We start from the raw sequence: 72,089 nt of genomic DNA, 5'->3' as shown, positions 1-72,089 counted from the left end.
TTTTGTGGTTTTTGAAATTATTAATTTATTACATGTACAAAAGTAATATTAGAATTGTTGTAGACACTGCTTTCATGATCATGTCCTTTCAACACAAGGGTGAACCAGATTAATATTCATGCCCTTTTTTAGTGGAATATGTATTTATTTTACATTATTGGAATATCAATTTTAGATACTGCTGAATAAAGTCTACCAACCTTGTAATCTATTTTGTTAAGTTTGTTAGCAAAATGAATAGAGAGTGAAATCATTTGGAGCTTCCAATTCATGACAAAAAAACACATAAATAATTATGCTGAGATTAAAGGATTTGATATCATGGCTATGTTTTTTAGAGGAAATCTTAGGTTTGAGTTCAGTGGTGAGTTTTTTTGTTGTTTATTTTATGGGTTTGTTTGTTTGTTTTTCCTTCCACCATAAATAAACTGGTTAGATCTCTCAGAGAGATATGACAGCTCCTAATTTTAGTACATACAACTGCAAGTTAGCACTAGCTGAGTATGTAATCCAAATGTCTATCAATATTCATATTTTTGGTCTTGAAAAGCAGCTACAAAGTATCCCTTTTTCCCCCTTCCCCAGTACGGCACAGAGAGTTGACTTCGTCTAATTGAAAGTGTAACCTTTATTACAGAACTGTGGTTGAAAGACCAAAAAGTACTGAACAGGTAATTATATAGTTGTATGCAGAATGGATGGCACAAGGAGCTGGGGGAAGATAATTTATCAGGAAACTATGGAGGGATGCATCTAATGCAACAAGCAATATGCTAGATAGAGGTTTGTGCCAAGTACACATGAATCAAAGAGCTGCCCCAGAATCTTACACTGCCCATATATTTCTTTCAGCATCTGCTGCAGTCAGGCTTGAGGAACCAAAGACTTTCAGCACACGGGTAGATGCTGTTAGTAAATAACAACCACATATCACGAAACAGATATTTTTTTCATATTACACATTTTTCTTGTTTGTATTTCTTAAATAATGTTGCCATATTTTCAATAAGCTGTGGAAACAGATATTTAGGATTATTGAACATGCAAACAGAATAGGTTCTGGGCATGTTTTTCACAATGCAAGAAACAGTTCAATTTTACAAGTCAAGTGAGCTTGAGCAGTACAATATTAGTCTTCCTGTACTACCTTTCCCTGGAGATAAATCCACTTAGAAGCAATCCACAGAGAATGCAAAAGATACATCTGCAGTGGGGTCCTTGTAGAGAGGAGAAAACAGAGCTGTATTTCTTTCGTTTATCTGTGACGTATCTGATTATGGCAATAGTTTTGTCTGAGCACTTGCATAAGCTGAATTAAGACCTGTTTCATGAAAGTATAGATAATGGCTTCTGAAACAAAACTCATCTTCTACCTGAGCACTGCTCCTCACCAGAACGTCTCTCATTCAAATGGTAAAACTGAAGTATATCTAAAATGGGGATAAAATCTATGACCTGTTTTCCAAGACAGAAAATAAAATAATTTTAAAAATAAATGTAAAATCACAGAACATCAAAAGTGTACAGAAATCAGAGCATAGCAGCACAGTCCATGTGTATCAACAAAGTTATCTGATTCAAGCCATCTAAGAGTCATTGTAGATAATTTAATTTTGAAAGATTTCTTCAAAAAGTCATTTAACTGTCAATGGAAACTGACTTGGAAACCTTTCACTTCTAAATGTCTCCATCCATTGTTGTCTAGTTAGACTTTGTATTTTAGCATGTTTATGTAGTAATAGATTCAGAATCTACCCTCATACTGTGCCACATGGCCTGATGATTAGGTCACACTAAAGATATGGGCACAATTCTCTTAGGAGCACCATCATGTGTTTTACATTTTTCATAAACTGGTGTAAAACAAATGCTTGCCATGAAGGTGGTGCTGTCTTCCTCCGTAACACTACACCTCTGCAATCCCATGGCATAGATACAAATAAGTATGCCTAGTAATGATTAGCTCAAGATAATAATGAAATTGTATCCTTATACCCACCAGTAAGCATTGAGCTCATTCTACTTTATGTATTACCTGTAGCACAAAGCATCTTTATTAGACTGAGCCCAACATGCAAGAGAGATGAGTAAGCATCCAATTTGTGGATCACAATGGAGTCTGAAAGTTAAGCTGTTTAGTATTATACAGATATTTCAGGTATGCCCTGATGTAATTCACTGCAAATATTTCATAACTGGGCGACAAGATCGTGGAGGTTTTTTTAGGATTTCAGTGTGGGATTTCTCTGCCTGTATTTAGTATAGAAGACTGAACATCAGCTAAATCCCTTCTGTTATCCTGACTTCTGAAACTTACTGAGAAAGAAATAAAGATTGTCATTTTTTGAAAGTTGCAAATTAAGAAGGACAGAGGCTAGTTTTGGCAGACATAAATCATAAATGCATGTCAACTGTTACTCAAGCTAATTATAAAATAGCCTCTCAAGATGACACTGTCTCAATCTTTACAACTAGTGTATTTGAATGTTTATAGTCCTTTTGTGCAGCACCAGGACACTGACCTATTTGTTCGTTTAGTCAGTTTTAGAAGCAACTGATGAGACGTCAGTCTTTGTCAACATAGAAATAAGTTGGTTCTTGACACTGAGGTTTCTCACTGATTAAGTTGTCATAGTGTATTCACAGCCTAAGTGCTGCTTTCTGGTCACTGTCCTCGTCTTGTGTGGAAAACAACCTTTGTGAATAATTACATGCCCCAGATGTGTCAAAATTAGAAGCAGCAATCCAAATAACTGCAGGAACTATTTGTCTCTTGATTATATTGTAAACTTTATGGGAAAAAAATAAATAGGAAAATAAAGTACTTGATGCATCTTTTTACCAATGTATATTAAAAGGTAATTTAAAGTGCTTTTACAAAATTATATTTCTACTTTGTGTTCTGCTTTTGCATATTTTAATTATTGCCCTGTATTACTTTTAAGTACATGCTGATGTCTGGGAACTTTTTTGATCCCCTGATCCTGTCACTGCAACAGTATGTTTTTTAATTACCTTTATTCTCCTATTTGTGGGGCTATCAAAGAGTTATAGGTCATTTATGATTTTTTTACTACTATATTTTATACCAATATGGAAACATCCCTAAGAGTCATTATGCTGGGAGAGAATTTCTGGAGTGTAGTGCTTTCTGGCTGCACTCCAGCATGCTCAAATTTATCATCTGTGCTGTAAGACTTAAATGAGATGCCACTGAAATGATACAAAAGTTCATCCTCTACCTTGCTGAAATGTAAAAATTCAGAACTAAGCAAAACTTTTGAATTAATAAATTGACCTGAAAATTGTTAATCTAATGAAATCAAATGCTTTCCTTGCAGCTTTGTTGACTTTACAGAAACTTATCAAAAACAAAGCAGATGGGTAGGTTGGAAGGCTTACATGGATGCCTGTTTTTCTGTCAGATCACATACCAGTCAAATGACTGACACGTGGTTCCCTGGCTCTGTGAAATCCCACCTGTTTGGGTGTGGGCTGCCCAAGTGCCTGTGAGCTCTTGCAAACTTATAGTACAATTGGTAGAATACAGGGATGCTGCAGCTCCATGAGTAACCTGGGCTGCATGGTTGTCTGGTCAGACCATTTGTTGGCTGACTATCTGGTTTTCTGGATCTCTTCCCAGAAAGCAGGCATCGTCCCAGTTCCCGAAGCTAGTTGGACAGATCTAGGTTACTGGCCTACAGATGATACAGAATATACACCCTGTCTTCTCTGAAACAAGTTTTTCTCAAAACTTAAAAATAAGTATAAATTTGCCTTTTGTGTTCTTCTTTGTGATTCATAATGAGAAAATGCCCCAAATTCTAAAATTTCTAAAGGATGAAAGCTTAAATTCAGGATTCAAATGACTTCTCAAAGAAAAAATAATTTGATTGCAAGAAGTGTAATCTAGAATCAAACAAGAGATCCAGTTAAATTAAAAGTATTTTTTCTTAGGAATGGAAATCACAAATATTCCTGTATATGTGGAGGAAAAAGTCAGAGTTGCAACCTGTCTGTAACTGCAGAGTCCCATGTTAACCATGTACTGACAGTTCACAGGGCTTACATGTTATGGCTATACCAGAAGATTGTATGACTATTCCTCAGAATCGCAGAATCATAGAATCATAGGATGGTTTGGGTTGGAAAGGACCTTAAAGATCATCCAGTTCCAACTGCCCTGCTATAGACAGGGACACCTCCCACTAGACTAGGTTGCTCAAAGCCCCACCCCATCTGCCCTTGAACACTTCCAGGGAGGATCTTCCCTGGGCAACCTGTGCCAGTGTCTCACCACCTCTACAGTAAGGAATTTCTTCCTAATGTCTAAGCTAAATCTAGCCAATTTCATCTTAAAACTGTTACCCTTCTTCCTATTACTACATGGCCTTGTAAAAAGTACCTCCCCAGCTTTCTTGTACATTACATGCTAGAACAGAGTTTTGCATGCAGCTGTGAAGCAGAAGTACATTAACTAGATATGAGCTCCATTTCCTGTAGTCTCTTTATGTCTCTTCTTGTCTCATACGTCTCTTCTGATCTCATAACCAAACAATATGAGATCCAATTACCTCAGCCTAATGTTGCATGGCTGAATTGGGGGTTCTGAATTGTTTTGTGCATTCCCGTAGTTTTACTGTCCCTATAATTCAATGGATAGCAAATTCTTACAGATAAATAATGCTAAGATCTTGTTGAAAGAATATTGTTCTCAACAGTTCAAATAGAATTTTAAACTCTCATCTGAGTATGCATTCAAAAAGATATATATTTTCATGTCTTAGATGTTTAAAGCATCCCACTTAGTTCCCGGATGTGTATGACTTTATATTTATTGAGATATGGATATTGGTTTGCATATGTAAACATATAGCTACATAAAGTATGTATTATGTTAGCAGAAGCAGACTGAAAAACTTTAAAAAAAAACAAACAACACAACAAAAAACCAACAAACCCTAAGAGAAATTTCTTATATGCATATGATACCTCTACTTGCACATACCAGAGATATACATGAACATAGACACAATTGTCCTTTCCATAATTCTTTTATCTTCTGTCATAAATCTTAGGCCAGGCTCAATATTTACTTCTCAGAGAGCTGTATATGTCACAGAACATTCTTAAGAATTTGCCTATTTCAAAGTCCAAGACAGAAAACTATTCTCCAGCTTATTTTGGAGTATCATCTGCTTGGAAGATAAAGGGAAAAACTAACAACAATATGCAGAGCATGTCCTTAAACCTTATTACTTATTTGTATAATTAAAATAAATATATAATGAATATGTAATAAACCAACTGAGTGACAAAGGCTATTACAGTATATTTTTATTTTGCTGATCTTCTGCTTGCTGTTTAAACTTGTAAATAGGTACGTTTCTGGTAAATAAAAGTTAAGGGGATAACAAACCAAGACAATTAAAGTTTTGATGTTGTCTCATTGACCTTTTAGTCCATGGTCTACTGAGTGAGAAAAAGTATTCAGTTTATCAGGCATAAATGGCAAGGACGTATATATGCCACAGAAGAAGTCAGGAGAGATGAAGACTTTACCTTGATTGAAGAAGACTGGATTAAATCAGTTAAGAAAAGTGGACATCTACAAACCCATGGGCCCCAATAGGATGAACCCATATGTGCTGAGGGAGCTGGCAGAAGTCATTGCTAGACCACTCTCATCATCTTTGACAAGTCCTGGAAAATGGCAGAGGTGCTTGAGGACTGGAGGAAAGCTAGTGTCACTTCAGCCTTCAAGAAGGGCAAGAAGCAGGACCCAGGTAATTACAGACTGGTCAGCCTCGCCTCCATCCCTGGAAAGATGATGAAGCAGCTTATTCTAGAGGTCACCTCTAAACACATGGAAGAAAGGTTATCAGGAGTAGCCAGCATGGATTCACCAACAGGAATTAATGTCTGACTAATCTGATAGCCTTTTGTGATGATGTGACAGAATGGATAGATGCAGGGAGAGCAGTGGATGTTGTCTTCCTTTACTTTAGCACTTTCTCTCATAACATCCTTGTGGAGAAGTTCAGGAAGTGTGAGTTAGAACAGCAGATGGTGAGATGGATCAAGAACTGGCTACACAATAGAGCCCAGAGGGTTGTGATCAATGGTGCAGAGTCCCTTTAGAGACCTGTGACTAGTGGTGTTCCCCAGGGGTCAGTACTGGGCCCAGTCTAGTTCAAAATCTACATCAGTGACCTGGATAAGGGGATAGCATGTATCCTTGGCAAGTTTGCTGATGATACAAAACTGGGAGGATTGTCTGATACACCTGAGGGCTGTGCAGCCATTCAGCAAGATCTAGACAGACTGGAGAGCTGGGCAAAGATGAACTTAATGAGGTTCAACAAGAATTAAGTGTAGAGTCCTGCACCTGGGGAGAAAAAAAACATGCATCAACATACTTTAGGGGTTGACCTGCTAGGAAGCAGCCCCATGGAGAAGGACCTTGGGGTCCTGGTGAATAGGGATATGCTGTAAAGAATTCAATGGAGGGCTACAAGGATGATTAAGGGGCTGGAACATCTGTCATACAAGGAAAGGCTAAGAGACCTGGGACTGTTTAGTCTTGAGAAGACTGAGAGGGAACCTTATAAATGTCTATAAATACCTGAAGGATGGATGTCAAGAATGGGCCAGTCTCCCGTGACAGGACAAGGGGAAACAGCACCAAGCTACAACACAGGAAGTTCCACCTCAACATGAGGAAAATCTGATGAAGGATGAAGGAGCACTGGAACAGGCTGCCCAGAGAGGTTGTGGAGTCTTTCTCTGGAGACTTTCAAGATCCAAGACCCAGGCACATTCCTGTGTGGCCTGCCCTGCTTTGGCAGGGGGATTGGACTTGATGATCTTCGAATGTTTCTTCCAACCCTTATGATTCTATGATTCAATTCTATGCTGTTATATTAACAGGATCCCAAGTTTCCTATTTTGTCTCTGTGGCATATAAATTAATTGATGTGGTTTCCATCTCTGTGAAATTAAGGAGTTATACTGATGATGAAAATTTGATATAGACTGGTCGTTAGTTCTGCTTGGAGCTCTTCACCTGCTCACAGTTTTCTGATTCAGACCTGACTCCCAGGGACAACAATGTAATGTGTACTGTTTCTGGACTTGAGCTAACCTTAACAAATATATTGGGAGCGGTGGGACTCAGCACCATCTGTTCCAAGGATCCCATCAACTTAAGTCTTTACACTGCTGGATTTTTAAGACTGGTAAAAAGTTCGTCTTGACTTGCTTGTACCAAGGTCTGAAGTGTAGAGATAATTTGGCCTTGAGGACAGGACAAGGAAACACTAGTTTTGAAAGCAGATACATCTGGATTATGGAAAAAGAAGCAGTTGGGTCTGTGAGCTATTAGGTGAAATTACTATCTGGATCCTTATATACCTGAAGACTTTGTGTTGCCTGCCTCCACAGTACTCCGAAGGACAAGCAGGACGTGGCTGTGTACCCCCACACAGGTTACCAAAAGCTAGTAAGTATTAGGAATTTATCTATAACTTAGATGCAGTTCCAGGAGGTTTTGGTTGAGTTAAAAAAAAAAAAATATATATTTTTTAGTGAAAGTGATATACTATTTCCTGCCTTTCTGAATATCACTGCTGTAGCACTTACTTTTTCTGTATGGAGAACAGCTATTTGTGAAGTCAGGTAGAGCCTTGCAGAAGTAGAATATTAGATGTATTATTCCTATAATAATTGAAAGATAGATCTAAATGAACAATGTGTAAGTGAAATAAATAGACTTGGAGCAACAATTTTAGAATGTCTATAACTGTGGAATGGTACCAGAAGCGAGCAGGTAACCTTCATGAAAAGAAATGACTGCTTCTGTCAGTTATGTCCAAGCCCACAACATGAAAAAACACATTCTCTGACAGCTACTATCCTGTGATGGGCAGGAAGGAAGGGATACTGCATTTGTAATGACAGGGAGAAATTAATCATTTTGTTACACACAGATCTAGATGTTTTAATTCTACATATGTGGTACTGTAAGAGAGAAGTCTATAATTTCAAGTCAAACTATTTTGGATTACCTGACCCCATTCCATAAACGGGCTATACTGTATTCCTCTCTAGTCCAAACCTGTAGAAAAAACAGCCATCTCCGTGTAATGATTGCAACATGAATGCTGAATGGATCTACTGGGTAAATCTTTCAGGAAGCAAACGGGAAGCAGACAAATCGAAGATAGGTTTGTGTTGTTGAAATGCCTCAAGACTCTGGAGTATTGTTTGTACATCTGCTTTATTGAAGTGAGTGCAGGAAACTACAATGTGTTTGGCACAACTAACTGAGGTAGTAAAGATGTAGTCTAAGTTATCTAGCAAAAAAGCCAAAATAAGGGCTTCCTGGGGTGCATAAGGAAGAGTGTGGCTAGTAAGTCAAGAGAGGTCATTCTCACCCTCTTACAAACCTTATGATTCTATGAATCACTTAGAAAACATCTGTAAATATTATTTTATATGAGATGTACAAAATATGGATATAACACATGCTAGTATTATTTATAAATTTAACATATAAATGCTAAAGTCAGCTAACATTTTCTTAATATGATGTCAAATGGCTCCAATTCTGCCTTTAGCTCTATGTTTATAACTTACCTACGCCCAAGAAATGTAAAGTTCTTAGAATCTGTAGACCAGCCCTCAGAAAATTAAATAAAACTTTCAAACCAGTAATTTGTTGCTAGAAGAAATTTATGGGACTCTTAAAAGACTTTATTATGTCCTACTGATTATATGCATACGCTGCATAGAGACTTTAGACATGAAACACTGCTTCAACTACATTTTATGATCGTCTTTCAGAAAAATATGTGTATTGGAGTTCTGTGACTGAGAAAGACTTAAAAATACTTGTGCTCTCATTTGCAGTGCTGCAATTTGGCAGCTGATCTAGCAGTAATGCTTCAAAAATTCTATGTGTGTAATTCAATGCTTCTTCTTCCTGGATTTTTAATGCATTCCAAAGGTTCTAATTAATCTTCATGCCTATGAAAAAATATTTCACTAAATGTAAGGTTCCATTAGTAACAATCTGCTTTTACTACATCTATACTTCAAACAGAAGAACTGAACTTTCTGGGTGACATCCAGGTACAATGTTCTACAAATTCAGTAGGTTATTGTACTTCATAGACACTAAGAATAATACTTTTTGTTTTCAAATGAGACTATTTTTCAGACTTCCATTAGTATCCTAACCGGTATTTATTTTGTCATTACATCATCCCCTAAATACTACTATTTTCTTCTTCTCATATCTCATATATTTGAGGGTAGGAAGGCTCTACAGTGGGACCTGAACAGGCCAATCAGTGGGCTGAGGCCAATTGTAGGAGGCTGAACATGGCCAAGTCCTGCTCTTCCGTCACAACAACAAGTGTGGCCAGCAGGGCTAGTGAAGTGACTGTCCTCCCTGTACTCAGCACTGGTTGAGGCTGCACCCTGAATCCAGTGTTCAGTTTTGGGCCCCTCATTACAAGAGAGACATGAGGTGCTGGAGCAAGTCCATAGAAGAGCAACAAAACTGGTGAAGCATCTGGAGAATATGCCTCATGAGGAATGTCTGAGGGAATGAATTGTTTAGCCTGGTGAAAAGGAGGCTGAGGGGAGACCTTGTTGCTCTCTACAACTACCTGAAAGGAGGTTGTAGTGACTTGGATGTTGGACTCTTCTCCCTAGTAGCAAGGAACAGGATAAGAGGAAATGGTCCCAAGTTGTGCCAGGGGAGGTTTAGATTAGATATTAGAAAAAATTTCTTCACTGCAAGAGTAATTAAACACTGGCACAGATTGCCCAGGAAGGTGGTTGAATCACCAACCGTGGAGGTGTTTAAAAGACATGTAGATGCGATGCTTAGGAAAACGGTTCAAGCACTGGACTTGGTAGAATTAACTTCATGGTTGGACCTGATGACCTTAAAGGTCTTTTCTAACCAGAATTATTCTGTTATTTTGTGATCCTTAAGTTTTATAATAAATGAAACAAGATGCACTCCTCAGAAATTACTTTTGTAGGACTAAACTGTGGTCCTGATATATTTGAGAGCATTGTTTCTTCTCCGATTTTTGTTTGTATTGATTAAAATCTCATCTTTTTATTCCTATTTTATTCCTATTGTTCCTGGAGGAAGTCAAGCATCATGAGTCATGTTGGTTTTTTTCCTTCCTCTACAGAGTACACTTCCCTCTGAGCAACAAAAAGCTTTCAAATCACCCTCATAATGGGAAAACTTTGAGAGTTGGAAGGATTGTGATTCGATGGTATGGTAAACTTAAGATGACAAGTTTAGTCACAACAAATGGCAGAAGTCCCTTCCTTGCATTACCTTTGAGTTTTCTTGCTCATGGGGCTATGCTGTATGTCTACTCCCACTATACCTCTACAGTGTGTGTTCCCTACCTTTATCACCATGCTGACAGTTATCACTGCTGAAAGCTATGTAGGGCAGTCACTGTCTGTGTATAAGAAAGCAGCAGATAATATGATAACCAAAGAAAAGAAAGTGTTCTCTCACTGCACAGGAAAAACAGAAGCATTTTGCTGTCCTGAGAGCTACAGTTTGCATCCAACTTTTACTACTTCAAGGGACGCAATGCAGTGCTAAAATGTTGTAAAGTGTAATTTTGTATATCCATTAAAAGTGTCTCTTCTTTTTCAATCATTTAGTATTTTTAATAAAGTATGTTAATAAATACAGACAAATATTTAAAAGACATATGGTAAAGAAAGTAAATGTTCACAAATGAGCAGAATGAAAGCTTTACAAAGAAAAAAAAAAAGAAAAAAAAAGAAAAAATAGTACTGTCTAAGATTTAAAATGGGAATGTGATGCTATATTAACAATTTCAAAGACAGAGAGGAAATCTGTAGTTGTTTAACAGTGAGCCCTCTGGCTTCTAACAGTGCCTGTTAAAACAGGAGAGGCAAACGCCCTTTAATCGCTAGTAGGCATTGGCATAAAAAATAAAAAGTGCTGGTATAAGGCTCTGCTGGATATTCCACAATGCATATAGTGACTGTAAGTACATATAAAGTCCTTGAGGCAAGATCTTCTGAACAACTTAGTGCAACTCATAAAACAGGAGTGCATGGCATATCTGGAAAGCATGCTACTGTAAACTGCCATGCAGAGGGATATTTATTGATCCTTAATTTGTTTTAGTCACCATAATTACTTTAGTGTTGTGTTACCTTGCTTAATCTTTGAATAATGTGCCATAGTCTGAGTTTTACCTTTACTAAGGTCCCTGTACTATACTATGTCCACAAAAATGGACCTTCAGGTGTGTGGGGATGTAATTCACTGTAGGAGATTGTTAGAACCTCAAATTTAGAAACACAAAGCAGTAGTGATATTTTTATATTATTTTTTTTTTGTCTAGAAGGACAAACACACAGATATAAGGGAACAGTGTGAATTTGTCTGCTTCTTAACAGGGAAGAGAAACTATACTGCAATGGACTATTTTAGTTCACAGCTGACAAAATATTTGGAGTTGCAGTATCTGAATTGTAACTGACCTTACTCTATATGCTGTTTCTCATCATTTATAATTTGATTAATTCATGGCCATCACATACTGTGTAGTTTCTGAACTAAAAAGATTGATTTTCAGGATATCTGCTGTAACTTGGTAAAATATCAATAAAGATAAATAGACCTTTTCTATCATGACATGTATGACAACATTGTCATACAATACTTAATAAAACCACTGTGTTTAAAGAATAATTCATGACAACAGAAGACATACTAATTTTTCATTCTGACTCATCAAGGATGAAAGTTAATGTCTATTTTTATAGCACAAGTTTATTAAAAATCCAACAATTTAGAGTAAGGCTCTTTTAATAAAAGTTTTAACTAACAAATGCATTAGATTGAACAATGAGAGAATAACTTGGAAGCATAAAATAAAAGCAGTCAGTAAAACACATTTTCCCTTTTAATTTTAATTCAGTGAAAACCTTCCATTTATGAAAACTTTGTCTTTTGAATGTAAGATGAAAATGCACTACTATAAAATGTTGATAGCATAGTATAATAAAATGTTTTTCGATACTTCTCTACCTTTCTTTTTCTTTTTCTTTATTTTTCTCATAAATACCTGACATTTTAGAAGTTATAATCTGAAAGCTTTGAACACTGCAGTTCAACATTGCACTTGAGTATAATTTCAGAAAATGTCGTAAGTTGTGTATTCAAAAGTGCATAATTTCAAAGATGATTTGAGATTTACTATTTATACTTTCACAGGTTGATTTGTACAAGATACATTAAATAACTATTCACAGAATCACTGAATCACCAAGGCTGGAAAAGACCTTTAAGATCAAGTCCAGCCTATGACCAACACCACCACATCAGCTAGACTATGGCACTAAGTGCCACATTCAGCCTCTCCTTGAACACATCCAGGGATGGTGCCACCACCACTTTCCTGGGAAGTCCATTACCAATGTCTAATCATGCTCTCCATGAGGAAGTGCTTCCTAATATCCAACCTAAATCTCCCTTGGGGCAGCTTCAGGCTGTGCCCTCTTGTCTTGTCGTTAGCTGCCTGGGAGAAGGGCCCAGCCTCCACCTGACTGCAACCGCCCTTCAAGTAGTTGAAGAGAGTATTCCTTGGTTATGTCAAATTGTGCTAATATTCTAAATACTTTTCAGCACTTAGAGGGCCTGTGGGTATCTAAAACTAAAGCAGAACCTCTAAATAATTGATAAAACATCAAAATGCTAAAAATGCTTTGCTCTAGCCTAGTGGTAGATAGTGGATGGAAAGGTCACTGAATTGAAGATAAGACAGAATGAAATTAATATAAATTAACTTTATGATGCTGAAAAGCAGCTTGATTACTAAGATCGTGAGACACAGTTCTGTCCAGAAGCTATGTAACGAAGATTAATGAAAGTGGCAGGTTTGAGTCCTGCTTTTTGAAGTTTGAAACACAAGGTGACTGTTGAAAGAAGAAAAGCATTTAAATCTTCTGTTTCTGCTCAAGACTTCAAGATGTAATTTGAAAAAAGTCTATCATTAAATAATTGGTTTATGTCTTTCTATTTTTACACTGACAGACATTTTTGTGAGGCTTGCAGGTTACTGCTGTGTACAGTGACTAGAGCTCTTTTTATTTCTGTTGCCTTTGTGTTTTATATGAAATGATCGAGTACCTGTTCTACTTGGATTATGCAAGAAATAGCATTGAAGAAATCTTGGGCAGATCAAATAATCCATGGCCATAAAGCCAAAAGCCTTTAATGATACCTTTTATAGAAACTCAGGAGAATGAATTAGTGCAATTTATGCACTCATTTACATCAACATAAATTTGGAGTGAGTCCACTGACTCAAATAGATAGCTGAACATACTAAACATAATTTCTTCCTTTTATTGTTACCCTTAGAAAATAAATAATAATAATTGTTGTAAGTTATAATTTTGTGGCCTAATGAATTTTACTCAAGGCTTCCCCTTGGAGTAGAATTTATTGATAATCTGCATCTGGCTGTTAAATAGATGATGTGCCCTTTTAAACTTCTTTTTTCATCTAGCCACTTTAACACTACAGCTAATTCTTCTGTGATATCAGGTAGGGTTTCTTTGTTATAGGGCACCACTGAGGAACCAGCTGACACATCCCTTTCTCTCAAACTGGGCTACAAGGCAATCTCTGTACATAAGTCTGTCTGTGCATATGACTTAAGGGTATGACCCAGCCCTGCGTTGTTGTTCAGATAATACAATGTTCACTACGCAGTTTGCACAATGCATAAAAGACAAGACACCTGCTGCAAGCAGTTTGCAATCTAAAATTAGATACGCTATAGTAGTAAAAAATAATGATTTGTATTGCAGTATAAGAGCTGGTGGGCTTGTAAAAGAAAAGTAAAATAAAAAACCCCACAAAAATAAACAAAAGAAGTTTTAGAATAAGTTTGTATGAATTTTCAACTTCCGTATCGACTGTACTTATCATCATCATATTAGCTAGTCAAAGGACTTCCAATAGCTAAAATAGTATATCCAGACTAGAGATTGTGGATGAAAATTAGAGAGCACAAGAGGATGCTAGAGCAAGATACCAGTGAGAAATGGAACTTAGCACCACCATGATATTGTTTCAATTACTGTAGAGGACAAGATATAGTTTTAACTGTCTTAGCTGTGTAGCATTAAGATGATGGCTAATTTAGGAAGGACAGTAAAATATCTGGAAGGACTCTCCAAAGCATACATTGCAATCGATAGGATGCAATTAAAGCTGGAGTCAGTGGGATATTTTATTTGATGCTTCATAAAAAAATACTCTGGCACATTTGGAACTTTGGTTTTGGGATGTTAAGTGGCTTGCTAGAGACAGAGTATCAAAGAAATATGAACAGAAGACCTATATTTTTAGTGTTCACTTTGAAAACGAATAATTGCATTTATGTCAGTAGTAAAATGTGCCTGGTATTTAACAATACTTTGGAAATGTAAAGCAGGGGGGTGTTTATGCACAAGGCACTTTTATTATTATGTGCTCCCTTCAGAAAGGATTCACTTGGTTCTTTAGTTAAGAGAAATCTAAAATAAAGTTGGGAACAATAGCTTTAAGTGACCCACATGGTACATTCATCTTAGTTCTGGTTGGCTCCTGTGTCAAATTTTGCGTATTGAGCTAGCATGAAGACTGTTTACATTATGTACCAACAATTTCTGAATATGTGAAAGGACTTAGGATCAGCAGATCCCATGGGATAAACTGGCAGTGTGCTTTTTAGTGCAGTTCAGATTCTCCAACAGTCTATTATATCTGTTATGATTAATCTTTACTATGGGGAGTTATCTCTGTCCTGTGGCAAAACTGAAAATGCCTAGTTCAAGTAAATTTGAGGCTATTTTGGAGCAGTAGGAAGCAATACATTGTTCTGCTAACCAGGACTGGTACAGTTTTACTCAGTTTATCAAAAGTAGTGCTATGTCTGGATAGATCAAATAGAAAGTGGGTGGTTTTATAAGCCTTATTTCTATTTTTTATTAATTAATTTATTGAATTTTCAGGAACTCTTATTTTTATGTGGAGCTTAAAGTCTGAATGGTAGTAAAAGGACTTCTAGAACTTTTTTTATTTGGTGGGTTTGTTTGTTTGTTTGTTTTATTTTGTGGTTTGTTTGGTTTTTTGTTTGTTTGTTGTGGGTTTTGTTTGTTTGGTTGTTTTTTTTGTGGTTTTTTTTTGTTTCCCCAGAAGAAACAGATATCATTATGAAAAGGCAATAATCTGTGTCTCTCTAGCCAATGGGAACACTGTAGGAATTCATAGCGCAATGGAGTTAGTGAATGAAGAAGTTGTTGGTGAAGAAGGTGTTGCTGAAAAAGGACTGAATTACTTTGAGGCATGAGGAGATATGTTTTGATCTTCTAAAGAATTTCTAGGTTTTCCTTTTGAGATGCACAGAATTCTCTCTGCTTCCTTGCCATTGCTTCTCCAATTAGAGACTGCATGTGAGTAACTTGGAGATAAGTCTAATTTAAACTCATAAAAACTTCATCTTCTAAATTCTCTGATTTCATTTCAGTTTTAGGTAGTACATAAATAGCCCTAACCAGTCTCTCTTCAGCTGTACAGCTACTTACTTATTTATTACTCTTTCATTTCTGTTGCACTGCTTTTTGTAAGATGTGTTTTTAAACTCCTGTCTACTTAGAACAAACAATTATGCAAATGAAAAATTAGATCCTTCTACACTTCCGAGAACTGCTACACACTTAATTGCTACAAGAAGCCAGAAAGAATCCGTTAATTCCAGAATAACTCAGCATCTGCTAACAAAATTAAAGAAGATACTGAATTTATTGTAGATCTGTATATACTCTGTAACTTGGCAGGTGGTATTTTTACGGAGCAGAGAACAAAACAGGAAAAAAAAAATTAAAATTAAAAAAAAATACCCTAATTTTCCTCGGTAAGGGACATTGCTGCAGTATATATGGAATATATTATAACCTTTTATGATTGGGAAGGCTTTGTTGTTTCTGTTCATACTTTTTTTTGAAGATTTTATAACAATTCTCGAGCTCATTTCCTTTGGTGGTACATATGGAATAGTCTGTCCTAAATTTGCTGTCTCAGTGATTCAAATCTCACATTTCTGACATACTGCAGAAAACATCAGGCAGCTTGTTTCCATGGGACATTTTAAAGAGTGTTACACTCACAACAGAGCCTGAGGAAAGATCAAGAGATCTCATGGAAGGCTGCTGATCTCTATAAAGTTCAGTTTATGCTGCAAAGAATGACACAGGAAACATTTGCTTGGAAGTGTCATCTTAGCTGGCACAATTGTCAGATGACAGGCAGCTGCATATTGTGTACAAATAGCTGAAAGACATAACTGCAAAGCAAGATCACTTGGGATCGCAGATGGTAATTCCTGAACCATGTCACTTAGAAGGATGTGCTTTTAACTTTAGATTCCCAGTTTGCTTTTCGTCTTGAGTCTGTAAAGGTTGTGACAAATAGTCTTTGAAGTCTGAAATAAAAATTAAAAGGTAAAGGGTGACCACGATTGTGTTGTTCACTTGCCTTTTTCTGAATTTGTTGATGCAGAAAGGGAAGGAGGACAGAGATGCAGTGTCTGAGAATAGTTGTTGGCAGCATGCAGCCCTTTACTAACCTCAAGAGACTTTAGTGAAGCTCCACCAGGGAACCGGAAGGATCAGTGTGGTGAAAAGAAAAATGACAACTTCAGTTTATGAATGGTTGAGGAATTTTGATCTACTCAACATTCCCTTTCTACTCTTGGTGTCATCTACAGAAAAGTAATTTAAAGACAAATCTCTGTGTTAATCTCCTGGAATCAAACTGACCATTAAAAAGGAAAGTGTTTTAAATGAAAAGCTATTACCAAAAAAACCCCAAACAACAACAAGGAGAGTTTTAGCTGGAAGCCAGTTATTGTTCATGTTTCACAATGATCAGGACTTTTTAACATACTTTTTTATGATCAGGAAGATAGGTAAAATGTCAATGTAATCATGCATCACAATTAAGAAGTTGTTATTATTATAATATTATTATTAGCCAGCTATCTAAGTAAATATTAGCCAGCTCTTTAGCTATACATGTTAGAAGACAATATTAATTAATTTATATACAGTAGGGCTTTTATAAGATCTTGTTTTCTAACTATTGATTTTGTTCATTCTCCTTCCATTTTCTGACTATTCACATAAGAGCATTTTTCCATGGCACTCTGAAGAATCCAAAAAAATTTTGAACAAAAGCACTGTCATTTCAACACAAGACAGTAATTCCCAACTGATACTCCTTTATTTCTTCTGAAGTGATTTCTCTTTATGAGAAAAAAAATAAATTAAAAAAATTTGGATTTTTTTAAAAGTATTTTGGATCTATCTAGAAAATAACTCTGCTTAGTCCTGCTTCATAAAATGTGAGAGGTTAAGATAATTTTCAACTTATATATAAAAAACGCACTGACAAAAACAAGGACTAGAGTGTGCAAATGCAGTTTGTCTTTCGAGTTAGGCTCTGAGCTGAAAAGAAATTCCATTTAAGATAGCAGAAATCTATCTTGAGGAAAATATGAACTTCATCCATTTGCAACTAGAATTGCAATTCAGAGAAACCAATGTCCCACTAGGAATTGAAGAGAAGTTCCACATTTTTTGTTGCTAAATAATTAATTTTTAATGTTATAATAAAAAGACTTCTGGTTAAACAAAACAAGCCCCCAAATTAAAGACCTTTCAAGCCAGGGAATGGTATTTGGAACTGAAATATTATGGAAAAAAGGTACCGCTAATGATCTACTGTGGGTGAAAAAGTATGAGAGGTGGTTTTTTTTGTACTGACTGTCTATCATACTATGACAATGAGGAGTTAACTGAGTGGGCACAGTTCTAATAGCAAAACTTGACTGTGGACTTGCATTACTATATGAATAAGCATGTGTGCAAATTCATATTGCATTATGAGTTCAAATAAGTAAGGCAAGCAACATCAATACAGTTGTTAAACCTTTTTTTTAGTATGAGCTGCTCTCACTGCATACTTCTGATGTAAACAACAATGCTGGCAGAAGACTGACATGTAGGTCTATGTAGGTCTACTCTTCTCCAGTGTATCTATCCAACTTGCAAATTTTTTCACAAACAATTTAAACTAATGCTGATGGTTTTAATTTTTACACAAGTTTGATGATATATTACGATATTGCAAGATTTTGAAACTGATCTCACTTGTAATACTAGTTGACATTCCTCACCACTACAGAATCTGGAGTTTCTTTGTTACAGGGGAAAATGATTGGCCACATTTAACCTTAGTGCTAACCTGTGCAATCACATTGAATGTGCTGAAGAAAAACATAATGCCTTTCACTGACAAACATTTGTTATATATAATCTTTTATGCATATGCATTCCAGACTAATAAGACAGAAAACACCTATACAACATATATTCTCAGGAAAAAAACCCCAACAGATTAATAGCTATAGACTATAGCTATTAATAGCTGTAGAGGTAAATGTATTTCTAGAGAAGCTAGTTTTTGCAAGGAGAGAGTATCTAATATGAAAAAAAAAATTGTTGAGAGCCGAAGAACAGTACAGAATTGTCAAATTATATCAGTGTAAATAGTCTTCAGAAATTAGGTTTTTTTCTATGTTCAAACAAAATTTCAGTGCATAGTCTTTGTACAAGTTATGAAGCACAGCTTTAAACTGCATAATGAAACTTGAGTATGCAAAATTGTTTTGTATTTCTTCAAATGCTATTCTCAGAGAACACTCAGATTCGCAGATTACAACATGTAAGCCTAAGCTTGTGAATATGTGTAGTCGATATGGTACATTATTATTATTATTATTATTATTATTATTATTATTATTATTATTATTATTATTATTATTATTGTCACTAAATAATAAAAGACAAAACGGATTCCTTTTAATCATTATAGTACTATTTTCAAGTTGTGTTGCTTTACCATTTGAAAAGAAGTCCCAACTTTTTTCATTATTTAGCTTTATTTAGCTAAGTAGACAACAATGAAATTTTTTAAATCTTGACATGTAGGCAGCTTTGATGTATCAGGTTTGTATTTGGAAAACTTTATTTTGTGAAAAAATAACAATAAAGATTTTATGCATTGAACAAATAATGGTTTTACCACGAAAAACTTAAATTGAATTCTACTCAGGATCACCAAACTTTTAAAAAATATATTTATTGTTTTTTCTACGCATTTCCCCAATATTTCTTGCCACAAAAGGTGGCTAAACATTCATCTTACAGCCTGGCTAGGAATAACTTCCTTAAACTCAAGGAGTCTACTTTCATATTTAAACTATGTATTGTACAGAATAATAGAGAAAAATCATAGAATGATTTTTAGCTCCTTGTAGTGTAAAGCTTTCATAAATATGTATGGAGCAAACTACCTGACTTTTAAAAAGATACTTAAAACATTTTTGAAAATTACTTTCTATAAAATCTTCTATTATGTGTAGTCTTGAAACCTGTAAAAACTTAAAGATAATATATTGGAGACTATAGTCTGATAAAAAGATAGGATTTGTCTCTTATCATAGTTTTAACTGAATACTGAACTAGGATAAAACCACAAATAACCTCTGGCAATATGAACTGCCACTGCAGATTCCCATTGTATCACAAAGACGGGGGTTATGTTTTGCATAAGAATTACTTGAGGCCTTTTTCTCATCTGGAAATCAGAAACCCAATATGTCAGTATTGTGGTTGCTCATATGCATATTTCAGATCTTGTGTATTTACTGATAATGATGCAGATACTTCTTGCACTCAAACTTAGCAAACTGGGCACACTTCAATAAGACCCTGAACAAAAAAGAAAATATCAGCTGTGTCTTGGAAGACTGTCAGTTGCAAGCACTTGAGGCCCAGTTCCAAATGTTCTTTCCTCCTCCTATTCTCTTTTCTTAGCTTACCAGCTCTCATAGGCTTCATGTGCTTGACTGGAGCCAAGGGACCAGGACTCCTGTCACATTAGGGAAGAGAGAAAAGTGTCCCTGTGGCTGTCTAGAGACCGCGAAGGGAAGTTGCTGCCATTCTGTGTTCTCGTTTTACTGCTTCCAACTCTCCAAGCACTTTGCTAGATCTCCTGCAGTGAGAAGGCCAAGGCCGACTTCCAGTTTCAGGTAAGGAAAATATTTTTTTCAAATGCAACATTGCTATATATATATATGTAGTCTTTTTAGGCCTTTTAGATGGGGCTATTACATTGCTATGTACTCAACCATGAAGGACATTGGGGTGCTGGAGCATGTCCAGAGGAGAGCTACGCAGCTGGTGAAGGGTCTAGAGAGCAACTAATATGAGGAACGGCTGAGGGAACTGGGGATGTTTAGTTTGGAGGAGACTGAGGGGAGACCTCATTGACCTCTACAACTACCTGAAAGGAGGTTGTAGGAAGGTAGGTGTTGGCCTCTTCACCCAAGTAAATAGTGACGGGACTAGAGGAAATGGCCTGAAGTTGCGGCAGAGGAGGTCCAGATTGGATATTAGGAAGAATTTCTCTACTGAAAGAGTGATCAGGCACTGGGACAGCCTGCCCAGGGAGGTGGATGAGTCACCATTCTTGGAGTTATTCAAGAAACATGTAGATGTGGCACTCCAGGGCATACTTTAGTGGCTGAGGTTGTAGAGGTTTTTTATGGGTGTTTTTTGGTGGCATGTGTCTGGCTGTTGTTGTGTTTGGGTTTTTTTTGTTGATAGTTGGACTTTATGATCTCAGAGGTCCTTTTTCAATCTTGATGATTCTGTGACTTATAATTGCTGTGCCTGTGATTTTGGAAAATGGTGGACTTGAAGCCTCCATGAACCACTGCATTGGGTGGATTTGGATCCCACATACTGCATTATACTGTGGCTACAGTATATTATGGGAGCACTTGCCTCTATCAGGATGCTTTAAATAGTCCTCTCGTATGACTTTCTTACAGCATATAGGAAAGAGGCTGTAGACACAACAGCAGAAATACAATTTTATCAGAGAGCCTGAAGATACAAGTGAAGAGCATCTTCCGGCTTAGACTCAAACCAAGTAGCGCTATGCCATTTGTACACATATATAAGATGACACAATAAGAGATTGTGGGTGATTGTTTCAGCTGGTTAATATTTTTAAGGAATTCAAATAGGTCCTGATAACTTCTCTAACATTGATGGAACTTAAAATACTCTTGAATGCTCTATTGAATGAGAGTTGTCAAAAGTACACAGCTAGGAACAGTTTAAATGTCTAAACAAAACACCTACCAACCACAATGTTCAACAAACTTTTGCTAACTATGATCAATAGTCGCTAAGGTAATGTAAAAAGTAAAAATTGCAATATCCATAAAAATAACACTGGAAATACCCATTAAAACAAATTTATGCAATAAAAAATAATGGTAGCATATAAAGCACTACCAAATAATCTACATATAAGAATTTAGCACAACATTCTCCAATATACTGAACTTAATGTCAGAAGCCAATATTGATTTTTATAAACAAATACATGATACAAAATGCTGAGTATTTCTAAAATTATTTCAAAGAATAAAAATATTCTTATTATTTAGAGAAAAATAAGTTGTATTTTTACTTTTTCATTTAAAAGAAAAAATAAAAATAAGATTGAAGAGAAAAAACCCAACACCTGTTTTGGTTTAGACTCATTAAATAGAAATAAGAAAAGAAAAATCTGATCATTTTGAAACACATTAGAAGTGTGGAATTCTGAGACTGTAAAATAAATCCTAGTTGTCTTAAGGCAACAAAAATACAAGTGATAAAGTTAATGGCTGTCAGGTATGCTAAAATAAAGTAAAATGAAGTGATATATTCCCCCTCCGAACATAGAGAAGTGCATTCAAATACCATTTTAGATTCTATGGTATCGTACTCATTTTGTTATTACATGATCCAGGTTCTTCTGCAAGGATATTAGCTACTTTCTTAGGCATTTTTGCACAATTTCACTTCCTCAAACCCATTCTCATTCCATATTTATACCTCATGCCACAGCTCCCCATCTGAAAGTCATCTGTTTCCCAACCTCCTTCACTGCATTCCCTTATCTGAAGGAGCAGATCCTACCATAGCCTTACCTGTTGCCATCAGAGTAGCAGAAAAGATGCAGAGCACAGCAGCAAGTGGCAGCTTCCTATCGGTCCAAAGTGGTGCCTACACAAGTTATAAAGTCATTTCTGAAGGAGAGGGAGCAGTGGAGTTCGTTGGAACAGAAAAAATTTGTAAGACTTCACTATATTAATCTAGCTGGAAATTATTTAAAATAAATAAATAAACACATGCCACATCTGGGACATTTCAAATTGGGCTGTACACCTGCAAATTGCACAGATGAACTCTCTTCATACTCCAAAGATCATATTTAATTCAGTATACTTGGTGTAGACTTGATACAATGTCAAGACATATTTCACTTTTGTATTCAAACTGGATTTCAAAACAGAACATGTAAAAGAATATATTTCTGGTAAATCCTGTTCAAAATCCAGATTTTAAGTCATCGAAGCAGAAACCCTTTTAAATGAAACATCCGTGATTTCTCAGGTAATAAAGCATTCAAAAATTATTTTGGGTAAATACAATACTGTAGAATCCTATGTTCCAGCAGTAAAATCTAAGATTATCTCTATGTGATAGAACAAATTAAAATACAGTGGTTCTGAATTCAAATGGAACAAATATGTATCAAAGAACAGACTTCTTAAAGCAGCAATTCAGACTAGGAATCTTTTTGACTGGGTGACACATTTATGTCCTGCACAGTCTTTGCTATTTGAAAACATGTTCTTGTACTATATACCTCTTCCATTTAACAGGTATTAAAATTTTGCCATGACACAGCACATGAACAACATGAAATGTCTAACTAACTGCTAATAATCTATTTCTGGGGAAAAAAACCACAAACCCAGACATACCTTCCTGCATACTGCAAACATGGCTGTAGGTGTTAGAATGAGCAAGGGGTGCCACTGATATTGCCAAGAGAAAGAGAGTTCCCAATTCCATAATCACTACTAATTTTGTCCTCTACATTAAAAATCCTGCAGTCCTTTTTTGTTTAATTTCAGCATAACAAGCCCCAATCCTGTCCACCTACATTCAAATTCAGTAATAAGAATACTGACTGAGTAAGTCAGTAATAAGAATACTCTTATGACTGAACTACCCAGAAATTTTGGCAATTCTTCTAAATCCAAAATAAACTAAAATGTCCATAATTTTATTTTCCACTGCACTTTGAAAAATAGAATTAAATTCATCTCTTTACTTCACTTTTCTGAATACAAACATTTAAAGCTCTGTCTCAGGGAGATCAGTTGCCATTCAGATTTCTATTTTTGTTAGTTTCTAATTTTTTCAAGATTTCTGAAGATAATGGATTTAAAGGGAGTACAGAGAGATTGTAGCTGCTGCTTTGTTTTGGTTTGCCTTGGGGTTTTGTTGTGAGATTTTTTGGTTTGTTTGTTTCATTTGCTTTTATTTCCATGCAGTTAACCAGAATGCAGCTAACTGAAGCTTTCAACTGTTTGGTTTCAGTAGTCTAATGTTTTAGATGGTCCATAATGGCCAATGGTTCATAATTCATACTGTGTCCTATGCTAAGAGTTCTGCAACCAGCAACAGGTTAGTTATCCTGGGAGAGTATTAAGTGAGGGAGCAGATGCAGTGGAGTAATTAGAAGTTCCTCGAGACTGCAGATTCTGCTCTAGCCCTATGGAGATACCCTGTGAGGAAAAAAACCCAACAAAACAAAAAAATCAAACAAACAACAACAAAACCAAAAGCAAATAAACAACCCAGAACCCCCCTCCTCCCAAAACCAATAAACAAACAAACAAAACTCAAGTAACTCAATGACTAAATAGCTATTCTACTAATTGTGGTAGGTAACATTTTGCTTAAAGAAAACTTGCCTCCACATGTCTGAAAGTTAGAGAATACGAGTGTTAGAATAATTGTTCCTAGAAAGATCTGGGAAATGCAAACCTGAACAGTGGAGAGCTTTAGCTGATTAATTAGTATAACAAAGTATAACAGAAGATAAAATAAGTAGATGGCTGCATAAATATGATATATAGAGGAAAAATAACCACAGCTGTTCTACAAGGTAATCATAGCTTATGACATTACTACATTTCTCTTAGACAATCATACAGGTAAAAAAGATCTAGTGTTGCTATAGCCCATTTTCATTGCAGACATTAAATATTGCTCTCACCAAATGTCATTGAAGAAGCTAAGCAAGTAAAGGACAAGAGATTTGTCTTTGAATGGAAAAAGAAAAGGGAGAGGAAAGGGAAGATAAAAGACAGTGAAGGGGAGGAAAAAGGAGGAAAGGGAAGAGAAAGTAAGGGGAGGTAAGGGAAGACCTGGCCATTGATTTTTGCCTCTGATGTTGACACTTACAGAGTGCTTCAGGAATCTGTGCTAAATGCAGTGTTCCTGTACATATTCCTGTAGAGTATCAGAAAGAGCATAGGTAGCAAATCTGCTTTTATCACTTTGTAAGTCCCTCTTGTGTCTGTGTGTTGAATATTGTGTGTAGTCCTGATCCTGATATCTTGAAAAGGATATAGAAGAATAGGAAAAAGTTCAGACAAGACATAAAGGATGGCTGAAGATTTTAAACATTGTCCACACTGGAAATGAGTAAGTAAACAAACTAAAAACAAGTTTAAAAAATGATTTTTCATGTAACATATAATTAAACTGTGAGTTTCTTTGTTGAAGATTATTTGGTATGGCGAAAACTTACAGTGCTTTACGGAAAGAATTAGACAGATTAATAAAAGAAATATCCAAAACATCTTGTCTGAGTCCAAATGCTCCTGTAAATTGTTGGAGTCTGAGAAAGAGCTATGTCTTTACGTTTTAAATAGGAATTTGTTAGTGTGGATCTCTGGCCTCCTCCACTCTGGCTGTTCTTAAATGATTATGAAAAAATGTATGGGGAAATATGTTTTTTAGCTTGTTTTTCCTTTACCCCTATGATGCTTACCCTGCAGTCTGTCCTGGAAAGCTTTTGAGTTACTTGATTTTTTAAATAAAGTGGTTAAGTTTAGGCTGAAAACTAAAAAATAGTTATGATGGGAATGTTTAAATCAGATAAGTTGTTAGTGAAAGAATTTTAATATTAATGAGGTGCAAAAAAAAAATAGAACAAAGTATTCATTAAGTACTGTATGATACCTACCAAATAATTACAGGACAATTAGATATTGAAAAAAAAAAATTGGTTGAAGGTTATATTTCATTATGGAAACCTAGGTGTTATTGCTGAGATGTTTTTTTACTCAACAAAGGCTGTCTAACAAATTACTTAGTTTCATTTGGACCACCACAAACTATGCTATCATCAAATCAGTTCTTACTAGCTGCATCAAAATAAGCAGGACTTGTAAACTACTATGTCCAGGGGGGACATGAATAAATCAATACCTGAAGTCTCTGAGGATAGTTCTACTGCACAGACTGAATGGACATGCATTAACTAGGATAATAATTAAAACACATCACTTATTTGGTATATTTAAAAGGGCCATTAATAATAAATATTCCTTAAGAGTTTATTGTTAAAGTATCAAAAAACTGCTGCTCTTTACAATAAAAATGTGTAGAAGTTGAAACACTACATATTTTGTTTATTCTTTAGGAACACACATACATTCTAGTAAACAAAATAATCCAGATTTTTCAAAATAACATGACAGAATACCATCAGGCTAATAAAGCAGTAACTCACTAACTACTTACTTTTGTTTACCCTTTTCTACAAAAACTTTCTTAAAATTTGTTACATGTGGTAAGGACTATTATGGTGGTCTTGTGCAATTGATCACTTTAATATCAGTGAAATATCAGCTATTGCTGATATAGAATGATAGAACCATAGAATGGCAGTTTGGAAGGAACACTGAGGATCATAATTTTTAGGTAGTAACACAATTTAGATGAGATGGCCAAGCACCCTCTCAAGCTGAGTCTTAAAAGTGTCCAGTTTTAGGGAATCTGCCACTTCCCTGGTGAGACTGTTCCAATATTTGATTGTTCTCATAGTGAAAAATTTTCTTCTGGTGTCCAATCGTGATCTCCCCAGGAGTGACTTGTACAATTACTCCTCATATTTTCCATGTAACTTCTTTCAAAAAGTGAGTCTTGGTATTTTTTGTAGCCACTCTTAAAATACTGGAACATGACAATAACATCTCCCCTAAGCCTTCTTTCATCCTAGCTGAAGTAACCCAGTTCTCTCAGCCTTTCCACATACAGCAGGCTTCCCAGTCCTTTGATCATCTTTGAGGCCCTTCTCTGGACCCTCTCCAGCCTGTCCATATTTTTTTGTATAGCAAGGACCAGAACAGAATAAAGTATTCCAGGTGTTGCCTCACAAGTGCTGAATAGAATCATAGAATGGTTTGGGTTGAAAGGACCTTAAAGATCATCTAGTACCAACCCCCCCTATATGGGCAGAGACACCTCCCACTAGACGCATGTTGCTCAAAGGCCCATTCAAACTGGCCTTGAACACTTCCAGGGAGTGGGCATCCACAATCTCCTTGGGCAACCTGTTCCACTGTCTCACCAGCCCCACAATGAAGAATTTCTTCCTAATGTCCAACTTAAATCTACTCTTCTCCAGTTTAAGGCCACTAGCCCTTGTCATATTGCTACATGCCCATGTAAAAAGTCTCTCTCCATCTCTCCTGCAGACTCCCTTAAGGTACTGGAAGGCTGCTATGAGATCTTCCTAGAGCCTTCTCTTTTCCAGGTTGAACAAGCCCAAACGTCTCAGCCTGTCTTCATAAGAGAGGTTCTCTAGCCCTCTGATAATTTCATGACCCTCCTGTGGACCCCTTCCAACAGCTCCATGTCCTTCTTCTGTTGGGAGCTCCAGAACTGGACACAATACTCCAGACAGGGTCTCACAAGAGCTAGAATCCCCTCCCTTGACCTGCTGGCCATGCTTCTTTTGATTATGATGACTTCTTTATCTTGGCTGGTGATGCCCTTGTTGATGCAACCCAACATACTGTTGGCTTTCTATGCCACTACAGCATACTGTTCACTTCTATTGAGCTTATTGTCCACCGAGACCTCCAGGTCCTGCTCCACAGAGATAATCTCCAGCCAGATGTATCCTAGTCTATGCTGCACTCCTGGAGTATATTTTCCTAGATGTGAGACCCTACACTTGTCCTTGCTGAACTTCATAAGGTTCTTGTTAGCCCACTCTTCCAGCCTTTCCAGATCTTTCCAGATCTTCCTGGAAGTTGCACCTACTTTCTAGAGTATCTTCTTCCACACTCAGCTTGGCGTCATCTGCAGACTTTAGCAGGGTGCACATGATCCCATCATCCAAATCCTTTATGAAGATATTAAGCAGCATTGGGCCCAATATCAATCCCTGGGGTACCCCACTTGTGGCTGGTTGTCAGTTCGAAAAAGAACTATTTACCGCCACCCTCCGAGTGCAGCCTGTCAGCCAGCTTTCCGCCCATCAACTAGGCCACTAGTTTATACTGCAATGCTGCAGTTTTTCTCAGAGTAGGCTGTGGGGGACTGTATTCAAGTACTTGGAGAAGTCCAGGTAGACAATGTCCACAGCTCACCCCACATAAACTGAGAAGGTTACTTTGTCAAAAAAGGTGATCAGGTTTGTCAAGCATGATTTGCTACTGGTGAATCTGTGTTGGCTTTTCCAAATCACATGCTTAACGTGAGTTGTGACAGTCCCCAGGAGGATTTCTTTCCTAACATTCCCAGGGATTGAAGTAAGGCTGATTGATCTATTATTATGCCAGTCCTCTCTTGGTCCTTACTTGTGGATGGAAGTGACATTAGCCTTCTCCCAGTCTTCTGGGATTTACTCCAATCTCCATGACTCGTAAGAGATTATGGAGAGTGACCTTGCACATCAGTCAGTTCTTCTAACAACCTCAAGTGGATGGCATCTGGGCCTATCAATTTGCATGCATCAAGCTCCTGTAATAATTCACATACCAACTCTACTGACAATGGGTCAATGTTTGCATCAACATGGATTTTTATTTTTATTTTTCCACAGCCTGATGTCCAACAGTGCTGGTAAAGAGGTGAAGGAAGTGTTGAGAACATCTGCCTTTTTGGAACTGTTGGTGACTAATTCACCTTTCCTGTTTAAAAGAGGGCCAGTATTCTTCTTTTTCTTCTTTTTCTACTTATTTTTTATGTATCTGAAGCACTCTTTCTTGCATTTTTTGACATCTCTGGCCAATTTCAATGCAAGTTGAGCTTTTGCTTTTCTAAATGAATCTCTGCATGCCCTGGTAATGTCCTTGTAATTCCCAGTGGAATGTTAATCCACTTTTCCATCTCTGGTACATTTCCCTTTTGATTTTTAGCAGACCCAGAAGCTTGCTGTTAAGCCATGAAGGTCTCTTGCTCTGCCTAATTCCCTTGTCTTTGAAGGGATGAACTTTTTTTTGTGTTTCTAGGAGAGTGTTTTTGAGAAAATTCCGTCACTCTCTAGCTCCTTTGTCCCCCATGGAATTATCCCACATAATCCCTTCCAACTGAGCCCTGAGCAAGCTGAAGTGTGCTCTTCTGAAACCCAAAACCTATGACTTGCTACTAAATTCCAACATGCTCAGTAGGATCCCAAACTCCACAGTTGTGATCACTGAAGCCATGGCTGTCACTAGATGATATACTACAAAGCAGGTTTTCTTGGTTAGTAAGTGCCCCTTTCCTGGTTGGCACATCAAACATTCATGTGAGGAAGTAGTCCTCTATTCATTCCTGGAACTTGATGGATGACTTGTATTGTTCTTCCTGCAAATTTCTGGGTAAGGTCACCCATAAGAACCAGGTTTTGATGACCTGAAGCTTGCTGAATTGACCCAAGTATTGCTTCATTGGCCCTATTGTCTTGGTTTGGGGGTGGGTAGCAGATGCCTACTGTAAGATTCCTCTTGGAGATGACCCCTCTGATTTTCACACAGAGGCATTTGTTAGGGCTTCCACAATCACTGTAGTTGATTTCTGTGCATTCAAGGATCTCCTTAATATAGAGTGTGACTCCTCCACCTCTTCTTCCTTGTCTGTTTTTCTGAAACAGCCTATAACCATGCATCACATCCTCCAGTCATGTGAGTTGTGCCACCATATTTCAGTTATTCCTATGATGTCATAAGTTTCTGACTAAACACAGAGATCCAGTTCCTCCTGTTTTTTTTGTTTTGGCTCGGTTTTGTGTGTGTGTGTTTTTTTTTGCTTGCTTGGTTGTTTTTTTGTTTATTTTTTGTTGTGGTTTTGTTTGTTGGTTTGTTTTGTATGTTTGTGGTTTTTTTTCCTCAGATTGTATACATACACTTCAGGTGGCTGTTTTTTTTATTCACATCAAGGGAGGCAGATAAGGAACATTTTTTGCTGCTTTGGTTGGCCTGGCCTATTCCTCAGTTGGTCGTAGTGACATGAGCATTGCCATTTTGGATCCCATCCTCTGAGTCCTTCAGTTTAAAGCACACCTTACCAAGTTGTCCAGTCCACTGCTGAAGATTCCCCTGCCTCTTTTAGACAGGTGGATTCCATCCCTCCCTAGCAGGCTATAGTCCTCATAAAAGGTCCCATTGTCATAAAAGTAAAAACCCTCACGATGACACCAACCATGTAACCAGTAGTTATGCATTATGTGTCTATACCTGTTTGTCCCTAATCGTCCAGCTGGTAAAATGGAGGAAAAGATAATCTGAGCACCAATATTATTCAATTTCTCTTTCACTTTTTGTTGCTTAATATAAATGAAATACATGCATATATAGATACATAAATTGCTGTTGTAATACTTGTGCAATTATGTGTTTATAAATACAATAATTATTTCAGCAGACTCAATGGGTGACTGACCTGCTTAAAGTTAAACAACTAAATAGTGTCAGACTCAGGACTATATGTACTTTGAAATCATTAAATACTCCTGGTTTATTGATTTGAATAAAAGTATGTAAGGAGTACACTGAACACAAGCAAAGCTGGTGGTACTGTTTGAACTGACACAAATCAAGTTTCAATCAGTCTTTCACAGCAGGGATCTGGAGTAGTTTTTAGGTGATTACCTTCAGATGATAGCCCTGAAAAATAGTCATATTCATTTTCTGAATATTTTCAGAAGACAAATATAGAGAAACTAATATTCTTTATGTAGAATACAAATTTTCTTGTGGAAAATCATTCCACAATAAAAATAACTTCTATGTCAAATAATTTTGAAAAAATCATATATTGTACTTAATGTATTGAAAACACTATAGTTCAGATCTGTCAAACACAACAGATAAATGAGGCTTATGAAGATCAGCTACCTCTGTCTAGGGGCAGTCTGAGAGAAGATTGCTGCACATACAGTTATAGAAATAAAGTATTTGGTAAAAAAGAACTTTTAACTGTTGACAAGAACATAGAAGTTGGTTCCAAGAGGCTGAAATTAGATATGTTTAGATATGTTTAAACATTTAAAAAGCTCTAAATACTTTTGAAGTATATTTACACAGCACTGCAATGCCTTGTTCAAAGGAAGTAGAAGAAAAATATTTCTTTAATAACTTTGGTTATTCTTTCCTAAATATATTTAGTTATAATTTTTAGGACATATAATCTAGTTGCGAGTGTGGAAAGAGGACTTTACAATGTCATTTCTGCCTTTGGAACTGGTGGCACTTAGCTCTTGTATTCACCCAGTTACTACTGGGTCAAAATTGATTCCCTTGTTATTTCAGGTATAAAAAACCACTCTCCCTGCTTCCTTAGTACATTTGATTTATTAAGGAATTATTTTATGCAGGACAACCAGGAAATAAAGCCTAGTCAACATGGGTTCATGAAAGGAAGGTCCTGCTTGATGAACCTAATGCCCTTCTATGAAAAGGCGACCCATTAAGTGGATGAGGGAAAGGCTGTACACATTGTCTATCTGGACCGAAGTAAAGGCTTTGACACTGTTTCCCACAATATTCTCCTGGACAAACTAACTATGCATAGTTAGACTAGTGTTCACTTTGCTGGGTAAAAAACGGGCTGGCTGGCCAGGCCCGAAGAGTTGTGGTGAATGGAGTTACAAACAGCTGGCTGCTGCTCACAAGTGGTGTTCCCCAGAGCTCAGTTTTGAGGCTGGTTCTCTTCAATATCTTTATCAATGTCCTGGATGAGGGGATTTGTGGACCCTCAGAAAGTCTGCAGATGGCACTAAGTTGTGAGGGAGTGTTGATCTGCTTGAATGTAAGAAGGGTCTACAGCAGGACCTGGATCAATGGGCTGAGGCCAAATGAATGAGGTTCACAAAGGCCAAGTGTCAGGTCCTGCAACTGGGCTAAAAACAACCCTATGTAATGCTACAGGCTTGGAGAAGATTGTCTGAAGAGCTGCCCAGAGGAAACAGACCTGGGGTTGCTGATCAACAGCTGGTGAATATGAGCCAGCAGTGAGCCAGGAGGCCAAGAAGTTCAATGGCATTCTGGCTTGTATCAGAAATAGTGTGACCAACAAGACCAGAGAAGTAATTTTCCCCCTGTCCTTGGCACTGGGGAGGCTGTGCCTTGAATACTGTGTTCAGTTTTGGATCCCTCACAACAAGAAAGACATTGAGATGCTGGAATGTGTCGAGAGAAGATTAACAAAGCTGGTGAAAGTTCTAGAGGACAGCCTTATGAGGACCGTCTGAGGGAACTGCTGTTTAACCTGGAGAAAAGGAGGCTGAGGGGAGAACTTATCACTCCCTACACCTACCTGAAAGGAGGTTGTACTGAGGTGGGTGTTGGTCTCTTCTCCCAAGCAACTAGGAATAGGATGAGAGGAAATAAACCAAGTTGTACTGAGCAATTTTTAGATTAGATATTAGAAGAAACTTCTTCACTGAAGGATATTTAAACACTGGAATAGGCTACCCAATGAAATGGTTGAATCACCATCTCTGGAGGTAGATATGGTGCTTAGAGACATTGTTTAACTCTGGACTTGGTAGAGTTATATTAATGGTTGGACTTGGTGATCTTAAAGGTTTCTTTCTAAACAGAATGATTATATATTTCCACGATTCTGTTATCAGTTTGGAAAATGTCTAGAAGTTGTCTAAATATTGATAAACTTTTTTTTTTTTTTTTTTTTTTAATTCCTTAAGGGTTGTTTGAAGTATGATCCTACTACAGGTGCTATTATTTTGCCTCTTTACAAGCAGATCTTCTTTGATAACTTTGGTAACGTAATCTAATATAATAGTACACTGAATTTACAAATATGAAATATACTTTATGAATTCTCCCACAGATAGTGTATAAAGTGTTTCTCAAATTGGATAAAATACAAGTATGCATTTATTACTGCTCAAGAATGTTTTCTTCTGGCTTACATGTGGCCATCTCCCTTTCAGTACTGATGTGACAGTCACTGAAGGTGACATGTGGCATGTGTCACAATTATACCTTGGAGATCTAACCGATGTTCCAATAACTGTCTTTCATATCTTTTGAGTTCATTCTTTTATTCTTCTATTTAATTTTGAAGTAGGACTATAAAGATGCTTAGGTGTGTAACACCCTCTCCTATAAAGGAATATGGGTGCCTAAATACTGTCAGAAATTTGGCCTTATTTGATGGAATAAATGTATCCAAATGTAACTGAAATTTCAGCAAGTAATTCCACTCCCTTCAATGTTTACGAAAAAAGATAAATTGACACTTTAGTTCAAAACGGATGCTGACTACACAGTCAGAAGTGGCAAAATGTGAGAATTGGACCCAGGCTTTTAAAAGAGACTAGCTTCCATAAAATCAACAATAAAAAGGAGGGAAGTGCTTTAGCAGACCAAGCATTACTCTAGTGCCCAGATAGCACTGGTTCTAAGTTCAGCTATTCTCTGTTTTGTCCCCGATGTCTAGGAACATGTATATGACCATGGAACAATCCTCCCTCTTCCCTGAAAAGATAATGTGTTCGTGAAGAATTCTATTAATTAATTGCTATCTGTTGGCCTGGTAAAAATTATTATTAACTAAAACATAGTTTCTCAAAACTTGCTTTGTATTGGTATCTTTGGAGCAAAATGAAAAACGGTGAAATTTTTAGAGTAATGATAAACTGTGGCAGTAAGAAAGCGCCATCTGTGAATAAAATGCTCAAGTTGTTTATCAGCAAGTGCTACATAATCACATATTTTAAGAAAAATGTACTGCAAGAAGACACACAGGCACAGCAGCTGATCAGTGAGCACTACTGAAGCTGGATGTTAAGAGTAGAGAATAGCATATGTGAAATGTGAAAATTCTAGGGCTAGAGGCAAGGTCAAATTGTCTATAATGTCTCTAACCATAAGAAGTTCTCAGCTTGCAGCCTCTGAGCAGTGAAATCTTCTGCGTCATATTTCTTGCTGGATTCCATATTTCTGGCTTTTTCTGCATGATAACCTCTAGTTATTTTGCTGTGTTGCTTTGAGATGAGTTCTGTCAACACTATGTACCGTCTGTAAGCATCTGTGCTGTTTGCCTCAATTCACTATAAACTGCTCTCTACAGGCTCTTAATTCAAACTGTGCTATTGAATCTCTCATATAAAATGTAGACAATTTTATTTAAAATAAATAAATAAACAATTAGTACCCAGCTCAGCAAAACAGAAAGTTATCTAATCAACTGTCAGTTTTACAGGTATAAAAGCAGGTGGCTTTCCTTAATTTATGCATAATTTGGAATTATGCTGGATTTCAGTGGTTGTTACATTTTGCAGTACTATTTTGACTCTTGGTGCATTTTAATCATAATGAAGAATTATTATGTACATAATGCAAACAAAAGAAAACTCCTAGAAAACTAGAAACATTTTTGCAAATGACATGTGAAAGGATTCTTTAAAACTTGAGGATCTGACCAATGTAGTTAACTAAGTCCTGTCCCTTGTCAGTTCCATATTTCCTTTATAGTTCTCAATATTTAGTAAGTGTTTCAAGTTGTTGTTTTCCCATATAAATAGCTTATAAAATTTTGTTCTGTGTTAACACTGGTAGGCAGCTCAGCCCTGCACAGCTGCTCACTAACTCCCCCACAGTGGGATGGGGATAGAATTAGGAGGGTTGTAGCAGGACACTCCATCTCTCAATATGCCTGCCTCAGTTTCCCTCTATGATTCAGCTGCTTTTTTTCTCTCAGTTTTGCAGGCCCAGGCCCTAGTGGAAATATTCCATGAGAAAGGGAAAAGCCTAGCAAACTCTGAGCTGATAACAACCTTGAAAGGTACAACAGAGGCCAAGTTGACTTTCATAACACCAGCTGCTCTCCAGTGTTGAAGAACGTGGAGGCCAGCCTAGCCACAGCTAGGCCTGGAATGGAGACAAAGTAAGGACAAACAGATAAACAAAGAAGTTTGCATTATGACAACAGTGCCTTTGTGGTTTTTCTACTGTTTGCCTTTTATTCTCCAATGAAAGATGTTGGAGATATGGCTAAATAGTTAAAAACCAGCAGTCAATCCACTTTATTCTATAAAAGCCTGGTCCCATCTTTGATTGAGGTGACTTCCCGTACACTTTCTCAGGAGGTGTGCTGGACCTTCTCCTCTCTAGGGGGGATGCCTGCCAGAAACCCTAATCCTCCAGAATTGTGATCTATGCAGGAATACCCAGCTGCAGCCAGGCAAGGGTGAGAGATATTAAGTCTTTTATTTTCTTTATTCATGAACTTAACATTAAATAATTTTCATCGTTAAGTTTTAAGATTATAGAATCCTTTAAGATTGATAATTAATATTCTAGGCCTAGTATAAAACTTGAGAAGTAAGTTGCTAGCATTTAAACAGTTAACCTTTACTGTTTGATCTAACTACAAGTAGTAAATTTCATTAAGATACCTTTTGTATTAAAATTTCAACTTCTGTCTTATCTCCCAATTTCCCTACAATTTGACTGTACTTGTGCCTTCTGCTTTAAGGTGTTAAGACCCCAGTGTTATATGCAATAAATCTTGATCTGTGCATATATGTCTTGTCTGCCATCCTGTCCCATTTATGGCAAGGGTAGAAGGGAGAAAACTTGTTGGTTGAGATAAAGATAATTTAATAGGTAAAGAAAAATGCAAGCAAAAAAACCCAAACCAAACAAGGAGTTATTTGAAAATAGCACTTAATCACAGTTACTTGGGAAGACAAACATTATAACCCTGAATGTCTACACTTCCTCCTTCCCCAAGCTTTTATTTCTGAGTACTACTTTATATTGTATGGGATATTCTTTTGGTCAGTTGGGGTCAGCTGCCCCAGCTGTGTCCACTCCAAACTTCTTGCCCACCCTCAGCCTACTCCCTGGAGGAGCACTTTCAGAAACAGAAAATGACTTGCTTGACACTTCATAAACACTGGTCAGCAACAACTAAAACATCAGTGTGTTAACAAGAATATTTGGTCACAAATCCAAAATATAGAAACATGCAAGCTACTTTGAAGTCTCAGCCAAAACCAGTATAATCTCCACTCTTATTACCATACAATTTATGTCATGCCCAAGTCCCACAATACACAATACATCCTCATTAAATAGCTCTTCCCTTCCCATTCTTTGATAAATACAGAGTCAACATTCCTTCGGCTTATGGACCACTCTTGTAAAATGTCTATAAAATGTCCATAAAATACCCATGGAGTTAATTTAGTTCATGACTTTGGGCTCCATCTATTATGGAGGTCGCTAAGGAAGGGAGACACTATGTGTTGCATGGAGTCATTGGGCACCAAAGCCAGTTTAAGCTGGTTCACTGCTGTACTCACACTTCTTTTTGTGAAGTCATCCTCCATTTGTTTGAGTGGTTCCTGCTGAAGTATTCCCTATGATATGCAAATCAAATAACTGTTTACTGCAGTTTAAAGGTATATTCATATGCATATGTAGATATTTTTATACTCCTTTCTAACAACTACTTCTGCTGTTCTGTAAGAAAATTGATTTGACATTTTAAGGATAACACAAAAAGTTGAAATTTCATTATACACAGAAGTATAGCAATACCCCCATTTTTTACTAGAGAAACTTTCAGGTAGAGCATTAGCAACAAAAGCTAATTCTTAGATAGGGTAAATAGAAGCATCGCGAAAATTAATTCACCTCTATTTTATATCACCTAGGAGTATAGCCCACAAAATAAAAGGACAAAAAATAAAAACCATTAAAAAATGAGAATAGAGATTCAAGTAAGTGCTAAATTAATTCAAACTGAATTATTCAGACAATAGACAAAACTAGAATAATTTCATCTGCCTTTGTGCTTTTTCCCTTGCCTTTCTAGCTGCGATACAGATCCCTGGCCAATCAACAAACTAATAAAAACATGTAAATATAATAAAAAATGTGTAACACCTCGATAGCTTTAGCTGAATAGATTGGTGGGAATACATTTTAAACATGACTCTGCCTTATTTGTCTGATAAAACTAATCAAACTGCAGCTTTTCAGATATCAGTAGGAAATGTCATGCCAAGCTATTTATCATGGAATCTTGTAACCTTAAAACTGATAGTATTTTTTTTTAATATATTTTCTTCTGTAATTACATAAACAATTCTAAGCATACCCTAGCCTAATCAGCTGTGTGCTAACCACATTCTGTGGGCTACCTGTTCTCTATCCTCTATCCTGTTCTCACCAGGTTCTAAAATATTTCCAGGCAGTGCTTTCAAACCAATACATCTATTGGCCATTGGTTCCCTAGTCCTGTTGCAACCATGTCTATGGCCATAACAACCAGTGGTTTTACATCTGATCTGTTCCTGTGATTCAAACCCCTGTTTTATTGTTAAAGGATACTTTGGTACCGCTTTATGGTATCTTCGCTATATTAATGAAAACACCAAGAAAGTCTTGCTCAGAACTGTGTCACAGACAATAGTGGGTGCTGGAGCATTTGGGTGTTTCTGTCTGTCATGATATTCTCATCCTTATTATCCTCACTCTAGCCTGAACGCTATGGTGTTACTAACACACAAGATAGGCAACATCTCACTGATTGACAGGGCTGAGCTAAGCTGCGGAGAAATTGGAAGAAGCCTCAGGGCAGTAGGATATTAGTTACCAAACCAGTATTTGCAGGCAGATTTTGGCATGGCAGAAGAAAGAGAGTGACAACTTTGCTGAAGAGAAAAACAAAAAGAGTATAATCGAATAGAAAAGAAATTACTGGGGAACTTGTCAGTAGATATGAAATGAAGGGTATCTTTGTTTGCTTCCATTCTCTGTAAAGCCAGTGATTAGAAGAACATGCAGTTATTTTTAAACCCCCAGGTGATTATACCGGCACAGGTTTCATGCATACATTTGAAGGCTTTCTGTTTTGGGTTACAGGGAGAGCTGGGAAACATATGGCAAACCTGAAAAATCGAAATGATGAAAAAAGTTTTGTTTCACTGTGATAAAATCAAACAGTTTTGCCATTTCAAATTGGAGTAACTCAGACTTCACAGATTACTTGGTGTTCAGTTGTAAGCAGCTACTGCTCTATGAGATCAACAAATTTACATTTTTAAAATTTGTGGCAAGTCGCTTAATGTAATTTAACTATTTCCTTATATTTTATTTATTCGACATTATTGTCATAGAATTAAACACGTGATTTTAAGAAGTAAAGAAATTATTACCTGTACCTCATTTATATGTATTTTAGATAATAATTTCACTTGTTCAAGTGATGCTGATATATATATATACAACACAACACTATATCATTATCCTCCTGTATATAGATCATAAGACAATACAGAATATTAAGATCATTGTGCGATGCAGTTTGACTAATTGGTTGCTCCAAGATTGATTGTATTTGGCATACAATTAATAAAAAAACCATTTGGCTTCACTATTGCTTGTCTCTACACAAGTAATTCTGAAGCTTTAAATTAAAAGAATATTGAAATCTCTGCTAAATCTTACTAAATCCCTGTTGAGCTAATTAAGCAGATGTCTAAATGTTTTGGTGACTAAGAAGGTACTGGTGAGTTGAAGTGTATCTCAATAGCAGCACCAAGTCCAGACACATAATGCACATTCTAGCTGAATTTCATTATTTGTCAGGAGGAATACATAACACTGCATATTGCTGTAAACAACTTCTGGAATTGCATTCCTATATGTAGAAACCACCTATTACAAGCTCCTAAATATTGTTGTACTGTTTGAAGACTTAGAGATGTTAGATGTTAGCACTGACTGAAAGACTTAACCATTGCTAGCTGTCAAACTTTAAAAAAGCTAGGGAGTGATACATTATTGTAATTTGCTTTTATGAATTCCCTTTTTAAAGAAAAATATACAGAGTATACTTAGTGCAAAGGAAATTTCCCAAGGCAACCGAACCCAGTTTCCAGGGTTTGCATACCAAAGAACAAGATTAGATGAACACTTGTGAGGCTTATGTTAAAGCCTAAGGGCAAGCTCTGATACTTGCTTATAAATGGTTGAACTTATATCTTTCTATACATTTATAGAGAATACAGCTGTTTTGTCTAGAAATCTTAATGAAACTCCCTTATAAATTGAAAAATTCACATATGCATGTAAGCATAAACCCCCATGCACTTATGAGTTTAAGTCCTCAGGTATCATCCTCTAATCTGTGTTTCAAGAGGAAAATAAATACTGGAAACAGGAACGTTTATGGTACTTACTCTTCAATTTGAATTTTAATTTTATAAATATGTTTCCCTGTCCCTTTCCTTGCCCTTTTCAGTTTGTTTTCCATCTGTATGAAGACTTTTTCTGCTGGCACCTCTCCTTGTTGGTTCCTCGATTACTTGGAAAAGGAAGTTATCATCCTTGCACTCTAGGAACCTCCTGGATTGTTTGCATTTAGCAGAGTTGTTCTTCCAACAGATGTCAGGATTGTTAAAGTCTCCCATGAGGACCATGGCTTGTGAATGTGAGGCTGCTCCTATTTGTCTATACAGTGCCTCATCTATATTATCTTCCTGCTCAGGTGACCTGTAACAAACCCCCACCATGATGTCACCTTGGCCTTTCTTTCCCTTAATCTTAACCCATAAGCTCTCTGTTGGCTCCTCATCTGTCCCCAGGGAGAGCTCCATGCACTCCAGGAGGTCCACAGTGAAACAAATATCCACGTGCAGCCCATGCTGGTGGATGCTTGAAGGAGGCTATGACCCCATGGGAAGTTCAGGCTGGAGAAGGCTCTTAGCAGGACCTGTGAGCCTGTGGAAAGAGAAACCCACGCTGGAGCAAGCTTGCAGGCAGGATGTGTGACCCTGTGAGTGACCCACATTGGACCAGTCTGTTCGTGAAGGACTGCACCCAGTGGAAGGTACCTGTACTGGAGTAGTTTGTGAAGAATTGTAGCCCATAGGAAGGAACTGTGAAGTTCATGGATAACTGTCCCTAGTGGGAGGGACCCCATGCTGGAGCAGACAAAAAGTGTGAGGAGTCCTCCCCCTGAGGAGGAAAGAGAGGCAGAAATCTGTGATGAATGCAACCTTCATTTTCATTCCCCTGAACTGGTCGTCTGGAGAAGGTAGAGAATTTGAGAGTAAAAATGAGCCCAGAAGGAAGAGACGGGTGGAGAAAAGGTATTTTAAGATTTAGCTTTTATTTTCTCATTATCCTACTCTGTTTTGAGTGGCAAAAAGTCAAATTAATTTTTCCCCAAGTTGAGTTTCTTTTGCCCATGATGATAAATAGTGACTGATCTCTCCCTGTCCTTACATCAACCCACAAGACTTTCAAAATATTTTCTCTTCTCTGTCTAGCTGAGGAAGAGCTTTGGTGGGCATCTGGTGTCCAATCAAGGTCAACGCACCACAATGAGCTTCATTAGTGATAGCATCATGATACAACAATACAAATTTTCAGTGTATGTTTTCTCACCTTCTACTGACCTACAAAAGGTACATTATAATTGTCAGGAGAAAACTGACAGAAATTGAAGGTACATTAAATAGTAACACATTGGTGTTTGTGCACAGGAATATTGAGATGGATAATTAAAAATATTAACATTTTTTTAGGACTGAAAATTGTGTCCAGATGTCTCAGAACAGCTACATACAGAATCTGAAAATTATGGTGAATTTCTAGAATAAAGAAGGCACAACAATAGCTTGATCCGCTCTGAAAGGTACTATATTTCAGGTAGTGTATTTTTGGCATAGAAATGCACAGCTGCAAACAATCAATGGCTTCTGCTGCTATTACATTTACAAGATCAACAGGAAACATATATCAAGCTCTTTTCCTTTCACTGTAGTTCTCTAGATAGGATCAGTAACGTGACAGTTATCATGTTCTAGACCATTGTTTTAAATTACATTTCTGGCATTAATAAACCTGCAACATGCCTTTGATATCTCACTGAATATCCTTCATTGTCTTCAAGAGGAACATCCTTATATTCTCTTAAAAGTATAGCTAAAGATCTACCTTAAAGTCAGACAAACTAGTACTAAAAACAAACAAATGCATTAAAAATGCAAGGCTCATCTTTGTCCTGGATGAGTCAAACATAATTTTGGTTTTTCATTTTTTTTTTAGGGTTTCTTTTTGTTTGTTTGGGGTGGGTTTTTTGTTTGTTGTTTGTTGTTTTTTATTATTTTTTGTTGTTCTGGTTTTTTGTTTGTTTGTTGTTTTTAAATACAATATTATATGCTTTAATTGTAATTCTTAATAGATGGCCTCCGTTTGACCTAACAGAACTGGATTATTTGTATTGCGAACTGCTATTTCAGACATAAGGCTTCAGGTGTTGTTACTAGAGAGTCAAAACTCTTCCAATAGGCTCCACAGGTGCATCTGCAACTTTCATACAATTGTTACTTTATATATTTGTGTACTTTGATGATATTCTTTTATTCCACTTGTATCTCTGGTTGCTTAAGTTGCCCTCATTTTTCCTCAGAAATTACTGGACCCAAGAAATACTGGTCTGACCATCAGCCTAAGTACTCAGGAGAATATGGAGTTCTATACTCCCTCCTACTTTCCTGTATATAAATGTATGTCACATAAAGTACAGATCTCATTATCCAATTAATTATATTCCTGCAGTGTGTTTCTTGTATTCTAATACTTTGCACTGTAAGTTTCATCCATGTCTTATCACTTGTCACTGAGACAGGTAAAACTGTTTGCATATATCGGTTACTGTTTGGTGCCATACATACCTGTGGTGGGTTATGTTTTGTAATAGTGCAGTCTGAGTAGATCAGTAGACTCACAAGATGTGGAAAAAAAGAACCAGATCCAAACTTCAGAAGTAAAAGAAACAAGGCTGTTTTCATAAGGACCAAGAAGTGACTTCACAGTGTTAATCTGAATCCAGGACACCATCAAAAGCTTTTGAACAAGGAAAAAATAATATACTACAGCCCTGCAAGTACCCTGTTGGTCAAAAAGTGATATTTTAGTGTTTTACTACATTATATAGAACCCATGCTAGCATATCTAAGTCTTCTCTGTTTTAAAAATAGTCTTAGTTTGTGTTCTAATGAAAGACAAAGAAGATTTTGTGTCTATCTGAAAGAAAAGGGAGCAAACCAATGAGTCAAAAGCTGTAGCTAGCTCAGCTAGCTGCCATAACCATCTTAACTATATTGTTAATGAAATATTCAAACTCTAAGAGAATCCAAAAAATTTTGGAATCTTTAGGAGTTAGATCAAAAAAATCTGAACACTGATACAAGTTATCTTTAAGTAATCATGCTCCTGTGAATCAATACTCATTATCCAAAGTTGTGGCAATCTAAGAAAATTGAAGATTACTAATTGGTAAGTTAATCTTGTGATTAGTTAAATTGCATGGTAAGGCTTAGCTTGGAATTTTTCAACAAAATTATCTCTGCACTGTACTGGCTTATTTTGGTGTAAGGTTAAGAATAGATATGTTTTCAATGACTAGTCAGAGAGACACTTGAGTAAGGATAAGATAACTTACCCTTAGATAACTCAAAGAATAACTATTCCTCTGCAGGTGCAGAAGAAATAATAAAATAAACATGGCATGCCTGTGTTTCTGGAACAGTTGTTTTAAGAGTAGTAAATCAGGAGAAAAGTAATCATATTCATTAAATTATATTTTTTCTGAATATTCTCTTATCATAGAATCATAGAATGGTTTGGGTTAGAAGGGACCTTAAAGATCATCTAGTACCAATCCACCTGCATGAGCAGGGGCACCTTCCACAAGACCAGGTTGCTCAAAGCCCCATCCAACCTGGTCTTGAACACGTCCAGGAAGGGAGCACCACAGCCTCCCTGGAAGGAGGGAATCTCATTACCCTCATTGTGAAGAATTTCTTCCTCATATGTAACCTAAATCTCCCCTCTTCCAATTTAACCTATTGCCCCTTGTTCTCTCTTTACATGTCCTTGTAAGAAGTCCCACACAGCTTTCCTGCAGGCTCTCTTCAGGTACTGGAAGGCTGCTAGGTTTCCCTGGAGCCTTCTCCACACTGAACCACCCCAACTCTCACAGCCTGTCTTTATAGGGAGGATCCTCCAGCCCTCTGATCATCTTTTTGGTCTTCCTCTGGACTCACTCCAACAGCTCCATGTCATTCCTATATTGGGGTCCCCAGAACTGGACACAATACTGCAGATGGAGTCTCACAAGCATGAAGCAGAGAGGAAGAATCACCTCCCTTGACCTGCTGGCCACACTTCTTTTGATGCGGCCCAGGATATGGATGGATTTCTGGGCTGCAAGTGCACATTTGCAGCTCATGTTGAACTTTTTATCAGTGTTTCTTAATCTGTTTTATAAACAAACTTATTTCAAGCTCTATCCTAGTTAAAATTTGTGGACTTGTACTTGGGGATTCTGTTATCTCTTTGTAGCACAATGAAATAAATGTTAAATAATAAGCAATAGGTGCTGTCATCCACCTCTCAACAAAGAACTGGATAAATACACAAATGATTACAAGGGGTCTCACCACCATTTTTCAAGCTGTGTTACACTGAATAATACACAGTGTAAAGGAAAAGAAATTATTCCCCTCTGTGATCCCCAAAGTCAGAAGATATTTTGTTGATCTAGTACCAGTCAGACAAAAAAGTTGTGTGATCTTACAGGGGCAAGCACCCAAAAGGTTTGATCTGTCATAGTCAATGGCAATTTCACTGATCTGCTTGATTTTTAAACTCTTTCTATATACTGTTTTGACATATCTTTCCTTCCAGTTCATTCTGATCATCACTTGGTTGAATGAATATTCTCAGGAGCAAAGGGAAAAAGGGTTCTGCATTGTCTTTAAAATCACAGATCATTATGATGGCCACATGACACTTAATTAGCTAAATACCGGGTAGAACACAGGTGACCTTTTTATTAGAGGAGTCACTGATATGTAGGTTAGAATGGCACTAAATAGATCAGGAAATCTAAATACAGACTAAATATTTAATTTTACTCTTTTAAGGATTTATAAAAATTAATACATGACAGAAGAATAATATTATCCTTCTGACTATCCTGAGTGTTTTAATGGCAGACATGTTCATTTAGCAGTCAGAGAATTACTTTTTCTTGCAACATGTGTACAAAGCTAGAGAGAAATTTTGCATAATTTAGGATATTTATGTTTATGTTGATGGGAAATCTCTAGAACAGGAAAATTAGGCATTGTTATTGTTCAACAGCTAAAATTCACTACAACTGAACACCAAGGAAGAGATATTCACATGTCTTTATTATGCAAGCTCTGTGGCTTACATGGAGAAAAACTCAGACATATTCTATCTCCTTGTAGGTTTATGTGAAAACCTCTCTAGGTTGCAAACAGACTAAGCAAGAAATAACTTACTTTGACCACTATCTTTAACAACTTCACATGCTGTACAGACAAAGCTTTTGAAAGGTTCAATGTTAGTTATTATGGAGACAGATGTGGTCCACAGGCAGACTGCACTCCAGATAACCTTACAACACTGGCACTGACAGTCATGAGGTTACTAAGTTTGTATAGTCATTTAATTTGATGTACACCTGTCATCTAACATCATTCTGAGCTAAACTATACAGAAATGTAAGCCCTTTTTGTTCACGAGGCTAGGTATAACTTCCTGACAGCTTTGGAGATGGCAGTTCTCCATCTTGTAGGTTTTGCACCAGAATGTTATTCTAGAACAGAGATGTACAAATCAACCTTTGCTTTTCACAACTACATAGTAAAAAGGGAAATGAGACATTTATAAGCTTTTATAGCTTTTCTTACATTTACATTAACATTTCAGGTATGTGGAGACAGTTTCTATAAGGGAAATAAAGGTCTTCTCTGCCTAGTTGCCACTTGCATAGCTGTGGATGACCTTTCTATTTCTTCAGTTACTGTTTCCAGATGAGCTTACCCCATGATTTCTTGTCAAAGTCATAACTGAAAAAAAGAAGATCCCCAAAGCTGGATTATAAATCTAAGCAGAATAATGTCTGTTTTACTGAAGGCCAGTGTTGTAAGCTCTATCTTGTCCTCAAGTCTGCCAAGTACAATAGGACGAGAGCCAGACAGTAGACATCAATGCGTGACAGACCTTCACACAGAAGGCAAAAAGGTTTATTGAGAAAAGTAAGAAAAGCATAAAAGTTTTAAATATGAGAAGAAAACAGATAATTGTTTTCAGGTGCTAGTGTATGAGGCACTGAATTTCTATATTATGCTGTGTGCTGAGGAGGGAAGATTATGGCTCAGGGAAGCATCAGCTTCTAGCCAGCCATTTGTTGGTGCCCCATAGAAATCTTTTATTCTTTAATGGATCCTCCTTTCTTCATGATTTCTTTGCACAAGTGCAAGTGTCTATAAGATGCAATGCAGTGCAAGGTGAGACTCAGTACAGCCATTTTTTGTATCTGTTTCTCCAGTTAATGATGATTTAGAGAAAGCTGTGATAAAGCTCTTTACTCACTAATTCCTCATTAAAGACCGTATCATGGCATTCAATCTCAAATTAAGGGTCTGTTTCATGTTATTGATACTAAGGCTGTCAGATTTCAATCTGAAAATAAATTCTGTCATGGTACAGCAACCATAATTCCTGAAGCCTCTGCTCCCCTGCTAGCCTTAGACATGTGACACAATATACAGCAAGCAATTTAAACAAAACAAAACCAAAAATCAACAAAGAAAGAAAAAAAGCAAAGCCAACAAACACATTAAAAAAAAAAAAAAAAAAAAGGAGACAAACAGCCTGAGCATACGCCTGCATGCTGGGTAATCAGTAGAAAAGCCAATTTTATCCCACCGCATGACGAGGCAGAAGGCTAAAGGGGTTTGGTTGTCCTAGTTTATTGAAATTAGGCTATCAGTTCTGGTGATGGAAAGTCTACCCAGCCTTCTCTGTTTAAGTGTCTGTCAAGTATGAAACACACATATGCACAGCTGGATGACCCTGCTAGAGCTTCTGAACATCTTCTCAGCATCATGTGCAAATGCTACCACACTCTGTTAATCTAAATCTGCGTAAAGGATGAGAAAAGTAATGTTCCATATACTGCATTACTAGACATATTATCTGCATCTTGCATTCAACCTGCTTTATGAGTATTTAAATATTATCTTGGGCATTTCCCAAGTCATAGGAAAGATGATAAAGAATAAAAGGTATCTGAATGGCAGACTTTATATCCACTTAATTTGGAAATGGAAAAGAACTGCCTGACAACTATTCTTTACAAAGTTAAGAGTGTTCTAGATTCTTTAGATTAAATAGCAAACTGTTCTTTGAAATGAGTCTTTCACTTAATCAGTATGCAGAAGCAACATACCACATTGGTGTGTCTACCCCAGGAGTGACTTCTAGCTGCCATTGTATTCTAAATCATTAATAAGCACTAAATTCATAATGACCCTTGCATTAAACTCTCTGAACAGATTATAGTACATTTAATGGCCCATACCCGCACTTTTTTTTTTCTTCTTTTTTTTTTTTTTTAATTAATGATGCTTATAGTTTGAGACATTTATTTCCACAATTTGCTTTGTAAGTGGATCATCCCTATATGTCCTTTGATTTCCCTTGAAAAAATGCTTTCAGTCTCCTGTCCTTCTATACACATAAAGACAATAAAGAACAAGATGAAAATACAACTCCCTTCCCCCAGTATTAGCCTTCCTTTCCTTCAGGAAATCTTAGTGATTTAAACTATCAATAAAAATGTTTTGTTTTTCTTTCTCTTTAAGCCTGTTTTAGTTTGAGGTGACCCAGGGTAATTTAATGGTATCAATACAAAGACTAGAGAGAAGGTGTTTAGGACCCTAAAGGTCCTAAAGGACCAGAGAGAGAAGGTGTTTAAGTCCCAGAGGGCAGAGGAGAAGGGGTCAGTGACCCTCCCATTTCCTGCCATACGCTAGAAAAGTCAAGAAGACAGGAAGTCCACCCCTTCCTGCTCCCTTCTTTTGGCTGCATTGTTGCTCTCTGAGGTCTTGGAGAGATACCCCTGCTTTGTCATCAGCTTGGCACATGCTCAGCAGCATCTGAATCCATCAGTCTCTGGGAAGAGCCATAGACCCTTTTCCTGAGCCAGCTCTGCTGCAAGGGACTTTCCCAGACTAGTATCAGTGACCATCAAAATAGGGTTAGTTTATATTTGTTCCCGTCCCACATATTACAATCTCTTCCCTGTTCCAGTAAACGTAGTCTAGTTTTAACTTGGAAGCTTTAACTCCCTCTTCCTTATATCCCTTTTATCTTCCCCTGGGAGGTCAGAGTGAAGTAACAGAGAGCAATTCTGTTCTCTGGGTTTTGGGTCACCTGACCACTAAACAGAGACAAAACCTCCCCTATTAACTGAGAATTCTGCAGATCACACAGCTACTGGTTAGTTGCAGAATATATGTTACAGTAAGTAGAACTAACCTCTTGACCTTCAGCTCTCCTCTCCTGTGAAATGTGCAGGTATTTCTCTAACCATGAAGCAGTTTTTGCAAGAAAACAAAACATGGGGGTTTTTTTCAATTATTTCTCACTAAAAATCTGGCTAGAAATCTACAGATTTCAAGTTACAGCATTTTTCAGTCCTAGGCTTTTTTAGGTGTACTTAGTGAAATTGCAGATGAACAATTCTTCGAAAATCCTGTATTTTAAATGGCAAAAAATGCATCCATACTTAGTTAACCTGACAAAATGAAATGGACAATTTATACTAAAAACCAGATTTGTCTTAGTTGTTCAGTATTTCTCATAAAAGTGTATTTGCCAGTGGCTGCCTGTTTTTCTGAATGATATTTTGAAAATATAACCCAGAATTTGCAGAGGATAGTTGGAAATGAAGCTGTGGCTGTCAATAAGAAACAACAGCTATCTGTTCTAAAAAAAATGTAACAGAGAAGAAATTATTTTGCTAGCTCTGTTAGGAATGGTTCTGCAATATTCTGAGATCCAGCTGAACACAATAAACCTTGACAATACTCTGAACATGACATAATTCAACCAAAATATTTCAGGACAAGAATTTATTACATTTTCTAGAAATAGAAGCACCAGCATAGTGAATAACACATGCAAAGAAAAGCCATTTCCTTACTGATGGCATTAGAACAAGGAATGACCTATAGCAACCTTTTACAGGAAAGGGAACAGGGGATTAAGGTGGGGGTGTAATTTCAAAAATATTTCTCAGCTGAGTGAGAAAAAAGGCAGTAAAAAAAGAGTAATCAGAATGACATATTTTTCAGGATGAGTTTTTGGCCAATTTAGGGAACAATTACTTTTTTGTGAATAATTAAAAATCTATGCATAAATTTTTAGAAAGATTAGGTGCTCTTTGACCACATAACTAAATAATAAAAACTCAGGGTCAATGAAACTGTGATGACTTGATTTAGCTGAATTTTAAATTCTCAATGGGAATGAGACTAGCTGTTTTAGGTGTTTCCCTAATACAGAATTGAAAAAGGGTATTGAAGTAAAAAAGGTTTTGGGCTTCATCCATCAAAGGACTTTTTTTTACATCATTGTTGAAAAGGATGTCTGCGATCATTGAGTCCCACAGTCAAAACAAAAAAAATCTAAAAAAACAAAAAAACAACCAAAAATACCAGTAAAAAAAAAAAAAAAAAAAAACAACACAAAAGACTGCATGCCACCCACTAAAAAACACCCCATAAAAACCCCCTCAACCTCAGCCACCAGAGCATGCCCTGAAGTGTCACATCTACACGTTTCTTGAATAGCTCCAAGGATGGTGACTCAACCACCTCCCTGGGCAGGCTGTTCTTGTTTCTTCAGTAAAGAAACTCTTCCTACTGTCTAATCTAAACCTTCCCTGCCACAACCTCAGACCATTTCCTCTTGTCTTGCATCATTCACTTGGGAAAAGAGGCCAACACTCACCTCCTCACAATCTCATTTCAGGTAGTTGCAGAAGGCAATAAAGTCTCCCCTCAGCCTCCTCTTCTCCAAAATAAACAACCCCAGTTCCCTCAGCCAATCCTCATATGACTTGTTCTCTAGACCCTTACTCAGCTTGGTGGCTCTTCTCTGGATACTCTCCAGCATCTCAATGTCTTTTTTATAGTGAAGAGCCCAAAACTGAACACAATATTCAAGGTGCAGTCTCACCAATGCAAAGTACAGGGGGTACTTCCCTACTCCTGCTGGCCGCACTACTCCTGATGCAGGCCAGGATGCTGTTGGTCTTCTTTGCCACCTGGGCACGCTGCTGGCTCATGTTCATGTGGCTGTCAATCAGCACCCCCAGGTCCTTTTCTGCTGGGCAGCTTTCCAGTCACTCTTCCCCAAGTCTGTAATGTTGCCTGGGGTTGTTGAGACCATAATGATCCAGCCTGATGTGACCCCTTGATCCAGGTTGTCCAGATCCCTCTGAGGAGCCTTTCTACCCTCTAGCAGGTCAACACCTCCACCCAACTTGGTATTGCCTGCAAACTTACTGAGGGTGCACTCAATCCCCTCATCCAGATAATTGATAAAGATATTGAACAACACTGGCCTCAAAACTGAGCTCTGGGGGACACCACTGGTGACTGGCTGCCAACTAGATTTGATCCAATTTACCACAACTTCCTGGGCATGGCCACTGAGCAAGTTTTTTACCCAGTGAAGAGTACATTTTTCTATGCCATGATTTGCCATCTTCTCCAGGAGAATGCTTTGGGAGATGGTGTCAAAGGCCATACCAAAGTCTAGGTAGACAAAGTCCACAGCCATCCCCTCAACCAAAGGTGGGTAACATGGTCATAGGAGGAGATCAGGCTGGTCAAGCAAGGCCTCTCTTTCATAAACCCATGCTGGCTGGCGCTGATTCCCTGACTGCCCTGCAGTTGCCATGCGAGCTCACTCAAAATGAGCCTCTCCATGATTGTTCCCAGTATCGAGGCCAGGCTGACAGGCCAGTAGTTCCCCAGATCCTCCTTCCGGCCCTTCTTGTAGATGGGCATCATATTGGGCAGCCTCCAGTCATCCAGCACCTCCCCTGTTGACCACAACTGTTGATAAATGATGGAGAGAGGCTTAGCGAACTCCTCCCACCGGCTCCCTCAGTAGTCTTGGGTGAATCCCAGCTGGCCTCATGGACTGGGAGTGTCTAGGTGCAGAAGAAGATCATTAACTACTTCCTCCTGGGTTTCAGGGGGCTCGTTCTGCTCTCCGTCCTTACCTTCCAGCTCAGGAGGCTAAACACCCTAGAGGGAGCTGGTCTGACTATTAAAAGTGGGGGCAAAGAAGGCATTAAGTATCTCAGCCTTTTCCTAATCCTTGATTGCTATGTTCCCCCCCACATCTGGTGAGTGATGAAGATTCTCCCTGGTTCTCTTTTTATTGTTGATGTATTTGTAAAAACTTTTTTTGTTCTCCCTTATGTCAGTGGCCAAGTTGAGCTCCAGCTGAGCTTTTCCCTTTCTATTTTTCTCTCTCTATGACCTAACGAGATCTTTGTATTCCTCTTGAGTTGCCTGTCACTTCTTCCAAAGGTGGTAAACCTTCCTTTTTTCTCTAAGTCCCAGCAAAAGCTCCCTGTTCAGCCAGGTCAGCTGTCTTCCCTGCCTTTTGATCTTGCAACACATGAGGACAGCCTTCTCCTGGGCCTTTAAGATTTCATTCTTGAAGAGCATCCAGCCATCCTGGACCCCTTTGCCATTCAGGACTGTCTCCCAAGGGAGTCTCTCAACCAATGTCCTGAACACGCCAACGTTCACCCTGTGGAAGTCCAGGGTAGAGGTTTGCTAACCGCCCTCCTTATATCACTGAAAACTGAAAACATCATTTTGTGATCACTAAGCCCAAAACAGCCTCCAACCACCACATCTCCCACTAGTCCTTCTCTGTTTGTGAACATGAGGTCTAGCAAGGCACGTCCCCTGGTAGTCTAACTTACAAGTTGTTTAAGAAAGTTCTCTTTCATATATTTGGGGAACCTCCTAGACTGTTCTCTGCTGTGCTATATCTCCAGCAGATGTCTGGCAGGTTGAAGTACCCCACTAGAACAAGGGCTGGCGATTGCAAGACTTCAGCCAGCCACTTAGAATACTTCATCTGCCTCCTCGTCCTGGTTGGGTGGTCTGTCACAGAATCCCAACACAATATCTGACTTATTCACCTTCATCCTTACCCATAAACATTTAACTTTATCATCACTATAATCAAGCTCTATACAATCAAAACACTCCCTAATATACAGAACCATGCCACTGCCTCTCCTTCCTTGCCTATCCATTCTGAAGAGCTTATATCCATTCATTGCAGCATTCCATTTGTGACAGTCATCCCACCATGTTTCCATGATGGTAACTATGTGATAACCATCCTGCTGCAGAATGGTTTCCAGCTCATCCTGTTTGTTGCCCATGCTATGTACATTAGTGTAGATGGACTTGAGCTGGACTATTGATTTCACCCCCATCCTTGGCCCTTCACACTAGTAGGCTCAGCGCTGGTGTGCCTGGTCTTATCCCCCTTCCCCTTTGAGTCTCGTTTAAAGACCTGTCCATGAGCCCTGCTAACTCATGCCCTAATTATGTTAGGGCAAATAATTAATTATGACTTATGTTTCTAAATGGGATTTGAATACAATGTGAACACCTTAGAATAATATTATGATCCTGCAAAGACTCTCAGCTGCTTCCTAAACATAAATATTTGTCAATGTCATACTTCTTTAATTGCAAAGTTTCACAAAGATCTGAAATCCTACATCTGTATGTTCCATGAGCTCTCTTTATCTTAATAGGACTGAGTAATCTGTAGCTCATACTCATCTGTAGATACTAGGTCTCCCTAGTGAGTGGCATTTAGAAAAGACTGGAACAAAATTAGAAATTATAGTATTCTTTGTGTTCTTTTCCTAGTTTGAAGGTCATTATCTGCATTATGTTACCTGCTTTATCTATAACCTGACCTAGGTAGAGTGCTGTATGGGATGCAGAGATACCTAATAGTAAGTTCTGTATTCATCAGTGGCAGTCCTTCTTTTTGGCAGTCAGCTTTTATGTTGGATACAGTTTACAGATGTGGAAGGAGGAAACAAAAAATTTGCAAAGGGTGAAATAATGAGATTAGGTTTGGGGTCAGTTTTTAATTTAGTTTCAAGTCATGCAACTGCGTTCACATCACTGGAGCTGCAATGAATTATTGTAACTATTATATGGATCTAGGTAGAGCAGCCAACCCTACACATCTGATCGGCTTTACTCCAGGGAAAAAAAAATAATAAAAAAATTAATAAACCACAAAAATCTCATTCTTTTAAAATATTCCAGGTATGGATTCTTTTCTATATATGACCCAAAGGAATTATGTAGCTTTCCCTGTAGATTTTTATGTCCCTTCTCTGGAGTAGAGAAACAAAATTACTTCATTTATTATTTGGATGTTTGACTCTGATATAACATTTTGAATAGCTGTATTTGTGAAGTTCATGTAGGCGTATTTGTCAGTAAAGGTTATAGATTTCTTGCTGTGGTTTAACCCCAGCTGGCAACTAAGGACCACACAGCTGGTTCCTCACTTCCCCCCAGTGTGATGGGGAAAGAGAATCAAAAGGGTGAAAGTGAGAAAAATCTTTGGTTGATATATAAACAGTTTAATAATTAAAAAAAAAATAAAATAATAACAAATAGAAATAGTTGTCACTGTTTTTTTGTGTTTCGTTTTGCCTTTTTTTTTGTGTTTTGTTTTGTTTCTTTTTTTGTAGCATGGGATTTTTCGACAGATTTAGTTGAAAAAATTAAAGTTATATGACTAACTATAGAAAAGATACATCTTTGCCTTTGTGGTTTACTAGGAGGTTACAGAGGCTTTTGGAGGTAGAGAGTATTGGAACTGTTTTAAATTGTTTAACCAACCTAAACAAAGCTTGTCTGAGGACACAGCCTCTCATGAACACAAAGGAGTGTGTGTATGTTTATATATATTCTGTAAGAAATTGTGCCACTTGGTGTTCTCTTCGTACCAAAGCAGATGTGAGGCTGAGCCAGAGATTTGAAGGGGAAGAAGCAATTGTTATTAAAAATTCTGCTAGGATTCCTACTTTCCTATAAAGACAAGAACAGAAGAAAGCACAAAGTCTCATGCTGGAACATATATTCCCAGGAGTCTGAAAGACAAAAACAACTAGATCAATAAGACTGAATAACTTACTTAAAGTACTAATGGTATATTTTCTTAAATGACAAATTATGAGAGCTCTTTGAACTTAAAATTATAGTGAGTCTTTGATAAGAAAAAAGCACACTAACTTTAAATGTGTGTCAATCATTGTAGCAAGTACTTTGTGAGAAAAAAAAAAAAGATCCCGTTTCTCTCAGTCAGACTGCTTGTTTACTAACACTAATGACAAAAAGCATTCTTCAGCAGAATTGACTAAAGTTCCAATGATTGTAATTTTTCAGCCTGAAACAGAGAATCAGTAACCTAGTTGTTTTCTCTAAAGGGGAAAAAAATGTAGTTGTACCACTAATGCAAAATATAGTTCTAAATTGGTTATTGAGTTGATGTCCTATTTTTTCCTGAGCTCTCAGAATAGTTTCATGGGGTTATAGTCTACAGTCCTCTTTCAGTCATTTTCTGCTCTACTCAATCCTTTAGATTCTCTCTGGCCTATTTGCCTGTGTGTGATACACTGCTTTGAAAGTTGGATTCTATGTTTCACCTTTTCAATAATTTCTTAAAGAAAAGCTGAAGCATTTACATGCATTAAGGCATTGGACCTAGGACCCACCTCCTGCTTCTGGTAATTTGAAGCCATATATATTAGACAAGTTGTTCTCATTTGACAAATTCAACGTGTCATATTTGTAGTTAATGACTCTATGATGTAGAATACCTGTTGTAGACATGACAGGTGTAAGAAACGACCACAAGGTCCATGGCACCTGTGAGATATTTTGCACTGAAGGTGTTACCTCTCCTTTCCCATAAGTCTGTTTCTGTTTAAGAATTATGGGGATAGAGAAAACTTTCCTGAGTAATTACATGCTCAAGAATAAACTGACGTGTGGCAGTAAAGTCTTTAATAGCAACTTGCAATCAACAGGCCAAGTAAAAGGTCCTGCACACAGGTAGAGACAGTCCCAAGCACAAATACAGCCTGGGTGGTGAATGGATTGAGAACAGCCCTGAGGAAAAGGATTTGAGGGTATTGGTTGATGGGAAACTCAACATGAGCCAGCAATGTGTGCTTGCAGTCCAGAAAGCCAACTGTGTCCTGGGCTGCATCAAAAGAAGCATGGCCAGCAAGTCAAGGGAGATGATTATCCCCCTCTACTCAGCTCTTCTGAGACCTTACCTGGAGAACTGAGCCCCTAACAGAATAAGGACCTGAACCTGTTGAAACAGGTCCAGAGGAGAGCCATGAAGATGATGAGAGGACTAAAGCACCTCTCCTATGAAGACAGGTTGAGAGAGTTGGGCCTGGAGAAGAGAAGGCTACAGGGAGAATTTATAGCAACTTTCTAGCACATGAAAGGGCTACAGGAAAGTAAGGGACAAACTTTTTACAAAGGCATGTAGTGATAGGACAAGGAGGAACTGGTTTAAGTGGAAATAGGGCAGATTAGATTAGGAACAAATCCCCTACTGTGAGGGCAGTGAGAAAACGGCAAAGGCTGCCCCTATGAAGTTGTCAATGACCCGTCTCTGGAAGTGTGATGAGCCTTTGAGCAAGCTAGTCTAGTGGAAGGTGTCCTTGCCTATGGCATGGCGGTTTAAACTAGATGATCTTTAAATTCCTTTGCAACTGAAACCATTCTGTGATTCTATGATTGCACTATCAGTGTAGTGTTTCTATTAGAATTTTCTGTAGCATTTACAAGTTCTTATCATACCAACCTGTAACTTATTTTTAATGGCTTTAGGTGTATATTTGGGTAATCTGGATTATAATCTTTCATCAAACATTTTAGCAGATGGCAAATCCAATTTCAAAGGGTGCTTTCCCATCTTTTTCAGTGCCAGATATCTGAATTAGACTTCAGATTTCTCTTTATGATCCTTGTCAGATCTGTTGGAAAAATTATTTTTTCTCTAATTTCTGGATATAAGATTGATTTTATTTCCTTTTTTCTCCATTTTTTTTTAAAGCTTAACTTTTGAGCAAAGCTTTTTGCCACTCATATATAGTCACCATAGGAACAGTTTTATCAATAAATGGGTCTAAGTATTTCTAAGCATTATATGGCAATGTGCAACATGACTATATTTTCTTCATAGCATCATTAAGTTTTAGATATCTCTCTGACCTGTGTGTCAGCATCTCGTTTTTGGTAATAGACTTTTATTTTTCGTAAAGGCTATGATGACTCCAGAGACTGAAAGACAGTTGCAAAATGAAATTATGGTAATATTGTATTTGTATTTTTAGTGCTGTTGAGGTAATATAAAGGTAATATTGAACTAGCAAAATCATGTTGATTATATTAAAGGATAAATGGCCTCAGCTTGCACTGAATATTAAACTTATTTAGGGTGGTGAAAAAGTTAGACCCATGTTTTTTGTTCAGGACTTTCTTTGACAAGATGATACATTTAACAGCTGTAATTCATCTTCCTACCAAGCCAAGAAAGTTATGAATATGATAGAACATAAGTATAGATTTTGGATAGTGAAAATGCTATTGTGATTTTTTTTCAATAGTGCTAAATGTGTATCTTGTTTGTTTCTTGTGTAAAAGTACACAATGAAGTTAACAATCTCTTAAGTCTGCTTAAAAAGACAGGCTCTATGAAAAAATATTATTCAGCTAAGCCATATTTAGTGACAATAGCTGTCCATATTCTCTCATTGTTGACAAATTCTCTTCACCTCTTTTAAGTTCAAATCAGGCTTTCAAAACAATGAGTCCCTAACCTTGAAATTACAGCTTGTCTGTCTGTCTTCATTTATTATACATTCTTCCTTCAAAATGGCTTTCTTATTTTGAGTTCTTGTATGAAAACACTTTGTTCCCAAACCTTCACTTTTGCTAAAAAAACACTATTTCTCAACATCTAGTAACATGGTCTGACAACTAACTTGTTTTTTATAAACTAACTACAGGCTACTACAGCAAATATGTAGATTCATATTCTGACAAAAAACAACTATTTTTGCTTCTCTTCCTTTGTAAGCATCTGATATATCCTTATGAAGAGACAAAATGACTGTTTTAACATGCTTTAGTCATTTGCTTATGCATGCAGGTATTAAGTTTCTTTGGATTCTGTAGTTGGATTTCGTAGCATTCAGCACCTTTTCTTCTGTATTTTCCTTTACCCTCTTTGTTCTAATTTAACTTCTAGTGTTATGTAATATTTTGATCATATGAAAAAGGAGAACTCTAAGTCAGAGAATGCAAAGTAGCAAATATTAAAGAAAAGCATTCATGAGGAAAGGCATGGAAGAAGAAGGCAAACAGGCAGGCAGGCAGGCAGGCAGGCAGGAAGGAAGGAAGGAAGCATGGTTTCTGTGTTCAGATTCTAAGAAGGAAAACTAGGCAAATTTAAGTATAACTGTGTTGCACTGCACTGGATAGTATATCCATAGAATACACAAATGTGATTCGGTATCCTTTTATGACTAATCTATTATCTTGTGATAAAATCAAGAATAACAGGCAAGAATAGAAAAAACACGTAGAAGAAATTCTGGCTTAACTGAATTGAGAAATACACTTTGGGTTCACCTTCTTTGTTGTTTTTCTAACAGAAATAGTATTGAACTCAAACACAGGTCTGCAAGTTTTGGGGGGTTTATTTTGGTTGGTTTTGTTTGTTTGTTTGTTTTTGTTTCTGTTTTTCTGTATGCAATTTCATACTTGGCCTTCAAAAAATCATATTATCTTGTATAATTTACCCTTCCTCAGAAAATACTATTTACTGAGCACAGGAGCCTGGAAAATAATAATTCCCGCTCAATTTCTTAAATTTGTAGCATGCTAAAGTTAAGCATTGAGCAAATCTTGCCAGTATCAAAGCTTTTGTATCATTACATCTAGCATTTTATTTTTTTTGTTTCAGCGATGTGATTCTAGCAAGAGTCTTAAAGAATGTTTCAGATTTGTTGCTGCCATTTTGCAATCAGGTCAACAGAACTTCAAATTTCTTGCCAAGGTAGCTAGAAGGCGTAATCCAAACATATTAAGGGTTTGTTTGGGGTTAAAGGATTTTAAATGAAAGCTGAAATGATATTTACCTCTTTATGTAGAAGATATTTTAGTGTATACAGCTTATACATTTGCATCAGAAATAATTATTTAATCCCTGTAGATAAATAGTTACATTACTTATATGACAGTATGACTGTTCAATATAGTTATGCTATATCACCTGCATTCCTAGCTAGAAAAAGAAAGAAGAAATAAGCATGGAAAGAGCACACAGAAGAAAAGAATGAAAATGCACAGACTGATTCTTGACTTGGGTACCTGAAGGGTACTTTGTGTTTGAATTAAATGCAAATTTATAGTAACCATAGGAATGCTTTAAAAGATCCTATCTTCTTTTGCATTTTATATTTTTAATGTACAAAATGAAGCAAAAAATATACTAAAGAAGTATAACACTTTCAATATCATTCTACAGAAACACTTTAAAATAATGATCTTCTAGTTACTTTTTCTGCTGCATATTTTTTCCCTCCGGATTTCCAGGAAAATTATTCCATGAGAAGAAATACAACTCATTCCATTATAACACAAGCACATCCTGATAAAATTCCTGTAACACAAAATTTAATTTCATTTTACTACTTTTTGTCTATTTATTTCAGAAAAATTAATATGCATTTAAGATTAAACAGAACTTGCACTTCCAAATGAAAGCCCTTGACAAGTCTAAAGAAAAATACTATCCATAGGAGCTGGTCACCTTTCAGAATTAGTTTACATAACTGGGTAGTAGTGATAATAGAATAACAGACAGTAAAACAAAAGAAAGAAACACAAACTATTCCTGGAGGTGTATTATGATCATTTGTAAAATAATTATTAGTATAAAGGACATGCTTTATTATCATATTATTAACCTAACACACTGTTTATGTGACTATATGTTACTATGTATAATAGCATCATAAAATTGCAACTGGAGAGATAGCTGTGATGAAATAAGTATTGCTTCAGTGGTGCATTTCAACTCACCAAATGCTAATTCCTGCTGATGTAACATTTTTTGGTTCAATGATTTGGGCTATCAACATCCTGAAAGCCATCTCGATAAGAATGCTTTTCTCTGTTTCAGTGTTAAAATATCATGGGTGACAGAAATATTTACATGTATGTTAAGTATTGGATATAAGAAATCCTTCCCTTCTTTTCCCTTTCTTTTCCCTTCCCTTTGTTGTGTTTTGTTGTTGTTGTTGTTATTTGTGTTTTGGGGTTTTTTTGTTTGCTTGTTTGGGTTTTTTGTTTATTGTTTTTTATTGTTTTTCTTCTGGTTTTGTTTCTTTTTTGTATACTAAAGCACTTCTCATTTTGTTGTCATGTTTTGGTTTTTTTTGAGGGGATATAGATAGCTTCTACCAATTATTTTTAGCTAAGTTTTGAGGAATATATACTGAAATACATGGCATAATTATTTGCAGACTAAGTTGCATGGACACCCAACATATCTGATTCAGAATCCATATGCATGTGCTGGTGGGTCTCTTAGTAGCTCAGTTCTCTACTGTTTGGTCTATATTGTACCCAAACAGGTCAAATCCCCAACAGAAGAGCTAGGATTTCGTGCATCTGTTTTGCAGATTTGTCCTTGATTTCAACACCTGTTCTTTGTTTAATGGCTTTATATTAAGCATTGATCTTAATCATAGAATCATAGAAACATAGGGGTCGGAAGGCACATCTGCAGATCATTGAGTCCAACCTCCCTGCTGCAGAAGGAACAGCTATGGAAGTTCACAAATGAATGTGTCCAAATGTATCTTGAAAGTCTCCAGAGAAGGAGACTCCACAACCTCTCTGAGCAGCCTGTTCCAGTGCTCCATCACTCTCACAGTAAAGAAGTTTTTTCTCATGTTGAGGTGGAACTTCCCATGTTGTAACTTGGTGCAATTTCCTCTCATCCTATTACAGGACATCGCTGCAAAGAGACTGGCCCATTCTTGACATCCACCCTTTAGATATTTATAGACATTAATAAGGTCCCCTCTTAGTCTTTTATTCTCAAGACGTAACAGCTCCAGGTCTCTTAGTCTTTCCTTGTATGACAGATGCTCCAGTCCTTTAGTCATCCTTGTAGCCCTCCATTGGATTCTTCACAGCATATCCCTATCCTTGAACTGGGGAGCCCAGAACTGCAGAAAACTGAGGGAAGACTTTCTAGTAAATTTATACTATGCTGGGATACTCTTTGAAGTAGTACTTCTGCCTCTTACTGTGTGTTGTGTGTGGTCTGATTTTTCTAGTTGCATTTCGAGAATGCAGGTTTAGGTTTAAGACGTAGATTTACTCTGTGTGTTTACCAAAGTAAAAGATCCTGACCACCTTCAACTGGAATTGGCCTGTGTGGACAATACTGTTATTTTTGCACTCCAAAATTGCATATTGTTTAGCCTTCTTTCACTCCCTGCCCATCCATTACTTCATTTATCCATATCAAATTGGGTTATGCAAACACAAACTAAAGAAAAAAAAAATTCAACAGGAGAATTCAGTAAGATTTATATGTCTAGCTGTTTCACAAGCCTTCTAAACTTTGGCATTTAAAAAACCCCAATATGCTGAGTGTATCTGCTTGGGTTTCTAGGAAGACTCTATAAAGGTAGGGAGTCTTTGCATAAATAATAAAGAATAAATCTGGTTTCCACTGTAAACACACAGAGGTAGAATAGGGGAGGATTAGGCAACTGATTATTTTATGTGGGTAAGGCCGGGTTTTCAAAAGCATATGCAGATATGAAGGCGGTTTTAAATACCTGTCACAATTTTAAAAAGAAAAGTTGTGGGTTTTTTCTGGGATTGGTATTCAACAGCTTTATGCAACATTGTATTCTAATGTAGCAGAACTTTAATACTGTTATTGAAGTGAATGGAAGAGAGTATTCAAAATTGATTTCCATCTTTTAAGGTCTAGATAGCTATGATGATCTCTTTATAAAGTTTCTTAAAGTTTAGGAATTTTACTCAAATCTCTGAAGGTCAGAAAGGTTGAATAGTAGTTTTTAAAGAAGCTAGTTACTGTATATATTTCAGTCAATGTCTTAATCCTCTATTTCTGCATTCTTCACCAGTAAAACAAGAAAAATGTTTTTCTCATTTTCATAAGAATTTAATGAAAGGAATTGTGGCACAATGTTTGAAGTCTTTTTGGAGGGTATGGTAGAGACTCAAAGGAGTGCTGACATTAAATGGAGCAAACTCACTTTCCATAGCTAACCAGCTGGGATAATTTTTAATTCAGACTGAAAACCTGCTCCTAAAGTCCTTTGGTCTCTTTGAAACGAATAGTTCACAGTTCCAAGAAGGAGAGGTATTTACCGTCTCTCTTGATATATATTTATTCTTGTGTATTAAAATACAGCTAAGATTAATAAAATGTTGCATGTTGTGGTTTTTCCTTTGCCCTTTTCCTCTTTTCTTCCGTATCCCTACAGGAATTATGTTGCTTTAGTATCATCAAAGACAGTCTGGGGAAACAGGAAAATATCATCCAATTGACAGAAACTGTAAAGTAGGAAGGTAAGAGTCTTTGAATCTTTGCACATCTTTATTTTGCTGTCATAACCTGTCAACTCTTGCAGTATGTGCTTACCTTAATAGAAAAGATGCATTAAAAAAAAATAATTAATTAGGAAATATTCTGCAATTCTTACACCATTGTATGTATTTTTAAACTGTAGCAAGAGTGTAAGTGTACAGAAGTCCAGCTTAGCATATTTTATTCATAACTACCTACTTGTGTAATAGTTTTTAAATCGTTCTCCAATTTTTAATTTTTTAAATTTATTTTATGCAGAGGTTTTTTGAGCACTGATATGGCAAGGAGTTCACAGTGATCCCAAAATCCTTTAATAGCTTCTCAGACTAATTTAGTATCTGTAAGAGTTCATCAGAATGTCAATGAAACACAGCCATTCCTGCAGAGAAATGTAGCAGTTCACACACATTTCTCAGGTCAGAACAGGGTATGTTAAGTCAACTGAAATCATAGAATTCTGTCAAAAAGATATTTTAATTTCTAGAAAGCTGATCACTTTAAAATATAATTACCCTCTAAGCATCTTAAAATGATATTTTTCTTTGTGGGTGTGTTGGGGTGTGTGTGTGCATATGTAAATAAAACATAATAATCATTATCACTGCTTACCTGTATGGGTCACAATTGAATAATTTCTTTCCCAGCCACAATCCCTGTTTTTAAGTCCAGAGAGGGCAGTTGCTATAAATGTAACAGAATTGCTATAACTGATTCGAGATGACATTCTGTCCAACTATTTTCTCTTTTTGGTATTGTCTTCACATTAAAGAAAGTTTAAAAAATAAGATTGCTACAAACTAAGTACTAAACCTTCAGAAACCTTTTAAAAAAAAAAAAAAAAACTTATAGGGTTTTTTTTTTTCTCTTGTCTCGTGGTTTTTTTTAGGGTTTTTGTTTGTTTGTCTAATTTTGGAGTTTGTGTTTTTGTTTTTTATAGTAGTGGAGGTGGTGGGGTTTATTTTAACAATAGAGAATTCTTAGAAGTTTTAGAGATATTTCTTCTCTGGTCATACACTTACGCTCTCCTCTTTGTGCTTTATTTTAAAATACACTGTCATATTCATTAAAGACTGATGAATACATATCTCAGATTAAAACTGTCCCTTGGAATAGGATGTGTAAGCTTTTAATGCCCTCTTGCTGTATATAGGTAATTTGGAAATCAATGGAACAGCGCAACATTCTACATAATGCAGATGTTTTCAGGAATGATATATGACTCCAGAGAAAAAGTATTAAAAAAAAATCATAGAAATTTAATATTTATTAGCCTAGACCATGTGTTCTGCATATATTTTTGATATTGTACTTGAATCATGAATATAAATGAAAATCACTTGGTTTAACAACATAGACCTGAAAAAACAGCAAGTTGGAGGAGGAGGCAAAAATATTAAAGATGTGGCATTTAGTGCTTACAAGATTTTTCATTTTATTTCAGAATAATGGAACTGGAAAAAACTAATTGAGTAATTTGACTATGGTATCACAGCCTACTAAAGGCAATAACACTATTGCATTAAATTTTTATCCAAGCTATTTTGCTTCTTACCATCTGAAATTCCGTGATGAGAGTAAAAAAGACAGAAGTATTCATCACTGTCAAATCTTGACTGCCAAAGTAGCAGGGAATTTAGTAACCAGTGGCAGGCAATTGTCTAACTTTTCTCTGTGCAGAAGTACATGTTCTATTTAACTATTGATATATAGTGAACAAGTCAGTTTTTACAATTTCAGTAAGATTAAAATATTGGCTTATTTAAAATGCTTATTGTAAAATTTATTTTGAGGCTTCTGAATAATTTCTGTACACCCTAGAATCATAGAATCATGTAAGGGCTTGGGTTGGAAGGGACTTTATAGATAATCTATTTCCAGCTCCCCTTTCATGGGCAGCGACACCTGCCACTACATCAGCCTGCTAGAAACCCACCCAACTTTGCTTTGAACACTTCCAGGGAGGGGGCGTACACAACTTCCCACGGCAACCCATGCTAATGTCTCACCACCCTCACAGTAAAAAATTTCTTCCTAATAGCCAATCTAAATCTAACCTCTTCCAATTTAAAGCCATTAGCCCTTGTTTTATTGCTACATGCCTTTGTCAAAAGTCCTTCTCTGGCTTTCTTTAGGCCTTTCATATCCTGGAAGTCTGCTAGGAGGTCTCTCCAGAGCCTTCTCCAGGCTGAACAAACAACCCAAAGTGTCTCAGCCTGTCTTCGCAGGAGAGGTATTCCAGACTCTGATCATGTGGCCCTCCTCTGGACTTGTTTTAGGAGCTCCATATCCTTCTTATATTTGGGTTTCCAGAACTGGACACAGTACTCCAGGTGGGGTCTCATGGGAGCAGAGTAGAGGGGGTAAATCACCTCTCTTGACCTGCTCACCATGCTTCTTTTGATGCAGCCCAGGATGGCTTTCTGGGTTGTGGCCACACATTGCTGACTCATGTTGAGCTTCTCATCAACCAACAACCCCAAATGCTTTTCCTCAGGGCTTCTTTCAATCCATTCTCCACCCAGACTGTATTTGTGCTTGGGATTGCCCAAACCCAGGTGCAAGGCCTCACACATAACCTTATGCAGTGTCATGAAGGTCGCATGGGCTGACCTCTCAAATCTGTTAAGTCCTCCAGCATGTTGACCACACCACACAGCTTGGTGTCGTAAGCAAAACTGCTAAGGGTGCACTCAACCTTCCATCCATTTCACTGATGAAGATGTTAATAGCACCAATACCAGTACCAGCTCTTGAGGAACTCCACTTGTCACTGTTCTCCATTTGGACATTGAGCCATTGACCACCACTCACTGCACTCCATCCATCAAATCCGTATCTTTCCAATGTAGAGACCTGGATGTCTCAGCAGGTTGGAACCTGATGATCTTTAAGGTCCCTTAAACCTTAACCGTTCCATGATTCTATGATATCAGAGGTTTTCTGATGGTTAAGTAAGAAACCTGAATCTCAGCTTGAGAGCTTACTCCTGAAATGTTAGATGTTACAAAATTCATATATTTGGAGATTAGCAAATATTTTTATTTGCTTGTTTGACAAAATGGCAATTAGTCCTACATTTCACATTTAAATTCTTTAGAAGATACTTATGGAAATATACATTAACTTCATATACTCTTTTTCTATTTGGACCATTCTGTCTATTGGAGCATAAATTGCATGATGCTGGTGCAACATCTGATAGATACAATCTGACTTGAAAATAAGTAGCAGATACACCCAAAATAAACATGCTTGCATTTATGCAAGTACATTCGCACATTATTTTAACTACAGCTGTCATGCACTTACAGCTTCCTGCATTAATTAATTACGTGGATTTCATATATTTCATGTTTTGGTTCAGTCTTCACCATGATAGACCTAGATATTACACTTGACATTTAAAGCCAAATCTCAGCTCACTGCTTAGTGAATCTTTATTAATAGAACTGCCTGAAACATTTTGCTTCTTTTTACCCAATGCCCAAACACATGTGTTGTTTTTTTTTTTCAATAACATCTTTTGTTTAATAAAAAGAAGTAGATCTCTTTATATTTCTTAGAGGCAAATCTTTAGTTTTTGAGAAATTTTCAACCTGCTCTTTGATCACTTAATATAAATTATACATTCATATACATGAGCTATCACTAGAAGTAAAAACCAAGCAGATGTTGAGTTGAATGACACATCTGTTGGTTTGAGAAAATATTATATGGATGCCAAATTGGATCTGCCCTTTATTTTTCTCAGGAGACTAAATCTCATAACTGAATCAAGCACAACATAACAAAATAATTGCTTTTAAGTCAACAGTTCATTGTAAACAGATATTATAATGATATTATATTTCTTTTTTTTTTTTTTTTTAATTGTACTTAAAAAAACCCCAACATTTAACTTAGAGATGAGCTGTGCTTTGAGAATACAACTGGGCTTATTAAAATTATCCTTGGATGTACTCAATAGCATATTAACAATTGGAATAAAAATATAGAATTGGTTAATATCATGAAGCAAATATATTTTTGTGAGCAACATAGTAATTAAAACCAGTTTAGAATTACATAACAAAACATTAGTATTATTAAATAAATGGCTCAATCTATTTGTAATCAGGAAAAAAAAAAAAAAAAGTACTAAACACACTACAATTTCTTAACAACAGAGAAAAATTTTCACTGGAAAGAACTAAGTAGGCAGCTTTTAAGAGAAAATATCCACACATTCAAATCATAAAAGGGTTTGGTCCTCTTCAAGGACAAGTAAGAATTATGTTTGTTTAGATGTGCTGAAAAGATCTTGTTACAGAGATTATAATACATTTTAAATGTACAATAATTAACTATCTTGTGCTTAAATAACACTTACCAGTGAAAGGAGATGCACAGAAATTCATAATACCAAAGCAAAGAGACACACAATGAAATTGAAAAGCAAGAAATATGAAGTTGATGAAAGAGAATACATCTTTACACAATACATAATTAACTTACAGTTTTCTTTGGCATAAAATATCCCTGAAACAAGGACTTAGTTAGATTGATAAACAGATTAGACACTTATGCAGATAATGAAAACTCTCATAGCCACATTAGAGAAAAAAAAAAAAAAAAATCATCACATAATCTAATTACTAGCCGAAAGATCTGGTAAGATCTGGTGCAAGCTGTTTCGTATTTTTTTGTTGCTGAAGATTTTGTAACTTCTCTAATCATAAACAGTCTTTGCTTCAAAGACACCTGGTCCCTAATGTACTCTTTCATTCTCCTCTTTGCTGGGAGACTCAAAATGTTGGTGTTAATGGCTTCTTCCTCTTCCTCATCATTATTTGATCTGCTTAGGTTTATTTTCAAGTATTATCTTAAGTCTGCTTTCATGTTCCTTGGTTCCCTCTGACTCAATTTTACTGTTGTCTTTGTTATCTTTGTAGCTGCTTTTACTGAAAAATATAAGTTTGCATTCCTTGAGTTATTGCCCTCCATAATTTATAGTCACAGCCAATTCAATAAATGAACATAGCTGCTTGCTACTATTTTAACTTAAGTTTAACTTAAATTTATATAATGTTTTCCTATTGCCAGACCATTGTTATGCCAGTGAAACACAAAATAAAATATCTCAAGTCAAGACAAATCTAGTTGATTCCCAAGACTTTGCATTGTTGGGACAATTGAAAGTCTGTTATCATTTATTACTAAGTGCAAAAATAATGTTTACTGGGAAACTCATGCTAGCATCAGATCTTTAAGTATCTCTTATTCCCATTTAGGATTAAATGAATTTTTTTATTATTTTTTTTAATCTTTCTTCTCATTTAAGGATTCACTACAGTTAACTTTGGTGCTGAGAAGCTGCAAGAATTAATCACAGAATAAACTTAACATAAATTAGGTTGGTAAGGAGCTGTGGAGGTCATGTGGCCCAACTTACTGCTCAAAGATCATGTTGTAAAGGGCCTTGTTGAGCTTATCTTTGAAACATTCTATGGATGGACACTTCATGGTCCTTCTGGGTGACCTGCTTCTTTACTAAGCTAGCATCCCTGTGAAGATTTGTGATAAGAACTCTTATTGCCACCGTTTGTATCCACTAATTTTTGTTCTTTAGCTTTGCACTTCGGAAGAGTGCATCTTCTATGTCATTTCCTTCCAGGTTACTGAAGAAAGCTATTTTATCCTCCCTCAGCTCTCTCTTCTGACCTGAACAAAACCAACTTTGTTTGCCTGTTCTCATACATCATTTTTCCACACAGCTTAGTGAGCTACTGAAGGACAGCTAATTTGTTTCAAATGTTTGCATCACTTATTTCAAATGTTTGCATCACTTGTTTCAAAATGTGACAGTGCTTTTTAACTGGAGTTTGATTCCCTGTTGTATCCAAATGACATGTGAAAGGCCCATAATGAACTGCTGAAGAAACTGGCTGAGTTTGCATGGCAAAATAATACAGAAATGCAAAGACTAGTTTCCAATGAGCTATCTAACTAATTTATGCGGCTGATGTTTAGCTGTATCCATTACCTGGCCTATGCCTTTTAAAGCTACCTCAGAAATCTTTATCCTATGCTGAAACTTGAAGTATAGCTGTAGCTTAAGTGATTTTTGGAAGTACTCCAGAAAATGGTATACATCAATTGATCTTAAAATGTAATGTCATCCCTTCTATTGAGAAACATGAGACAATATTTTCAAGAACCAGAACACAGAGCTCTACAGCTGGAAAAATAATAAAACTTTCCGCTAATACTACATCTGCAAAAGTAGAGCAAGCAGATCAAAGGAAGTATGAAAGACCAAAGTTGCAAACTCCATCAAGCCTCGTGTCTTTTAAGAAAAGATCTTGAAAGTGACCTTGTTTCATTATCAGCAACTAAAGTTCACATTCTGATAATAAAACCATCCTTGGACATAAAACCTTCCAAAGTAAATTAACTGAGCTGTGAAAAAAAATTTCCAAGAAACTGCTATACAGAATAGGTAGATGGAACTTACATGTTTTCTTGTTTTAGAATTTTAAAAATAATATTAAAAATAAATAAATCAACAACTTTGACTGAAAAGGCAAAATCCTACCTTCCATTTGGTAATTGTTTTCAAACAGACCCAAATGTAACAGTAAAATAAAAACCACTTGATATACAAAATGTTTTGTACAAGAGAAAATAACACGCAAAATCCCACAGCAAGTAAATTTTAATGCTCTTATAGATTACTTGGAAAAGAAAACTTGTGAAATTATTTTTAGCAATTTTATGAGGAAAAACATGAAACAATTAGTCAACTCTTTGTCAATTTCTCTTTTTCCATTAGTAGCATAATAGAAAAAAAATCTCATCCTTTTCTATGTTAACAATTCTGTTCTGTTTTCCAGTTCCAGGATCAGATGGCAAATGATTGTCTATGAAGAACTGTTCATAATGTCAGATCTTACTGATTTTTATCCCCTACTGTGATGTACTCCATCAGTGGCATCAAATACTTCATGAAAATATCTAATGAAAATATGTCATTAAAACATAGGAGAATATTTTTCAGAAAATTGTTATTTCACTCCTGACAATCCTGAACTTCAAGTGAGACATAAAAAATACTTCAAAGGCTGACCCTGGGAACTGAGATTAATAATAATTCTGCTGCATACTAAAATCACAGACTTGACTGAAGTGGTCTTTTTATGGATTACTATAACATGTTATGTTGTCCCTTCCTGGTATTCAGGTGCTAATGACTCTTTTCCTCAGTTCTACGGGATTAACTATAACTTCCTTTACAGTGCTCTGACTTAGAAACATAATCACATCACAAATATAATCACTGTGTTTAACATGTTATGCTAATTTTCATGATTCTTGCCTTGCCTGCTTGAGAGTTTGTTCTTTTATATCTTTACTACGTGGTGTAAAAAACTTTCCTTGCCTGTCATTTCTCTTTAGATTAGAAGCGGATCAGTCTAGAATCTGTCTATGATCAAAGATCCAGACACTAGCAGACTGAATTACATTTTTGGCAGTGATTTTTTCCTTCCAGTGACTAAATTTCTAAAAGTCACTTTTCATTTTTATATCCAAAAAAGTTATGTGAAAGGAGTAAGGTCCAAGTTAGTTGTCCAGCTGTGTTTTTATAGTTATAATAAATCCCCTCTTTTAAAATTAAAAGCTATATTTCCTCAAAGCAGAAAATACTGAAATTAATGTCATTTAGGTCAGCATCTAAGACAGACCACTCTGTAAACACAATTCTGCAAAAGGAATAATAGAGATGATGTTTAATATAAAGGGAGAGAAATAAACATGCACAAGGATGCTATTGCTTAACCTATAATCTTCTTGAATTTTTACCTCGTTTCTTTGCTTTAAGACCATTCCAATATGTCTTGTAAGTTAACATCTAAGTTTCACTTTTCTGTCTACTTGAAACAACAGCTTTGTGTCTATGTCTTCATACTAGCATAATTAATTTTTCATGTCCTTCTCATATTCCAGAAAGAACCCAACCGATCTCTTACTGTTTCAAAACAAAGAAAATCCATCTATTATTAAGTTATTGGTTACAAAAGACACATGTAATTTTGTCCAATATACTGATACTAAACTTTCCCAGTTTTAGTTCCAGCTCAGATGGAAAGCTTCCATATTCGTATTTCCACAGTTGACTTCCAAATTTAACTTCCACATGACTTTCTATTGTACTGCTGCCTTTGTCCCAAACTGGATGATTTCTCAGTGTTTTGAAGTTTTTAAAAACAGTTTAGTGTGTTATTAAAATATTCTATTCTGTTGTTTTTAAATATGTCTTTCCTGAACTGTTTCAACTATGGTAGCTTTTAAATTGCATTTAGCTTTTACTGCATTTTTAATTACAAAATCAGTATGTATAATTTTAGACTCAAGACTGCATCTTGTAACCTTGGCCATGAAAGTAACTGACACCTTCTGTTCTTTGTATGCATTTGAGAAATAAGTCTGGTTTCATTTCTAATGCAAAACCCTCATTGACAAAGACCTGCCTTTTGTCAGTATTTTGTAAGTACATGAAGGTTTTTTGCCCCTTATGCCTTATCCTTTTTGCTAGTAGATGATCCTGTCTTACATTTATTCTCACAGTTATCGTCATCTGATCCTTATTTGCCTAAAAGTTCTGTCCTTCTTCAATTTCTTTTATCACAGATTTTGGCTTTCTCTATTAGGAATTCCTATAGAATGTACCAATAACCACGTGTTTAATGCTTTGTGTTGATTTCATTTAGATTGATAATTTTATTACTTTTTTCTTACAGTTCAGAAAATACTATAGCGTCTTATCATCATGTCTTACAAGACTGTAGCTTCCCATGGAATAGAAATGCTTCAAAGTGCCACAGTACTTGTCAGTTTTCAGAAGGTGTCACATCTGATTTAAGACCTTCCTTTCCTTCAGAAAATGTGAGGGTAAAATATCAATTCCTCTCTTAAGTGTATCTTTATTTTGTGATCAATAATAGTGATTTATTTTCTCTAAAAAAAAAAATAATAATAATCTGTTCCTTTTTTTTTCATATAATAGCTTGCATTCCGGAATTTGTGAGTCCACTTTTCAAGGAAAAGGGAAACTGCATTTTTTTGTTGCTTGTTAATTTTTGCTTTCTTTCTGTAGCAAGAATCTTATACACAGCTTCCATCTTTTGAGGCTTTTATATTATAGAATTACCAGAGATATAATGAAAAAGGAATTCACTAATAAACTCCAATATGGAAATTATCTATTTAATATAAAATACAGTTTAACAGAAAAAGGTGAAAAATTATCATTAAATATTTATGATTGAGACCTTTCTCTTTTTAAGTCTATTTTCTAACATTGTTGAAAACCTGGACAGTTTTTGCTGAAATGCTTTGAACCAGTATTTCTATCTCAGCAATTTGATATCTGTGTATTCATAATAAATGGAAGGTATGTCTTTTGTATGCATTATGAAACACTATTAGGAGGAGGAGGTTTGATGTAGATTTTTTGCATCCTATGGGAATGAAGTGAGGAACAAAGGTAAGGAGCATCTGCCATTTAATATGTCAAATTTATAGGAGCCAGTGGAGCTGACAAACATTGAAGAAAGCATGTTTTGGAATTTATAAGAATTGGAATAATCATTTCCCCTGCATTTGTAACTCACACAAGACATGCAGACAAACTGAATTTCAGCTTTATTTAAATTTTTTGAGACTGCTAGCATACACAGTAAAGTAGCTAAACCTAAAAGGTTGTGTGTGTGTGTGTATTTAGTGTTTGAAGTGAAATCAATTACAGTATTCCCTTTAATTGTCATGACAAATACATCATTGTCCAACATTTGACAGAGCAAAAGGTATGTGTCAAAATAGTAATAAGGGAAAGAACAGTGACTTAAAACTCAGAAAAGTATCCCCAAATGACTAAATGTTAACCACAGACAGCAAATGTCTTGCTATGATAGTGATTATTTTATAAAAAATAAATTTAAAAAATGATAAATAGAATTAAAAAATGGAATGCAATAAAAGTATTTGCAAACCTAAAAGTACTTGAAGAAACCAGTGCATGCTATGACAGAAAGAAAAAGAGGACAGAACATATCTGGCAAGAAAATGTCTTTCTTAACAAATAAATCACTATCCTGCATGTCTTCAGGTCTATGGTTATAACTTTACAAACAAAATTATGATAATAATGATCTGTTGAGTGCTAGAGGAATAAAAGTGGATTTCTAAAGAATTTTTCGCTCTTTAATTAAAAATGTCTATAACATAAATATAATTATTTCAGTTCATTTCACATCACATTACTCTTTGAGGGTGATTTCATTTCTGTGGACATGATGATTCTGCATTATTTCTTCCAGTTCAGAGGAAATATATGTAATTAAACAAGACCTCTTAATTTTAGCATTTAACATAACGCATGTACAAAACTCCAATGAACACAGAAATTATGGTAGTTATCAACAATGTTGCTACTATTGACAATCAGGTAGCAAACTCAATTTATATAGTTGTCACAGGCCCTCTACATCTTGTCAGTTGGTGCAAAAGGCTTAAGAGGCTCTTATGAGGCTCTTATCTTCCAAACCTCTGCAGTAACATGGAAAGTCTTACTTATTTTTCATTAGATTTATTGAACATAAAGTGAGGATAGTTTAATCCCTATCAACATTAAAAGGATAAATTTTAATTGCATCTTACTGACTTCAAGCTTTTCCTGCAATTACAAAAATCAAGAATGATAAAGATATCAAAATCCTTTTTTCCTGTTATCTAATGAATTAGGGAAAAGCAATGGGAAATGTTGAGGTGTTTAATACAGGCCCCAAAAACATTCTATGAAAATGAGAACAAAAATGGGGTAAAATGTTACAGAATGGAAATCACACTGAGGACTTGATTGTTTCTGAGACACATTAGGTAGAACTCTAAGAAATATCACTGACTACTGTATCCTTTTGATATCTGATGAGTTTATATGAAATGCAGATCCAGTTGCCTTTTCAGAAAGATGTTGTGGAGAAAGTTACAAAATAAATGTTACAAGCTTGCTGTCTCGTTAACACATGACCCTTTGTTTTTTTGTTTAAACAACAGAAACTCTTTGTTATTAGATGTATCAGGTACAGATTACAATCCTAACCAAGAGTAAAGGTCATAGAATCATACAGAATCCTAAAATGCCAGGTTGGAAGGGATCTGAGAACCATTTGGTCCAACCTTTCTAGGTAGGAACATTGTTTAGATGAGATTACCTAACAACCAGTCAAGTTGAGTCTTAAAAGTGACCATTGTTGGGGATTCACCATTTCCTGAGGAGATTATTCTAATGTCAGACTGTTCCCATAAGTGAAAAATTTTCTTCTGCTGTCCAGTTGTGATCTCCCCGTAAGTAACTTGCACCCATTACCCTTTGTCTTTTCCATGTTACTCTTTGTTAAAAGGGAGTCTCCAACTTCTTTGTAGCCACCCTTTAAGTACTGCAACACGACAATGAAGTGTCCCCCTAAACCTTCTTTTATCCAGATTTAAGAAACCCAGTTCTCTCAGTCTTTCCTCATACAGCAGGCTTTTCAGTCCTTTGATAATCTTTGTGGCCCTTCTCTGGCCCTTCTCCAGCCTGTCCACATCTTTTTTTGGGACCAGAACTGTATAAGGTGTTCTGGGTGTGACCTGAGGAGTGCTAAGTAGAGTGGGATGACGACTTGTTATTTTTGCTGGTGATGCCTTGTCGATTCAACCCAGCATCCCATTGATTTTCTTTGCTGCTGCAGCACACTGTTCACTTCTATTGAGCTTATAGTCCACCAAGACCTGCAGGTCCTGCTCCACAGAGCTAACCTCCAGCCAGGTGTATCC

Source organism: Apus apus, chromosome 1, assembly GCF_020740795.1.
Source record: "Apus apus isolate bApuApu2 chromosome 1, bApuApu2.pri.cur, whole genome shotgun sequence".
In the NCBI taxonomy this organism is placed as follows: domain Eukaryota; kingdom Metazoa; phylum Chordata; class Aves; order Apodiformes; family Apodidae; genus Apus; species Apus apus.
The sequence above is the reverse complement of the archived record's forward strand: the minus strand, read 5'-3'. Positions refer to the sequence as shown.